The following is a 72,089-nucleotide window of genomic DNA, read 5'->3' on the forward strand; positions in this document are numbered from 1 at the left end:
ATATTTAAATACCTTTTTCATTTCGTTATAGATCATTTCCCAGAAAGCCTTAATCCTTGGGCACGTCCACGAAAGGTGAAAGAATGTACCTTCATTTTCTTTGCATTTCCAACATTTATTATCAGGCAAATGATACTTTTTTGCAAGCTTGACTGGGGTCATGTACCACCTGTAAATCATTTTCATTATATTCTCTCGTAAGGCATTACATACCGTAAATTTCATACCTGTGGTCCATAACTGTTCCCAGTCAGCAAACATGATGTTATGTCCAACATATTGTGCCCATTTAATCATAGCAGATTTCACCATTTCATCCTGAGTGTTCCATTTCAACAGCAAGTTATACATCTTTGACAAAATCTTAGTTTTAGGTTCTAACAGTTCTGTTTCTAATTTTGATTTTTCCACCTGGAAGCCTCCTTTAGGTGCTTTGTTCATTGCAATAGACTTTCCACCTATCTGCCTTTCAATCTAGGAAGCACCAAACAACTACACACACACACACACACACACACACACATGCACACAAAGTTTAAAAATCATTTTTAGTCACCGTGGCAAATGGCCATGCAGGCAGAGGCACTGTCCCAACCACATTGCCCAGAAAGCCTCATCTGAGGAAGGACCTCAGGAGTGAGGCAGGAAGGAGGTGGAGTGAGCAATGGAGAGCCTTGCTAGTTGAGTGGATGGTCAGTACCAGCAATAGGGTCAGGGTCAGGCTGGGCAGATAATAAGGCAAGCAAATGAGGGGTAGGAGAGGAGTTGCTAATCCATTGCTTCCCTGTGCCTGCTGCCCAAGCCAATGGTCTCAGCTTGTGTCATGAAAGCATGTCTGCCACTGAACTATGGCTTTTCCTATATCTTTCTCCTTCCCACTTGCTTTTCATGGAAAGTATGGTAATTTAATTGTGCTGATGGCGAGTGCTCTTTTCACATATGAACAAATTCCTAAAGGAGGCCAAGGCCATGAAGGCATCCCTTAGAGCAGAGGTGGTGAGGAACGTCAGGCCTGTGAACTGAATGCAGCACTCTCTAGCTTGACCTTGGGACTCTTCCCAAGATCTGTCCCTCCCCAGGCCGCATCCACCAGCCTTTGTCAGCCTAGAGGGTGTATGTGAAATGTGTTTATGCTTGTTGCTTGCTTGGGTGGAGTAATGAGGTGTAAAAAGCTCTGACTTTTGCATGAGTGGAATGTGGCCTATGACACAAAAGTAAGATTCACATCTGTTGTTCAAATCTGCATGATGGAGTGAGCTCCTGTTGCTCTGTCCTAGCTTTTGCCAACCTAGCAGTTTGAAAGCATGCCAGTACAAGTAGATAAATAGGTACCACTGGGGCAGGAACGTACTATCTGTGGACAAACGCTGGCTCCCTCAGCCTGAAAAGTGTGATGAGCGCCACACCCCATAGTTGCCTTTGATTGGACTTAGCTGTCCAGAGGTCTACCTTTTATGTCCATTCACCCACCACTGACATGCAGCCCCTGTAAGGTTGACCAAGACTGTGATGGGTTTCAGTCAACAGACAAAAAAGAGTTCTCCAGCCTAATCCCCAAGCTTCTATTTCTGCAGTATTTGTATGTTTAACTAAGAGTTGCAATGCTTTCCAGAAAATCTCATTTATGTTGGAATAAGGTAATGGGGTGTTACATGATGGCTACATATAGACTACATAACATTTGCCACTCACTGTGAGTGCTAGCCATGTGCTTTTGAAGTCTATGGCAGAATTACCAAAGTGTATGTGTGTGAATTAGACATTAATTCAGTAGTACAGAGAATGTTTAATTTCCTGAAACTATGCTATTATTGACCTCTTTGGAAATGATTTCTTGTGGTGTTCTCCTGCTCCAATATCAAAATAAACAAAGCAAAACAACATAATCTAGACACCGACACCTGGAATGAACTGGTGACTACTAGTAAAGAGAGGGGTTTTTTTGGGGGGGGGGGTATCAGGCAATCATATGCTTGTTTGCTCATATGTTAAAAGTAAAGGGACCCCGACTGTTAAGTCCAGTCGCAGATGACTCTGGGGTTGCGGCACTCATCTCACTTTACTGGCCGAGGGAGCTGGCGTACAGCTTTTGGGTCATGTGGACAGCATGACTAAGCCGCTTCTGGAGAACCAGAGCAGTGCATGGAAATGCTGTTTACCTTCCCGCCGGAGTGGTACCTATTTATCTACTTGCACTTGACATGCTTTTGAACTGCTAGGTTAGCAGGAGCAGGGACCGAGCAACAGGAGCTCACCTCATTGCGGGAATTCAAACTGCCGACCTTCTGATCGGCAAGTCCAAGGCTCTGTGGTTAGGTCCACTTAATTCAGTAATTCAGGATTTACTTTCAAGTAATTGTACATACTATTTTTTTACATAAACAAACTAAGAAACAACCAAGACTGCACAACTGAAGCCCTAATTCAGTCAGAAAAATGTGATGCAAAGAAAGTACACTGTAAACCTACTCTCACTGTTTCAGGTTACATGAAATATCAAACTAACATTTTTAATTTTAAGACTATGGTAGCTTGAAGATAGAGCTACAAGAATGTTATCGTTATCCATCCTTATCCATTGTCGCTATAAGCAAATAGAGAGCTATATCTTAGACTTCTGGAGGAAGAGATCTCCACATTGGGCAAGCAGTTATCGGTAATGAAAAATCCACCTTGTGTATTTAGGCTGCACATGTTTGGTATTTTGAAAAGGTCACCACCAAGAGACCAACACTGAGACACTGAGGAGATATATGCAACTGGGCATTAATTTTATAGGTATGTAAAGCTCATGTTCAAATGGGTGATGCATGCATTCCTGAATTGTTTTTCAGAATTATGTTTCAAGTAGCTGGCCTCACAGAATACCCTTGCCATACTGAACCCACCTCCCACATTTGAAACAAAAAGCAGTGTGGACATTTGATGTGGGTTCTCTTAGAGTGCGATAAAATTGGAGACATCCTCAACTGGATGCACATTGAAGGAGTTTCGAAATTAGCTGCTTGAAATACAACATGGGGGGAAAAGACAAAGAAAAAAAATCAAGTGGGTGTGCATGCAGAACACGCATGCCTGGACCACAGGCCAATATATATCAAGCTTGATAGATGAAGTACAGAAAAGGAAAAGGCCCATATGATGGTTGATTTTCCTTTTTAATCCCTAGCAATAGGGTGTCATATACTCTTCTTATGTATGCACAGGCAGGTTGTTTTTTGTTTTTTTAAAAAAAGATTATATTTTCTTCCCAACATGACAATATGTGTTTTCATCTCACTGCCTATATTTTCATGCTGTGTGTCCATGTTCATAAATATGGGCTAAATACAATGTACAATGGGCTCCTTGTTATGAGATAGCTTGAAAATCCGTACATACTTGGTAATTAGCCAAGACACACTAAAGTGTCAAATGTGGGTGTTTAGTGTAAATATATGTGAGGTCCAATTCAGAGAGAAAGCAAAGCTGCATTTCTATGATGCATTCTTAGGTGTAGGTCCTACTGAACTTAGTGCCTGCGTATCTTCCTTCAGTTCCATGGAAATCAATGGGGAGATAGCCAGTGACTAACTCTCTGGATGGGATGCGGGTGGCACTGTGGGTAAAACCTCAGTGCCTAGGACTTGCCGATCATATGGTCAGCGGTTCGAATCCCCACAGCGGAGTGAGCTCCCATCTTTCGGTCCCAGCTCCTGCCCAGCTAGCAGTTCGAAAGCACCCTTAAGTGCAAGTAGATAAATAGGGACCGCTTTCTAGTGGGAAGGTAAACGGCGTTTCCGTGTGCTGCGCTGGCTCGCCAGAGCAGCTTCGTCACGCTGGCCACGTGACCCGGAAGTCTCTGCGGACAGCGCTGGCCCCTGGCCTCTTAAGTGAGATGGGCGCACAACCCTAGAGTCGGACACGACTGGCCCGTGCGGGCAGGGGTACCTTTACCTTTACTAACTCTCTGGATGGGGAAATGGAATTTTCAGAGAGAAAGTTTGGGTTCCCACTTTCTTGTGTCTTAAAAGAGAAGTGCCATTTTTAAAAACAAAACAAAACAAAACAAAAAACCTTCATAATTTATGAGGTACTCGTGTTTGTTTTTCATGGCTATCTGTGCCCAATCAACTCAATCTGAAACTCACAGTTTTAGATGGTGTACCAGATGAATCTGATTCCCACATTGCAGTCTCTATCAAATGGTAAACAAACTTCCTGAAGGGGCAATCTATATGACTTTCTTGCTCTCTCACACAGATGCATTTCAATATTGTCACACATCAGTATCAAATTCATTTCAGGGGCATCCCGCCATCTCCGCCCATAATAAACTGTTAAGGGATGTCATGCTCACATGATAAGCCACCACAACAAAAGCAAAGACCAGCATGGCAGAATGGTTTTGCAGTATAGCATACAAGAACGCTACTCTGTGGACCATGTTCCCAAACGTTAGGACTTCCTGCTGGCAGTTTACTACTATTAGCGTTGCCATTTAGGATTTCCAGTACCATGGAGAGCTCCCACCGGTCTTGAAAGTGAGGGCTGTTGAGCAATATCCTTCGACTGCATTACATCTGTTGTACCTTGCTTCTAGAAACATATATCCATTCATAAAATCTGACGCTGAATACCACAGCTGGGTAGTAAGGGAAAGGAGGGGGGAGGAAAAAGGGGTGATATATCTATGGGAAAGCGTGCGTGAGCCCAGAGAAAGAACCAGTATTTAATAGGGTATTACTGTGTCTTATTGGCCACCTGATGTTATTATTCTGCTGGGCAGTGACAGATGCATCCTTGAACAGGCAATGACATTGAAAGCCTGTTTGGCAGGAGAGGGGACTTTTATTCAAAGTGATATTAAAGAATCGCTTTCCTGCATCATTTGGCAAAGGCAAGTAAATTGTTCATTCAGAAACAGGACTGGCATGCGCGTAGGCACACACACTCACACTCACACTCACTCTTAGGCACGCACACGCTGAACTGTCCAAACGTGGCGGGATGATGATAATAATAATAATAACAACCTATCCCCTTTAAAGCTCCGCTTCGCCTTGTCATCCCAAGAAAGATCACTTTAGACAAATATGTCGCCTCCCAATTATCAGTTGCCTCAAGGTGTGCCGAGAAACCGGCTTGGGCGGCTTCTTTATCTACGTCCTTCCTTCCTTCAGTTAGCAACACATCCCATCTCTGGCTATATATATAAGATCGCTCTGTTCAGCCTTCCTAATAATATACAGGCGATGGGTATGCACAGGAACGAGAGGGAAAGGCATCTTTTAACGATCCCCACTTCCCCTTCATTCATATGTATGAACCGACTGAATATTTGATCAAAAGATTGAATAACAAGAAAGGCAGATCGGAGAGGGTGGGTGATTTTTTTATTTTTTATTTTTAAAAAAAACTTTGAAAAAAATTATTTATTTAATAAACCGCACCGGCTTTCAAAATAGACTGCTTGGTCAATTGCATCTTGTCCGGAGCTTGCAAAGCGCCGCTCTCCCACCCCCTCCCTCCGGTCCTAAAAATATCCCCCCTCCCTCCTCCCTCCAACCACCCCCACCCCCAATAATAATAATAATCGCGCTGCAGATTGTAGAAAGGATTTGAGTGTGCAGCCAGAGAGAAAGGGATTAGAGAGCGAGAGAGAGAGCGAGAGAGCTGGAAGTTAAACTGTGCTGCATATTAAAAAAAAAAAAAAAATGGGCGGATTGGTCTCTAGCTGAGAGCTTGGTACCACCTTCCTTTCTAAAATAAAATCTGCCTGGCATGAAGTCACAGCCTATTTCACATCCGGTTTACCCCGGGACGTACTACTACTGTCTTGGTAAAGAGCAACGCTTTTTGTTGTAGAGCTGCGATCTGGATCCCCGGGAAAGGGAATTTGGGTGTTGGAAATCGGAGAGCAAAGCGGCGGCGGCGGCAGCAGCAGCAACAGCGGCGGCAGCGGCGGCGGCGGCGGCGGCAGAGTCCATGATGGCTGAGAGCGCCTAAATGAGTGAGCGGAGCAGCCGGTTCTTCGCGGCTCCCAGGCGCCCTCTCCCCTGCCAGCAGCAGCAGCCGCGGCATCTTGGGCGATTCTCCCAGGCGATTCTCCCGGACTTTGCCAGCACCTCGGTGGGGTCTCCAGGTAACGGTGCCTTTCTTCCCTTTTGCCTGAGCATCTGCTGAGCAGCTCCGTTAGCTGCCCCCCACCCTCCCCACCCGCCTGCTTTTCCCGGGAAGAGCATTCCGTGGATGGAGGGGACTGGCTGCGCTGGCTGCTCTCCTAGCAGGTACCTGGTGGGCACGATTCGCGGATCTCTCTCTCCCCCCCCCTCTTCTCTCCCCACCCACCCCACCCCCACCCCCCTACCCAGGTTGAAATTCCGCAGCGATCGATGGGCAATTGATAAGCGGGTTTGTGGAGGGGGGAGAAGGAGAGGCGATGGAGATGGGGGTGGGGGGAGAGAGAGATCATTGGGAAGCGATCTGCTAGCAAAACAGCAACAAGAATGGCTTGCATTTTGCAGGTGGTGGGGAGGGTGGTGAGGAGGGTGGCTTTCTCCCGGAGAGAGGGAGGGAGGATATAAAGTTGCTATACCGGCAAGGGGGGGGAAAGCCCCCACAACAATCCCCACACATCACAAGTCTCCACCACAGGCATTAGAGAAGCAGGCAAGACCGCGGAGCCGAGGTCTTCCGGAAAATGCCTCTCGGTATTATTGGATGTGGGTTTTAACGGATGTGCCTAACATGGAAGACCGGGTGTGGGGGTATCTCCCCCCCCCATGCTTTTGCTCTTTCATTTTGAACTATTAAAAGAGAGAAAAATAATGGTGTGGGAAGGGGAGGGGGAGAAAGAGGAGAGAAATGGGGAGTGAATGGGAGGAAGAGAAGGCATTTTTCTCTTTTGGCACTTGCGGTGTGTGTGTCCCCTTTCCACAGGCTGCATCCACAGGCAATTATTTCTAATGATTTGGTGACTTTCTTTATCGATGCCTTTATTTATTTATTGGGGGGGGGGGGTTCGGAGGGCGAGGGAAGCGAATTGACACCGGCTGGCATTTGCAAGATTGCTCGGGCTGAGGAAGAGTGCAAAAGTTATTGCTGAAAGGGAGACGATGCTCTGGGTGGATTTCATTCGTTTTGTTTCACCTGGAGACTGGAGATGCCACCCTCGTTTTTGCAGGGGGAGCAGCGCGATTCTCTAAGCATCCTCCTGCCGTGAGGGTCTCTCTCTGTCACTGCCTTGCCACGACTGTCCATTTGGAGAAGGCCCCCCCCATCTATTGCACCCTTCCTCGCCGTTTAGCTTTCAGCTTTCCTCACGCGCCAAGCACAGCTCTTCTGTTACGCTGCCTCTCCTCTCCATGCCGTCTTGTGTTGATAGGGTCGTGTTGCCTGAAATTCGGCTCCTCGGTTCCATTGCTTTCCAATAGTCTAGTCAGTCCAAGTGCAGGAGAGGAGAGGAGAAAAATCTTGGGTAAGAACAATGCAAGTGAAGTGTATTCCAGCACTAGACACAGACTAAGAGGAAGGCAGCAACAGTATTTGCCTAAACAGACCAGGCTGCTTCCAGAAATATAATCTATAGTTTGAGACTGGGGTGGATGGGGGAACAGAAGAAGTGGGGCAGACTCTCTCTTTGCACATTAATTGAAACTGGGTTGGGCTTAGTCGTGAGGTGGGGGGTGAATGGAGACTTTTGTAACATGGGTGTCCTAACAACAACAACAACAACAACAGCGGAGAGAGAGAGCGATTTTGGAGAAGACAACGTGCATGCAGTCATCAGCACATGATTTGATTATGGTGCATGCCCTTTAGATTGATGGAAGCATCAATGTGCATGGCCAGCAATGCAATCCTGGGGAAAAAGACATTATTCTGCTGCTAAAATTGCTTGGTAGCAAAAAAGGCAGGCATGGAGATCCCTCCAGAAGAAAGTTCTCACCACAGGACCTCCTGTGAATCTCCATGACCTCAGGGGACACCCTTTCCCTCAGCACTGAATGAGACAGTCAAGGGACACTTTCTCACTCATTAAAACTAAAATAATATTTAAATTCTTTCTGGTTATTTTATGTTGCCAGCAGAAAGAATCACAGATAGAGCACTCAAAAGTAGTAGAACTTAATGAGAATACTTTTTTTTTTTGAGTGCCAGAGCACTTTAAGCACCAGGTAGATCAGATGGAACTAAATGAAGAACCCAGCCCCTGGAGTGTCTAGAAATTATTAGATGTACTATGGATGGGGCCATTTTCTTTTTCTCTAAATGGTGCACCATTGTGATATCACTGCTTGACTTCAAGGCGAACCATCCAAAGTTCTTCTAGACCTGTTGTGTCTTCAAGCAGTTTTCCCAAGTAAGAAATGTTGACTTGTGTTTTTATTTTGTTTTCAGCTGAACATCTGTAATCTACCATGAAGAGGATGCATCTTCTCTGTGACCGCCTTTGGGCCTGGGTTCTCCTTATGAGCACACTAACTGGACAAAGGTGGGGAAAGAGTTTATTTTTTTTTTAAAAAAAATCATTAATATAAGTATGGAACTCTTTTTCTATTGGTTGCATCAAAAGAATAAGAAAGAAGCAGCACATGTACTGGGCTACTACTAATTGTATGTGGGGGAAGTTAATCCTGCTCAAATCCCAGCTAAGTCAAAATACGAGAAGATTGAAAGAAAACTACAGTTTGTTTGCATAACATCTTTTAATGCAAATGCTCTTCAAAAAAGAGTTCAGCAAGACTACTTTACCCACCCTAAGGTTAGATTAATGATTTAAATGCAGCTAAAATTAGATAGGCCTTTGCACAGATAATTTTTGCAACCATTTATTCTGCGCAGAGGGGAAACCACAGCTTTGTTTTAGCAATTTATTCAGAGATTTCTTCATTGTCTGTTTTCACTGAAATTAGCAGGACTGCAGACTCTAGGACTGGACCTTACTTGTTAAGTAGTTGCTCTATAATACTGAGTTTGAGCCCATCTTCACTTTCTGGAAGTGAGTTCCATTGAACTCAATAGGATTAACTTCTGGGTAGAAGTTCATAGGTTTGTGCTGCTAAAATACATTGGGTTTAAAAAATGTGAACAATTGTGCCTAAATATTGTTGTTGTGGATTTGAAATTTTGGGTATGGTTTGACACCATGCATGAGAAGGATGCAATCTAATTGCATTATTAGACACGGGAAATTGGTCACTAACATCAATAGAATGTGAAATACACTTCAAACATACTGAATGGGGGATGGGGAGAATTCTTAGACTTTGAAATGTACATATAAGGATCATCTCTATCAATAATGCATATACTGAATATATAATTGGAAATACGTTTTCATTCTGGATAACAAATTATAGGTACAGAATTGTTCCCCATAACTCCCTTCCCTTTTATTCAGCAGCATTATATAATTCATTCCCAGGTAACGGTGTAAATGTGTGTTTGTGTAATGAGTTGGGGCAGAGGATTTTCGAATTTAGCTTCAGCATTTATTCTAAAAGAACAGGACAATAAAATAAATATAGAAGCAAAAGATGTGTACAGCTGTATTTCGCACAGCTGATGAGTGATGAAGGAACAAAAACACTGGTTTCCTAAAGGAAAGGAGAACAGGAGAACTTTGACCCGTGGATATCTTCCTCTGTTTTGCCATTTTCTCTTTATCATGTGCTGATGTGTATGTTTCACTGGAATTGTGGATTTGGAATTGGGAATCAAGATGCATTTGCCTGCTTTTGAAAAATTTTATGAGGTGTCACTATTATAATGACCTGTAGATGGAGTCAGTGCACAGTGTTTTATTATACAGTTGTTTAGTATGGAACCACAAACACAGGCACTGACATTTTCCTTCAAGATGTTCAAAATACACTGAACACCCCCCCCTTTAATTTCATAGATAAAATCCTTGCACAGGTTTGTCTTATGGCTGTTTAGAGATCAATAACACAAAGAGGGCCAGCCAAATGGAAGGCAGGGTCACAAATTTGTAATCTGACAGTTGTGATTATAAATGGCATTGCCAATGCTTGTGAGAGGTTGGGCTTTTTTAAAAAAAAGAAGGAGGAGGAGGACTGGTGGATTGTGTCAAAGAGAAATGGTAGGAAACACTGTAAATTTCACATTTCTAATGTTTCGTTTTATGATGGTGGAGAAAGGGGCTTGTGTTCGCATTATATAGAGGCCTATTCAGAAGGAAACATCTGCTCAGAGTGTTTATCTGAAAAAAATAGCAAGACTTCTAAGTTGATGTCTTTAAAAGCATCACGTTCAGGAAATAGGTATTATCAATTGTATCTTCACAATGATGCCAGTAGTATGTCACTTTGATCTTTATCTCTCATAAACATATGCATGCATTTATCAGTACATTTTCAATGATGAGCAAATTCTAGAATATAATTGAGCATACTAAGGCTGCAGTTCTATACCCAATTTCCTGGGAGGGTGGTCCACTGAACTCAACAGGACCCGCTTCTGAACGGACATATATAGGGCTGTGTAGTAAAGCACACCAACTGGATTGCCCATTGAAATTAATGTGGCTTAAACCAATCACTGTTCACATAAACCCCATTGGTTTCAATGGGACATAACAAGGCCTATACATTTCGGATTTCGCCCATTGCTCTTACCCATCTTCATTCAGATATAGGCATTGAAGAACAGCTTGGTTCCTAAGAGTCGTGTCCATCTGGTCTTTCTTCAGAGAATTGTGTTGGCATTTAGATTAATGGCACGTGACCAGGAGAAACACACTGAAGATCCTGCTGATTATGGAAAATGTAGTACAATAATTAAGCATCAGGACGCTTCTTGCTTCCACTTCCAAGGAAAAAATGGGCCACTGCATTTCTGCAGGAGTTTGACCACATTGTACTTGAAAGGCTTTGGTACGTCTGAATACCACATGGCAAACACGTGTCAGGAAGTCTTTAGCAGATACAGTACAGCTCTTGGGGACATGTTGATATTGTGTCTCCAAAAGTGCAAATGACCTTCAGATGCTACAGAAAAGATGCAATTAGCGTATGAAGGCAATGCAGAGACCCGTCTTATCTGGAATGTGGCAGGTGGCCCTTAACAAACTATATAGGGTAGTACACTCTTGTTCCTTACGAGTAGCAAAAAAAGAAAAGAAAAGACCCCCCCTTTGATGTTTTAAAATAATAACAGGGAATTTAATAAAAATCCATCAGTTTGCAAAGGTGTACTTAGGATAGGAATTATATTACACCTCTAGTGAGCTGATTATGTACTTTGTGGTTTTATATTCTGATTTTATCCTATGAACTGCCCTGAGACCTTCAGGTATAGGGCAGTATATTCTAACAACAGCAACAGCAACAGCAACATTTCTCATACAGAATCAAATTAATTGTAATTAAACACACTCTGTGTTTGCTTATGTGCATTTTTAACCGGTAGTTTGAAGGAACACTGTTTCAATTTGAAATCTTTTATTGGGGGCGGGGGGGGGGGACATTTGAAAGAGCTATAGCTGAATTTTTCCGCTCATAAAAAGGTACTACAAACTAGCTCTTTTCCATATTTCTGCTTGTTAGTTGTACAAAAATCTCATATTCACATTTAGGAAGAGTAACACTAGCTTAATATTGCATATCGCCCACCTCAATGACAGTTTATGGGAAAAGATGATCAGTATAATTGTACCTTATAAAACATTTATCCCCTTTGTTAACATTCATGAAGAGGTACGGTTCCGAGGACTTTTTGGAGCAAAGATTTTTGTTCATTACCTCACATCAGATACCCAAAAAAGGCTGATTCAGTAATAATGTATGTGACAAAGTGATCAAGAGGAAAGTAGCTTGGGGTTCAAGGGCTAAGTCCTGCTGAGTTTACACTGGCAAATGGCCCACTTTGCAAATAGGATCTTTCCCAGTTAAAGGGCAGAAGAAGGACTCCAAGATTTGGCTCTTAGACAACCATGATAGATGATTAGGAGAAAACAGTATGGCTTGTATTTGAAAGTGCAGAAAGGGGAGCACTTTCTTAATGACAAGAACTTCAGGTGTTTGAAGAAGAGGACAGAACTTAGCTCGTGGCCGTGGCAAATCCATGGAAACCAACTGCTACCAGCATTTATATATATCAAAACTGCATTCTGGTAAAAAGGGAGCTGTACTACCATGCTAACACATTAGCTTTCCAGTTGATATTCGTAGCTAATTTCAGCAGCTGGATCTAAAGACCTGCTGCATGAACCATAAAGCCATATCCCTGCAATTGCCAGGATGCCTGAACAGCCCTGCTGTCAGGTATATTGGGTGCAGATGTTTATTTATCATTTGGGCAGGAGGAATGAAATCTAGGAGAGAGAAGGGGAAACGTCCCTGCTATCTCAAAATGTAATTTCCTGTTTGCTAAGCAATGATTTAGGTATGCCTCCAGGTTTATTTTCCTAAAACAAAAGCAAAGACCTCAATAAAATTTAGAAGGTGTAAATGGGTTTTCATTTCAGTAAAGAAAAATGAGAAATGACTACACTTTTTATGATGGTGCCAACCAGTTTACAGGGATGCAAACAAGGCTGTGCTACATGGAGATACCATTGGCCGCATTTCGAAACATACTTTGTTGAAACCACTGCCACGTATTTCTAAGGGAAAATGTTTAGCAACGGGTTGTTGATTATTAGCTCCCAGTGCAATCCATACCAAGTCTACTCAGAAGGAAGCACCATTGAGTACAATGGTGCTGAATCCCAGATTAGTGGGGTTAGGATTGCAGTTTACTTCTGTTAGCATATTTAGATGATTTATGTACTTTTTTTAAGGTAAGCTTTCATAAACTGATTTTTTGAGGGAGGGGATTTAAGGAAAACACACTATTTTACACTCATAAATCCATAGACTAGAAAGTAGAAATAATGCATAAAACAGCATAAAAAAATAAAGGATCAAAATCTATATACTGATACCAATTGGAGTCTCCCTGTACTTTTATATACTGAAGCATACAGTATATAGCCAAAGCTGCCTCTACACCACCACCATTGCACAAAAGAGAAGTATTGGCAAACCTTGGGCAACCGTGAGGTTCCGCAGGTACTAAATTTTTGCAGGACCCCCCCCCCCCAAAGCCAGGAACTAAAGGTTGAGTTACTGCATGAGAGAGAGAGAGGAATAGACAGTTGAGCGAGTGAGCAAGGGAATATGTCTATATCTGTATCTTCCTGGTTCAAACTGAGAAGTTATTTTAAAATGTCTCCAGGGATGTAAGAGAGAGCTTTAATGTCATAGACATTAAAGAGAAATTAAAGAATGTAATATAACAGGATCAGGCACAAATGTGTGAGCCTCCCCTCCCCCCATGCTCAGTGGTGGTGAGTTGGTGAGTTACTATTGCAGGGCAGAGGGAAGAGGGAAACTGTCGCAGTGGGAGGTCAATGAGTGGAATAAAGGGCCTGAAATCTTGAACAGAAGCACCCCACATCACAACATTTTGTTGTAGGGCCTCTTTTGTCTAATTTATTATCCATTTCTAGGCATCCCTGTGCATTGCTCTAAGCTGCCCAATGACTATGCATTCTTTAAAAAGAAAGCATGCATGAGAAAGTATCCTATAATGCTACTACAATCTGGCATGATGGAAGAGATTTTGCATCTATAAATCAGTATAAGCAAGATTAAGCAGATTTCAGAATTATGATTTTGTAGGTTTGTTGGTGGATTAATGGTTTATAATGTTAACAGCAGTGTTTTCCTCCCTAGCTATGGACAGTCAACTTCCTTACAAGATGAAATTAAGGACAACACAACAATATTCACTCGAATTCTGGACCGCTTGCTTGATGGTTACGATAACCGCCTGAGACCGGGATTGGGAGGTGTGTGTTATCTTGATTGACTTTATGAACAAAATTGCCTAAAATGATTGTTCCTTGTGCTCTTTGAAAATGTAATCATATTACCTTATATGTTTGTAAACTGATAAAATTAACGAAGGGGTATTGAAACTGATCCATCCAACAATATTCCCTTGCTAAATCCTCTCTTGTTGTCATATAAACACTTCTTAATATGCAGCCAAATTCCATGATCCAAAAGATGAAAAAAGTCTGTTCCCCTCCCCGCCCCCGGATCCTCTCATAACATTGATTAAGGTCACAAATCTGGGCACATTTACTTAAGAGCAAATCCCATTGAATATAATGGGATTCATTTCTGGGTAAGCATCCATTGGGTTGGGCAGTAAATATCTGAATCAAAGTAAATGAAAGTCTCATCTTCCATGACTGATGCTGTATTAAATCTTTAAAGGCCAAATCATTCCCATTAAATCAGATTTATACTTTGCTCCCAGAATGAACACAGTTAGATTGAAGGTAGCAGTGGTGATCATATTTGTTTGTAAGTAATTCCCACTAATGACAATGGGGCATACTATCATATAAATGTGTCTTGTGATTGAGACGCTAACTCTGTTGGCAGAAGTGGGCCGTATTGATTTAAGGACTGCCTGATCACTTCTAACAGCCAAAATCAGCCTTTTTACACAGTCCTGAAAATGTGAAATATGAACTGTGACATAATTAGGAAAATAACCACATCACAATTTTAAAAAAAAATAATGGCAAAAAAGAGCATCTTTAAACCTAACGTCGACTGTATTTCTTGTATTATTAACATATAATGCTGCTCTAGGATTTTTTAGAATGTATTCAAAAATATTTTCTTCTTAAGAGTTCTCTGATGCTGCAGTCTACCAGAATTTATGTGGGAGACTGTCCCAATTTCTACATCTGATTGTAGTTCCTCACTTTACAGCAAAGACTGCTCTCAGCATCCAGGAGCATGTGTGTGTGGGGTGTGTGTGTGAACAGGGGGCTACAACAGGAAGGGGCAGCTTAAGATGTGCTGGTGATATGTCTAGGCACTCAAGATATAGTACGCTCAATGTTGTTCCTAATGGTTTTTTCATTTGATGCATCAACTTGTATCTAATATTTGTCAAATAACTTTCAAAATTAACTTCCAAGGACATGACCATTAAGATAATTACCGGGATCCAAAGAACACATGTGTGTGGATGTGTCAGAGAACTGAGCAGAGCTTTGACTTCTATTTCTCCTTCAGGAGTTCTTGCTGTCATAGAGACAATGGCTTGGATCCATAACCAAAAATGAAAACCCACTCATAGGGCTCTACCTCTGGAGGAAGGATGGCAGGCAATTTTTGCTGACTCCTCTTTTCTCCATCCCATGCCCTCTGAGAAGCTGCTCTGGAGGGTTAGATCCTCTCTAGAACAGTATGGGAAGCAGAGGGCGTGGGCAGGTTTGCAGAGGGAATCAGTAAAACTTCACTCACCCTTGTTTCATCCAGCGGGAGACTCTGCTGAGTCTCAGCCCCTTTGTATGGAAATGGAAGGAAGGAACACTTGTATTCATGCAAAGGATGTCTGGATTCAACCCGGCATGTTAGCTTGAATCAGATGGTACCTTGTCTCTTCAGCAGCTGGAATTGCTGCAGCAAAAACAGAAAGCTAAAAGAAAAATCAGCTGTATGTATAGTTCTCTCATCTGTGCACATATCATTTCTTTTGATCCCAAACCATCTACTAAGCATAAAATGATGAAAAAATGTTCAGCTATCAGGTATGTACGTTTCATAGAAAATGAAATGTTTTTCCACTTGTCATATTTAATTTCAACAACCCTCAAAGAAGCATTCATTTGCCACACAGAAAACACAAACATGCGCAATCTATCATCTAATTCAGTGCCTCCCCCACTCCCCACCCCGGTTATCTGTTACTTTTATCAGATTCCCCTGTAGATGCTGAATAAAGTCTTTATTATAATGGCATTGAATTTAGCAATGATTGTCTTTAAACTTTGGCTTTGTTGAGTATATATTGTTCATAGATTATGAAGAACTGAAGAAAATAATGGATTGTTCTGCACTGAGGACATTGAATTTAATTTTGGAAGCTATCTATAAAAAAAACAAATGAGGAATCATTCTGCTTGCTTCCTGTGCTGCTATTTCCTCTACTTTCATGTAAACTCAAGGATTAGCCCAGAAATAAATATTTCTTGATCCTTGATTAATACAATAGTAGGTTTTAGTCAACCGTAATGGTTCTCGCCGAACATACTATACAAGTAAAGCTGGATGGATCTCATTTAAGAATAATACATGAATTAGTGGTAATGCCTTTTCTGATTAGGCGAAGGGATAATTTGATGCAATTTAAATCAATTATTAAAAATGATTCAGGGGTATTCAAGCTGCTGTGAGTGGGGATTAAAGGGAGGCTTGGGAATGCCATCCATAACCTGTGAATTGGACGGAAGCAGGATGAATCCAGGTAGATTATCTATGCAGTGCCAATCGCTAGTTGCAGCATACTTAGTCCAAGGCTATCTCCTTTATTCTGAAATATTTTCTGCATTAAAGTACCTTTTTCCTTCTGACCACCTCTTCCCCCCCGCACCAAGACATAAGGTTTAACTCCTGCATATAGCCATGAGACCAAGAGAAAAAGAACTAATTAAATTTTGAAAATTGATTTCATTCATGATCACGTATAATCATGACAAGCCGTAGCACAGATCAGCGGCCCCATTTTCAACATATGCATTGGCATAGCCAACAACAGTGGTAGTTTGCAGTAGTGTGTTAACATGGCACTTAAATATGTCCCCAGTGTGAACTCGTTTCTTTTCTGATAGAGAAAGTTCTGGGATTTGTCAATAAAACATTTGAATCAAGCCATCAAGCATGTAACTTTGAGAAACAGCACATTTTACTGGTGTCTATCTAATAAAACTGTTGCTACCGATTCAAAGGAACAGCTTCCCAAAAAGTATTATCTATAAAACCCAGGAACTCTGTGTTATGGAAGACATTTTCAGGGCCTGTGTGTACATTGTGACCACATCACTGGCTGTACTATAGCCATTGGGTTGGTGGCCATTAACAGCTAAAAAACTGTTGTAGTGAAACTGGTGAGAGTCAAATGTGCCTTGTAGGAGATCTGAGAAAGGTGCAATATTTAAAACAGCATTATTTATGTGGATAAAGATAAAATAACATAAAATCATGCCTTTAACCACATTTTCAACATGATATGGAGCCTGGAGACGTCTAAGGCCACAATCCAAGCTCATTTCAGACAAGACCCAAGACAGTTTGGGTCTGCCCCCAAACTGATGTGTTTGGGTGGGGGGTGGGAGAGGAGCTGGATCCCCCAGATCTAAAGTTTGCAGAGTTCTCTGATACCCCTATCGTTTAGGTTTCTCAAAATCAGGTAGCTGCAGGTGCTGCATCCTTTGGCAGGAAGACACACACGATGAACAAACATTCTTATCCCGTCTTTTGGCAGCATGGCTTCTGAAGATTGCAGTATAAATATATCCTATTCCCGTTTTCCTTGGCCAGCATGAGGTGGAGATGGATTAGTCAAGGCTCTATAGAGTTTTAAATGTATGGCTCTGTATATGTGTGGGTTTGGTTTTTTTGGAAGACAATTCCTATTACATGTGCAATGATACACTCAGTGGAGTTTTGACCCTTGATCCAATTCAAATTCTATTTTCATACGGAACTGAATTTGTATGCTCTTGTTCAAGTAGAATCCATCAGTTCGGATAGCTAGGTCCAATAATTATCTCTTAGGCAACCAAGTCCCCCCCCCCACAACCTTTTGAGTAAACAGCATGTATTTGTAGATTAGAATGAACACCTTCCATCTTTGAGTTATTATTTATCCTTAAACAAGTGCTCCAAAATAGAAAACTTAAATAGCTCAGGTAAAGATTGAGGAGATAGGATGAAGATTAGATTCTTTTGCAAGACCAACTCACCACTTGCAACAGCTTTATTTTTAAACAGAGATAATGGCACTTATTGACATTTAGATTAGTGGCATAAGTAATAGTATATCACTTGTATCGATTGATTGTCCATCAATTAAAGAAGTTATCCTGAGATGTTTAGCAGAACACAGACCTATGTCAACTAGTACGCTAATGGGTAAAAGTGATATCATTATTGCATTTCACCTTCCAACATACAGATGCCTTCAAAGTGCCAGAGAGACATCCAACCATAATGTCCTGAAGCTATATATTTGTACGAGTGCGTCTTTCAGCTATGATGTTTGCAAAATCCCTGCAGTAAACAAAGCATCATATTTTATGCCGCAGTGCTACTAATAGTTAATTCACCTTACTCAAAGTAAGCCAGTGCTACAAGTCTTAACATCTGGTTGGAGCCTTGATCACTGGAAAGCATTCCATCCAGGTCTACAAACCCTCACACAAATAAATCCAACAGGCTTTAAGAATTGTTAAGCTCATGTATTTCGATGGGTGGCTATTAATCTTTAGTCACACAAGAAACTATGAATCTTCCACTGTATCCAGTGACATTAGTATAATAATGTCGAAGCAGCCAGACTAGCTTGTTCCCACCTGATCATGTTTTATTCTTCCTTTTAACGGTTCATACGGGACATATATTGACTTCATATATTAGATCAACTGCAACGGTTTGGTTGTTGATTCTATGTAGTTGGTCATTATTTTAAAATAATATGTTCTAGTTGTTTTCTACATCCCAAAGGAGACTGTGATGTCTTCCCCTGCCCTGAGTGTTTCCCTTATGAATTGAGAATGATGGCCCATTTGTTGACGCCAACATCCTGCCCTCAAATCACTGTGATTGGAGCGCACTGGGGGAAAAACTTGCTGTGATTAAAACCTAGACCTGTCCATCCTAAAAAAAGGCCCCCACCTTTGCATTTCTCCTTTGCACCCCCTTCCCTTTCAAGCTTTGGGCATTTCCCTAGTCAGCTTGGTTTTGCTTCTCAGAAAAGGGTGGCAGCAGTCATGCATTTAACTTTATGGAGAAATTAATGCAACAGAGCTGCTTGCAAAGTTGTACAGCCCCCTATTAGCCTTTAACACATGCTTGTTAATAGAGTGACTCAACTGGGGAGGGGGGATAAAGTGAATGACTATCCTAAATCACCCTGATTTACCTCATTATTCAGGGTACACATAGAGCTGAGGCACAATCCTACTCTGTTTACAAACTTGTGAGCTGAAAACGGGCAAATGCTCGAGTTATACTTCTGCTAACACACACACACACAGAGACTTCTGAGTATTTTGAAAAAGTAGGCCTTTTATGTTAGAATTTCTGTTAGCTCCTTTCTTTATGGCTTACATTGAGTGCTGAAGACCTTAGCCCACAACCTCTTCTTAGTTCCTTTGCCCCCCAATGCATTTTTGAGGATGAAATGAAAACAGAACAGAATTGCACTCCCTCTGTCCTTTTCATAAAGGTCATCCATAAGGACGCCTGAGGCGGCTTTGAGTCCAGGTTGGCACCAGGTTTTGTAGTCCAAAGGAACACAATTCCATCTAGATGGTGGGTGTAAACGCTCAAACTAATAATGGTAAAAGAAGAGATGGTTATCTTTCATTGTGAAGTAATACCCCAAGTCTGTGAGTCACTTGCTCTAAAGTGTCCTATGTAAGAATGAGTCATTATTTTTGGAGCATGTAACAAAGCACAGCTGAATCATCTAATTGCAAAAGTGGTAAACAAGCACATGCATGTCTTTTTAAAAAACACGAATCTACAAAAGGGCAGTTCCCTTCTCAGCGTGCAGAAATTATCATCATCATCATCATCATTATTAAAAAAAACCCCCACAGAATCTACTCAGAGAAAGCTAGTTATTCAGGTAGAGTTTAACAAAAAAAAAATGTGACGTAACATGACTGATGACATAAATGATGCAATTTGGGATGAGAGGACTCTGGGTAAGGTCAGAACACGACATATTGTAATTGCTTAGGGCTGTCTGCATAGTCATAGCTGCTGAAAAGCACTGAGCACCAGCACTCATTCATCTTTTACCTAGGCCAGGTTAGCCAAAGTGGTGGCCTCTAAATGTTGTGGCTATCAGCTACCATCAGCCCGAACCAATATATGGCCAATGCCAAAGAATGGTCTAAGTTGTTATCCAACACCTGGAGGGCACCATGTTGGTTTATCCTGACATTGATCATCATTCAGAATCACTTTGGGAAGTCAGGCACTCTGAGCACACATATTAAAATATAGGAATTTAAGTTAATTTAATTGCATTGAATTCAATAGGACCTGCCAGTTAAACCTATGAGATGCAATGCTAAGAGGTATATAAAGTCTGAGAACTAAACAGATTGATAAAAATAAACCCAGGCAGCCTGTTTCACAGGAAAATATACATCTATCACAATCCTAGGAATGCCTACTCAGAAGTCCCATTGAGCTCAGTGGGATTTACTCCCAGGAAATGTATATAGGGCTGCAGCGTTCAGGAACCAAGGCATTAAGCATTAAGTTAAGCATTAAGAGGAATTCTCTCCTCTCCAGTCTGCTCCTTTCACCCTTCTCCGTTCTCCATTTCAGTTCATCCCAACCCAACACAGATTTTCCTGGAAAATAGGTTTTCAGGGTTTGCACTGAACCTATTTGTGTGTAACATATACTGTAGCTAGGTCCCTTAGTCAACCTAAGGAAAAACATTAAATCTAATTTGCTCTTTTAGATGAGAACACAGCCTTCAGTTCCCAAGCAGTTTGCTCCACCAAGAAATGAAGACTCATTTTCCAAGATGAATATTTCTTTGGGGAGCAAGAGTAACCTTACAACTTCAGTGCTTTGAGGTTAATTCTCACTATGACCCTCTTTAGGATTAAGCTCCAACCCAATTAGGCGTCAAGAAAATCCGTACCTTTCTCTAAGGCAATTAATATTCTCTTGGAAGCAGGTTTGACTAGGCCACATCCATTTTGCTGGAGGCCTAATTAGGAACACTCGCTGTCTAACTGCCTCTTCAATATCATTTGTATGGTTGTCAGTCCTAAGAGCAGTCAAAAAATAGTCCTCAAAAGTCATTGTGTGACAAAGCAACCACAGCTGGAATACTACAATATTATTCTTTACTTCCCAGGAAAACATGAGTTGATATTGAGCAGAATGTCCAGAGTGAGAAATCAACTCTTTATTGTAAAAGCTACACTTGTAAGTTAGGGGAAGGCATGTCCATCAGTCCTATATCTCTCAGCTACTCCTAGGTGTGCACCCTATGAGGCAACAGAGAGGCCCCCCCCCGACTGCAGTTTATGTATCTCCCCTATTTGAGCTGTGCGCAATATCTTCTGCTCCTCCATCTTCAATTCTCTTCTAGCCCTGGGCAAAAGTGGAGCTGAAGAGGTGGGGGCAGGAGGAGGAGGTGTGAAAACCCTTGGCTTTACACCAGCCTGACCTATCTGTCTCCTCCCCCCAGTACCTCTCCAATCCTGCAGCTTCTCCTGCCTGTCACTCTTATCTCCTGGCTCCTGGTTACAGGTCCCCCCAGTTCACTGGTCCCTTATTCCAAGTCAATCTCCAACCCTGCTTCTCCTGGTGCCCATATATCAGTATCCAGCCACCACTCCTCGGTGTCCAGCCAGTCCCTGACATGTGCTCATTGCTCCTCATTCTTCTTCTCAATTCAGATCAAAACTAGTTGTTGTTGTTTTTTTGCAGGGAGGGGGAGCGGGATGCAGCAATTACAGTATTTCAAAAGAAACAACAGGATAGATATGGACTGTGGCTAACACCAAATCTGTGGTGGGAGTGCACTGAATGCAGAGTAAACGGCAGTGTTGAACTCACCTCGAGTTTCACTCGAGGTGGAAGCACAGACCTACCTAAACCAGCCTGTGACAGTGCACATGTGTTCACCCATGGATTTATAAAAGGAATGTGTCTGTGGTGGCCACTTAGGTGTCACAAAAAGGACATATATTTGAATAAAATGTGCATATGCTAATTTATATGAATACATGCACATTTCAGAGTAATTACAGTAATTTAAATTGATTTCTTTATTTTAAAGGCTCATAGACTGCAAAAATAAATGAAGTGCCTAGGCAGTGAATAGAACACATCCATAAACCAAAATAGAATAGTACTTGTCTGGATAGTGGCGCACAATGACAAAAGGATCTGTATGTATCAGAAAAGGCCCATATAAACAGAAAGTACTTCATCAGGCAATCGAAGCAAAAACATTGATGGTGCTTGCGTATTATAAATAGGGAAAGAGTTCCACAACCTAGGTGTCTCAGCATAGAGCACCTCAACATAGAAATACAATCTATCATCTCTCTGTAGCCGGGAAGGCCAATCAGGTGCCTGATCAGTCTGCTGGGGATGAAAATAATTTGTAAGCAACAGCATACTGATGGTTTTGTGGATCTGGGCCAAAATGACTAAGTTAATATTATGGGCCAATTTTGAATATAGGAAACTGCCTTATAATGAGTCAGACCTTTGCTCCACCCAGCTCAGTAATGTCTGCACTGATTAGTACGAGCGACCCAGTGTTTCAGATGGAAGAGGAGACGCCAAGAATTGAGACCTTCCACAAGCAAGGCATGCTTTCTACCATTGAGCTAAGCCCCTCCTCTTATTTCGGAGCTTCTAAAAGTCAATGCGTTCTTTGTTTGGATAACAGCTTCTGGTTTTGGAACTAATGAAAGCTATTGATAAGCACTCACTATCCTAATTTCCTGCTTCATCAGAGCGTGTAACTGCAGTGAAGACCGACATCTTCGTCACCAGCTTTGGGCCTGTTTCAGACCATGATATGGTAAGTGCCATCCTATCTTCTCTCAGTCTCGCCCTGTCTGCTTTCTGCTTCTAGACCAGTTTTCCGAGTCTTTCACATTGACTGATTTCAGTGCACTTAAATATTCACCTCAAGTGCTATCCCAAGTTTGATAGTTCAATTTGTTTGAAATGTTTGGAGCAGTTTTTCCAATATGGGGAAGCATCAGCAACTGGGAAGGAAGCATTCCCCGTGATAAAGCACGTTACTATGCAAATTGATTACTTGAAGTATGTGGTGCAGAATACATGATTAAGAGACATCCAGCGAACCAGTTTAGGGCAATGCGGATGACAGTAAATTATGAGAGTAAATTATATCTTGTCTGATTGTTCAGGCAATCCTCAGCACAGTTACTGAGGACACATATAACACACATACCTCACCTAAAGAATGGGTAATTGAACTGCAGGTTTTTGTGGTTGTCATTGTTGTAAGGATGATGTCAGGCATGACTACTTAAGTCGTTAAAAGCCTGACCACCCACTTTACTACATATAAAGAGGTAAAGTCAAAATAAAAACCTATAATAAATGCATCTGTGGGATTTCATTATCCATTTTGTACCTAAGCAACTTGTGGTAAGCCACAAAGATGTAGCCTTTTCAAAGAGATATTCCCTAACATTGAGTATTGATTAGCAAACATGCCAAATTATGACATAATTTAATAAAACTAAAAGGATTTAAGAGGCCAAAGTTAGCAAGACTTTTTCATACCCTTGGTTGTAGTGGTCTACCGATTTTTCAGGTAGATGTGGTTTGTTATCTGTAAATCATATAATGGATATCTTCTGAAAAAGACATATGAATTGCAAAGTCAATTTCTTTTGGGAGCTGCAAATACTTTTGCAGAACCAGTTCCAGAATACTCCCTTCAGGAATCTTGAAATATATGGGCCATGAATATTATTGGAAAAGTTCTTTGTGGAGTGACAACCACAATTGTTATGACTATTATGATTACTTGGTTTCGCAAGATTGTAGGAAGAACTTTCCTCCAAACCATGCATATCCAAAGCACTGGATGCCCCATCAGGGCCTATGTGCATAGATCTCAGTTCAAGTGGACTATACAGTTCCAATGTCTAGTGCATTGACCTCAGATGTACTGAGGAATGATGATGAGTATAGCCTGATCCCACATTACTTGTGTGACACTATGAGCTGAATCAAGAACAGAGCCACACACCTGGAGCCACTCTGACACTACAGCCCTGGGCTAGTCTTGTCCCCGATGACTCTGTATCGAGTATTGGTATCTTACACATAGCTGTTTCTTATCACAGATCCCTGTGATCAGTGCAGATTTTGGGGGCAGAGCTAGTCCAACAGTGAGGGCAGGACTAGGAAAGTGTTCTTATTCCTGCTTCAGTTCACCAGTGCTTTGCACACAGCTAATGCTCTGGCATAGCTATTGTTCACTTTCATTAATGGTCTTCTATAGTAGTGAGACTGTCCTCCATTGAGGATCAGTGTCTCCTGTAACATGCATCACAGTTAATGCTTATTCTATGATACTCTCTCTTTACAATCAAGTTATTGTAACCTTTTTTAGGGTTGGGAAGATGAGCACAGGTTCCATTTTCCTTCTTGACGTAGTATGTTACCCCTTTAAAACAGTTTATGAAAAACAGTTGCATTTCTAGCTAGAGAATTGAAACCCCACTGAGGGTACTTTAAAGTTCTCAAAGTAACTGGTGCATTTGGAGGGTTGGTAGAGAACAGAGAAAATAATAGTCATCCTGGTATCTGCTACCCAGAGACTGCTAGTTTCATGTACTTCATCTACTTGTGGAGGCCTTTTTAACCAAAGGAAGCCTCTGAAGAAATGTTATACAGACACATGATCATTTTACAGCTGAATCAGAGAAGGTCTGGCCCTATAAGATGTCTGATTGAGAAGCTGCTTAGGAACCATGTGCAATCTGTTCTGATCAGCCTGGAGGAAGAGTGTGGTATGAGTGAAATAATACATATCTGGAGTTTATCATTTGATAATTTATTTAGATATTCCCATGGTGCAGAGAATACTTTCTGTGAAAGAAGCAGAATGAAAGTGAGCTCTGTGTTTGTGTCCAGGTTGCAGCACTGTCATTATATTTGGTTGTGGATGTGAGTGAATGGCAATTTGTGGAAGCAGAATGTGTGTGGCATAGCAAATTACCTTTGGGATGTATAGGCCTCTAGATGTTGCTGGACTATAATTCCCATCATCCCTTACTATTGGTTATGCTGGCTGGGGCTGATGGGAGTTGGAGTCTAACAGCATCTGGAGAGCCTTAGGTTCTTCACCCTTTAATTCAATAAAGGCTTACTTCTGAGTAGACATGTATAGGACTGTACTGTTTGTTCCAAAGATCCAAAATCTATTATAGCTTCAGGTGAAGAGAAGGAATGAGAGAGCAAGGTCCTGGTCTTCCATTTTCCCCATGGGAATTCCCTGTTGCGGCTTGAATTTTGATATGAAACTTTTCTGAGGAAGTAATCTTACTGTTCTGTGGTAGTCTGTAAGATCTGTCCATATTGAATATGTAGAGGCCCAGATGCAGAAGACTGGATGAGTAACACCCTTCCAAATTCAATTTTGGGTATCATATATTCTTTGCCAGTATAGCAGAGAGCATGCTATAAAATAAGCTCTGCCTTGTTCTGGAAGCTTCTTCCTATTCAGTAGTCCTATTGCCAAAGTGTACTATTTTCAAAACTCCCCATTGTCCAATTTTTAGGAATACACAATAGATGTATTTTTCCGGCAAAGCTGGAGGGATGAAAGACTGAAGTTCAAAGGACCCATGCAAGTCCTCCGACTTAATAATTTAATGGCCAGCAAAATATGGACACCAGATACTTTTTTCCACAATGGAAAGAAATCAGTAGCTCACAACATGACTATGCCTAACAAACTCTTGCGAATTACGGAAGATGGGACACTGCTCTATACAATGAGGTAAGAACTGCAACATGGCATCTTCTCCTTTTATGAAAAATGTGTTGTGTAATTTATCATTCTTAATGAACAAGTTATTTCTATATTCCTCTTTTTTTTAAAAAAAGAAAACCACTTATTTTAGAATTCTAGATCTTGAAATGATGTATACATCCTGAAAAGGATACATTAAGGATACATTGAATGTAGCTGTTTTTGGTATCAATTTTTCTTCTCTTCTGAGCTTCTCTTTTCACTTTATGACCTTTAAGCTTACTTAAGTTCCACTTAATTCTTTGGGATACTGAAAAGGCTTCATATTTCATTTTAACAAGTTTGGAGATTAGGCTCTTACAGTCCAGTCTTATGGATGAACTGTAGCTGCTGCAGTGAAAACAGTCTTTTCCTCCATGGCATTAAAGTAGCACCCTGTGCATGACAAGTTGGGGTTTGTCTCACTTGGCAAGCCAAGCACACTAATGAGACGGGAAGAATGGGATATTGTTTTGCTCCTTTTACAAGATCCAGAGCTGATTTTGCTCTTCAGAAGGAGCATAGGCATTTCTGGTCTGCTTGGCAGACCCCAGTAAAAGCTTGTGTTCTGGAACAGAAAAAGAGGAAGAGCATAAAAGTACAAGGAACTCTTTTACAAAAGGGCTGGGAATTCTCCTGAAAATCAGCCTAGTGTAGTGGTTAGGGTGCCTGACTAGGATGGAGAAGAGCCAGGTTCAAATCTCCATTCCTTCATGAACCTGGAGTTGTTACATGGGTGGCCACAACCAGGTACATCATCTTACGTTCCTTCAATGAATGGAGGGGTATAAACATAGTTAATAAATGATATATTTCTGACTTTCAGAAATGTGTACCTTCAGCACTGCTCTGTTCTGAATGTAATGATGACGAGCAACCCTGAGCAATAAAAAGGGAACAAATTGAAAGTAATGAAAGCAGGTTAAATGGAGAAGGAGACCAAGAGATCTAGCAGAAATCTAGCTTTGCTATTGCATACTAGACTTTCACAATGCAACTCCATTTTTTCCTGCCTAGTGCTACTGAAATGAGCACTGGAGTAAGGGTGTTGGAGCTGGCCTCAAAAGCAAAAATAACCAGTGACTACTGAGTTTTATTTATTGATAAATTGAGTATTCTATCCACCATTCTAGTCCAAACGTTGAACCCCTCAATGTGGCCGACAGAGCAAACTGGAAACTACAAAGATCTTAGTAATAACATAGCACAAAACATTATTGCTATTGATAAAGATACTTGCAAGGTGACAATAGAAGGGTGAGCAGAAGTGAAACATGCTTTTTTAAAGCCAAGCGAGCAAGTGTTCTTCAGGAAGCTCATGCAAATGATAATTTGATATACTACATTAACCAAACTGTGCTGGAATACATATCTTTTATTATAGTTTGTATTAAAGCCACTTTTTGCTCCTAAATGTGTACTATTACCTGTGACCCCTTATAGACTCACAGTGAGAGCAGAATGTCCAATGCATTTAGAAGACTTTCCCATGGATGCACATGCTTGCCCTTTGAAATTTGGAAGCTGTAAGTTGACTTTAACAATCATTCCCCCCCCCCCATCCTTCCTTTCCACAGGCCACTTAACAGTCAGAACAGGAGACTTAAAAGCCTGGAACTGTATGTGTGTACACACATTTTCCAATCACTGCATTTTTATTTTTTAAATGAAGATTTTCTACATGAATAAATGTAATCCTCTCTGGCATAGGCCTTAGCCAAAGAAGGAAATGCTCTGCTCCAGGTTTATACAAAGCACTGTGATAGCACAGCATATAGATAGTTCCTATTTCTTCTTGACGGCAGCTACATTTTACGAGGGAAAGAGGAACTTCAGCAATTTATACAGAGAAAATGTGGATCCTCCAAATGGGAGCAATCCTGTTTTAAATTGAAAATTAATGCAAATAAGTGTTTAATCCATTGGTATACAAGTTCCATTGAAAGAGAAGGATGTACTTACAAACATCATATGCAGTGGCGTAGCATGGGGGGTGCAGGGGGGGCCGGCCGCACCGGGCACAACATCTGGGGGTTAGGGTTAGGTTAGGGTTAGGGGGCGCAAATCCACGGGTTAGGGGGCACAAATAACTTGCCTTGCCCCGGGTGCTGACAACCCACGCTACGCCACTGAGCATATGCATTTCAGTTGGATTTTAACTCATAGATGTCCCAGTTAATCATTCCCAAAAGGATCATGGGAATTGTAAAGGAGTGTTTTGAATCTCACAAAATACCACAAAGGGTCTGGCTAACCATATATAGCAAAGAGCCAGCGCAGTCTAATGAAGTGATGGCCGTTTGAAGTTCACATGTTGACCTAAAGATCTAAACATCAACACAAGCCCTTGTCAATGCCCACTGAGCAATGATTCCCAGTGTTACTATTTCATGTCTCTGCCCAAGCTATTTTGAAAATAATTGTGTAGGATCCCATGAAGTAAGAGAGACCATCAGGAGGAATATTTTGCATTAAATTGCCTCCCAACATAATAAATTACCATCTTGGGAAAACCGGCTGACTACTACAGATCTGAGATATAGTAGTCACTCCTTCAGCTGCTATCTCGGGGAAAAGCCACCTTTTGTACTAGATTCCATACCCGGTGTCAGCTTCTCATCCAAAAGATGAGTTTGGGAGTGGTCACAGCTCTGAATATCTTCTGCCTGCCTAGAAGAAGTTCTGTTTACAAAGTGACCTTCTTCAGTGCTGGTGAACCCTATCATTGCACCAACAGCATTAGCGCATTGGGGTGTCAAGATAATACAACTTGCTCCATCAATTATAAATTCTTTTTCCACTGTAAATGCCGTATTTTCCTGATATTTAGTACCTTGATCTATTATGGAGGTCAGCATACTAGCTCTATAATTTCTCCCTGTTGGGTACTAAAACAGAATGACTTACTATGGACTAAAGAGTCTTGCATTTACCAAGTGTGCAGAAAGGAGTGATGGATAGTTTCCAAACTTTGTGCTACCGCGGTTTAAAGCAGGGACTCATTAGGAAGATTTCCTTGGGAATTAAAAAGGTGAAACTTATTTAAACTACAACAGAAACCTGATAAGGGAAAAAGAAAGGCATTGGGGTTCTTGCCAAATGCTTTAAACTCGGATAATTCTACTGCTCAAGCAGTTTCAGGGATTTAAATCTAAAATCTGAAGTGGCTGGAAGCAGACTGGTTTGGGTCTTAATTGAAATTGCACAAGTCACCCTGGGGGATGTACATGGTAGACAGAAGGCAAAGTATAAGTGGGTTCAAGAGTGATGGAGTCAGACATTTGGACCAAAGCCAGGATATTGTGGTAGGTGCTTTCACACCACATCAGTCAGGCAAACGAGAGAGAAAACTCCCCAGCCTTTACTTGTGCTTTTTGGGTTAAAATACACCTCTCAGTATTACTGCCATTTCATGCTGTGCATTTGGATAACAGAAAGAAAAAGTTCGGCAAACTCACTTCTGCCATGGTCTTCATTGGAATGTTGATGCTGCAAAATAAAATAAACTGTTGGGAGAAAAGACAGTCTTGTTGACAAGAGGAACAGGAAAGGGAATGATGTGGTGAGAAACAGAGTAGCCAATTATTACTTTTTTGAGCCATCTTTGGAAATGACTTTCCCCCCTCTAATTAGATGCTTATACGAAATCAGAGGTGATGTACGAATGGACACGGGAACCAGCAAGGTCTGTTGTAGTAGCTGAAGATGGCTCTCGGTTGAATCAATATGATCTCATGGGACAAACCGTAGATTCTGGAATTGTGCAGTCCAGTACAGGTGGGTGATAAATATGGTCTCTCTCTCTACTAAGCCAGATCAGCAAGAGTATTATCAATGTCAGGAACTCTGCATAAAATAATGACATATCTCATGAGATGTATTTTTATAATTTATTTTAAATTTGTCCTCTGCCATATGCTCTTCAAAACGCTCTAGTCAGGCCACAAAAGAATAAAAACAACACAACTGAAATTATTTGGTATTGGAAATAGAAAATATTTTACCCCACCAGCAAGCAGCAGTAATCTAACTACCTAAAGCTATCAAAACTTAACAGTGAAACTTTTATTCTTGATTGGGATCATATGGTAACTCTGCCTGTTTTGGGGTTCATGTTTTCATAGAGTGGGGCAGGATTTAGCCTTTTAATAATATTGCAGGGTGAACACTTTTAGTAAATAATGCTGCTTTATTTGATGTTTGTTTTAAAGACTTGTCTGTGTATGCTTTTTTTTTTACAATTGTAAGTCATTTTGAGACATTTTATATAGTGAGCAATGAATAAATGTAAATAACAACAATCACAGGGAAAAAAATCTCAGAATCAATATCAAAATATGGTAGTCTCTAGGGAGGGAAGCCCACAGTATAGGCATAACCACCAAAAATGCCCTGTCTTTTGAGGTACTCAACCTTCCTTCAGACAAGGAAAGCAGTGCTCCAACTGATGACTGAAGTATATGGGGAGTTCTGTGGAATATTCTGGACAATTTATTTTGCTGTTAAAGAACCCAGGCAGCATACATGCCCAGTGACTAATTGTGATCCAGGACAGTTCTCTTCACATAATGTATAATTTTACATATGACTTTTACTCCCTGAGTTCCACTTGCATGTTTCACATGCATCTGAGGTGTGGTCTGTTAGGACACTTGAAAGGATTTTATGTTGTGGTTCTGAAATGGTAGACTATCCCATACCAACAGGAAGCAGAAAACTTTCTTTTGTTCCGGGAGGCATTTTGACAAACCACCCATCTTGATTTTACTTGCTGCTCTCTTTTGGGTTTTCTTAAATTGTTATTTTTGAAATGTTTATAGTTTTTAATTTTTTTGTTGTCCATTCCCTTGGATGTTTTAGCTGTGCAAAAGTTGTGGGAAATGGGTTGTGGGATAAATAAGTGACAGCTGGGAGAACATTCAGTTCCTGTCACCCACCTACTCCTTTTGCTGTTAAAATTGAGCACCATTTGTTCATAAGCTTGAGTGTTACCATTTTCTGGGGAAATAAATCACACTGCCTGTGAAGCTCAAACTTATAAACAAACAGAGCTCAGTGTCCATGTTGCATGACATTCTATAAGCTGCCTGGCATGCATACAACTGTTCAACAGTGGGTTATCAAAGCTACCAAAATTAGTTTTATTTTGCCTGTTTCTCCTTCTCCTCTTAATAATAATAATAATAATAAGCCATATTAGCAAAACCCAATGGGAGTGGACTTCAAGAAAGGCCCTCATTGGTCTCAGACTGAATGGTCAATGAAACCTACCAAATTATCCCATTAAGAAAGCAGCTATTTCTATTTTACAGAGCTGAATCTGAGGTTCCAGCCACTGTAATATATTGCCTCCCACACCAGCATACTTTCCATGTCAATCATGAACTAAATAAGCATCTCGGAGAGTGCTGAGCTGTATCAGAAATACAGCCTGACTGGTTGCATCTTTAGGAATGTGCAAAACAAACCTTTATTTCTATCCAAAGAAGCCAGGATATGAAAGATCATTTACCCATCCTGCTATTTGCGTTCCCTACAGAAATGTAGTCTTAATGGAAGGAGCATAGTTAAAATTCGAGTCACTGTTCACATCATCTTCTCAATGCTGTCAGGAACGAGGCAGTTCAGGCAGAAAAAATAAGGGATTCCAATTTGCAAAGATATCAAAACAAAATTAGCATAATGGCTTAAAAGACATTAATCACTATTATTTATGATTAGCGCCAAGTTCTGCACAAGATGTTTGCACAGACAAGTAAAAACAAAACAAAGCAGGATAGGAACTTGCATCAAGGAATAAACAATATCAAAGGAACTTATCAGGTGAAGAGGAAAGAAAGCTGAGTCTACAACACTGCACAGTGGAGATTGGACCCCTTTGAAAGGTTGGAGAGGCCCTTACCTGAAATGTTGCCACATCACTGCTAAATAGATACATACAATGGAGGAACGAGAAAAGGCTAAGCTTGCAAACTGTTCTCTCCCTCCCTGATAACTAGATACATAAACATGTGAATAACCCTGGAGGGATATCCTGGGGGGAAATTATGCAGTGAAAGAGTGCATAAGATCTCAGGTTCAGTTATTGTGATACTTTAAATCGGAGGTATGAAGGACGAGGCTCTAGGAAACCTCTGCTTGATAAACCTGAGTCTGTGTTGGAAATAGTGAACTAGAGAGTATCTATATCTATATCTATCTATCTATCTATCTATCTATCTATCTATCTATCTATCTATCATCTATCTATCTATCATCTATCTATCATCTATCTATCTATCATCTATCATCTATCTATATCTATCTATCATCTATCTATCTATCATCTATCTATCTATCTATCATCTATCTATCTATCTATCTATCTATCATCATCTATCTATCTATCATCATCTATCTATCATCTATCTATCTATCTATCTATCTATCTATCTATCTATCTATCATCTATCTATCTATCTATCTATCTATCTATATCTATCTATCATCTATCTATCTATCTATCTATCTATCTATCTATCTATCTATCTATCTATCTATCATCTATCATCTATCTATCATCTATCATCACAGTAGATGAGTCATTTTTTTAAAAAACCACATTCCAAACCAGACTCAGAGAAATTGAAGAGTGAACTATGAACATTAAAATATATGTTGGGGAGGGAAACGAAAGGATTAATGAAGGCCCACCTTTTAAATCATGTGATTTTCCCTGGCACTTACATATCAAAAGAAAGGTCAAAGGCAGATATTTTGCCTTTTCAAAATTCTGTGTAAGAGAGAGGACACATTTACCTTTTGTGCCACCTCACCTAGAACCCATTGCAGTGTCTTCAGCAGTAAATAAATTCCATGCATTAATTATCTTGCTCACCTTGTTGTCAATCAATTTCACTGAAATAACTCAGGGATTCTTGATGATTTTTTATATAAAATGACCTGACCCACACCTCTCTGGTTAATCTGGAACACAGAATTTTAGCCATCCGCCATATTTTGCAACATTCCAAATATTCTCAGTGGTTTAAACATATCAAAATATTCAGTTACATATTTTGAGACGGATTTCAAAATGCCAGATTAACATGGAATCATGGCGAATGGAATGATTTGTAACATGCAAAAGTAACATGATCTGAAACAGACAGATTTATGCTTCCTGAGGTGACCCCCTCACTATGTAGATAATATATTATATAAATCAATATCATTTTCTTTCTTAAGTTGTCTTTTTCTAATACACTAAATAATCCTGGATTCACAAGCCTTTCACTGAAGCAAAGCCTTCCAGCGCTCCCAGATCATTTTTTTTTGACAACATTTTGAGGAAGTATTTGTGCAAAACCTACTTAAACCATTAAGAATGAAGCTGAACAAATATTTTTTATGAATAGGTGAGAATCCCTAAAATCAGTGCATTCCAGCAGTTTGCTCTCCCCTTGCCCCCATTAATTCTGCATCCTTGCAAAATTAATTTATACTTTGCTAGACTAAGTAAAGACAGAGTGCTGCTGTGCAACTTCAGATCTTAGTAATATTAAACACCTTAACTGTTTTTGCTTCTGACATATATTTTGGAGTAAGATGTGTAGGGATTGCCTAGAACAGTGTTTCCCAACCTTGTGCCTCCAGCTGTTTTTGAACTACAATTCCCATCATCCCTGACCACTGGTCTTGCTAGCTAGGGATGATGGGAGTTGTAGGCCAAAAACATCTGGAGGCCCAAGGTTGGGAAACACTGGCCTAGAAAACACTCTTTGCACATCTGTTTCACATCTGTATGAGCATTCCCACACACCATGCACTGGTCTCCATTAAACTGGCTGAATGTGCCTTCTGATGCTTCACCAAAGACCACTAGGTTTGCCCCTACGTATTGGCTTATATTTACGTATAGAGAGTGGGACACATATATACCATCCTCCATTTCACATTGGGACATGATTGGGGGCACCTGCTCAAAAAGATCTAGAACTATTTTATGCGTCGTTTCTGGTTTGAGGAGATGATTTCCTTTGATTTCAGACCTTCTCGTTTCTTTTCTCTGCTGACATTTGTTTTGTTTCAGTTCTCTCTGTGCCGAATACAATACCACATTATTAGACATCCTAAGGAATTTGATCTTTTCAAGATATTAAATTTTCAACTAACTGTCACAAAGGATGAGATTAAAAAGGAGGCGCTTGCTTAATTTCTTGAAAACACCATTTCACAAGGGCCATTAAATAGTTATCAGACACCACTGCGATTTTCATTGAACAATTTGCCCTTTTTAAAAGAGGAAAGCGAAGCCAGGAAACTAATTTATAAAACCCAGATATAGGAAGGGTCTGAAGGACATTTGGGCAAATCACCACTCCTAAAACAAAGTCAGCCCAGTCAAACCCCTCAAATGTCAATCTATGCCAGGGTTGCACAACTTGAGATGACCAAGGTGAACCCAATCTACCAGCTATGAATAGTGACCATCCCAGATACATGATGACCTCCCCTTATTTTTGCAGTCCTAGAAATGCAACAAAAACAAGAAGCTGCATTTTTGCTGCTGTTGGGACAACACTGCCAACCGGGGCAGATGAGCCGTATTGGTGATCCAAAGGTAGCAGAAACCGGATCTATGCAATCCAAGCCACGATATCCCATAAGCAAAGAGCAGATACTCTCCAGAAGATGTCCAGATAGCAAGATGCTTCTGCTGAGTTTATCCCTATCAGGAGAAGGAGAAAAACAAGAAATAAGGGGTCACTGGGAAAATCTATCCAAATGGAATTTTAAGATGATGGAAAGTGCATGATGTATCTTACTGATAAAGCCTCTTAGATGATTTTTTTTTTGGGGGGGGGGAGAACACTTCCACTTCCAAAAGTCTAAGCCTGGAATTCTTAACCTTTCCTGAATTTCTTGACTAGCTGTTGCAAAAACAATAAACAACATATCCCATGCACAAATAGTATACTAGTTTCTGCATGATTTCTGTTCGGTGAATTTGAAGCATGTTGTCCCATAGGAATTTCATTGACGTTTCATTCTTGGGTTTCCCCCCTCCCATTCAGGAGAGTATGTTGTGATGATGACCCATTTCCATTTGAAGAGAAAGATTGGTTACTTTGTCATTCAAACATACCTGCCCTGCATTATGACAGTGATTCTATCCCAGGTATCCTTTTGGCTCAACAGAGAATCCGTTCCAGCAAGAACTGTCTTTGGTAAGTGTCTTGTACACTGGTTACTGGTGCTCAGTTCAACAGGTAAGGGCGAAAGTCAGGGAGACCAAACATAAGTGAAGTCAGAGGCAGTGACAGACAGAGCTACTTCCTGATTGATTGTTAGTAAAAGGCATGCCGGTTGGGGGCTGGCTGAGGTTGGTGGGGCAGCTCTTCAATTGCCCTAACGGACCAGCCTTCTCTGGTCTTGTAATAAGCAGAATAATTGAGAACAGTTTCCCTCAACCAGTGTTTTAGCACCTCTTATCTCCAGGCTTCTGTGACAATATCATGGTGTTAGACAATAGCAAGACAAGGACCACAGAACCCAATAAAATGCCGGTCTGTGAAGTCTATGGCTGTATTGTGCAATGCACAAAGTATTGCATGGACAAAGAGTGGGCCCTATGCTCTCCAGGCACCAGCAGCTCATCCACTGATGGGATGCCTGCTGAATGTAGGTAGGCCTTCCACAATCCTGCGTGATCAGGGTCCTAAGCACTTGAAAATTTCTGTCTGTTCAACCGGCTTCCCTGTTGAACAGGCAAGCTCTGTGTAGCTGGGCAGTGTGGGAGTGGTGCCAACAGGGGATGCTGCAGCAGGAGTAGGACTAGCATGCACAGCATTGCTCTTTGGGTTTGGTCCATTAGTGGTGATGGGGCTTCCATGGAGGATTCTATGAGACACTGTCAGTAGCTCCAGACACAAAGCCTCCTTTCTCAACTGGATGCTCTCCAGATGAGAATTGTATGCAATTGTCTGCTGTATGTGGGAATGGCAGTGCAAAACACCAAGTTAAGGAAGGCTGCACAAAGCAATTCAATTCATTCTGGGAGGTTATATATATTGCATTTGACTAGGTTTTCCCTTCTAAAGCTTTATGTTTAGCTATCATGGAAAAGGAAAACCTCCAAATATTTCATATGAATGTAAACACACAGAAACAAACAGCAGAGTTTGATTCATTATTCTGTGAGTGACCAGGGTGCTTAAATTCCATTTACCGGTACTTCTCTGCAATTTAGGCTCCAATCCTATGCACATTTACATGAGAGTATAAGCAACTTAACGGGCCTGAGCAGACATTCATAGGATTGTGCTGGACAGAACTACAGCCTTAAAGTCAGTTTTTTCTACACAAATTGTTATGCAGTTGGAGACATTTCAGAATAGGGATGACTGATAATTGAAAGGTCATATTATTTCCCCCCCCCCCTCTGACAATAAATAATGCATCTGAATATGGATAGTGCAAGATATTTCTGATTGCTCTGTGTTTTGGCTAACACTTGACACAGTGGAAATATACTGCAGCAGAGATTTAATACATGAAATGTCTGCAGTTGTCAAGGTAACTGGTGAATATGTGATTTAACGCAACGGTAAGCAATGCAACAGAGATACAGACCTCTCACTTTCAGTAAAAGCTCAGCAGCTAGTTAAAATAAAATTGCTCAGCGGCGGGTGAGCAACATCACTACTCAAAATGCAAAGTATATGATCACAGTGGCATTTCCCTTGTTATTTAATCAACATTAGCAATATTTTTCTTATTTCATCAGCATTAGTCTTTAAGCTTGTGGAGAACAGCTTGAAAATGTTGCTGCAGCATGCGAGATAGGGCTCAGAAACAAGAAGACAAATGGAAAGGACTATTCATTTCATCTGAAAACCATTAAGCTGGCTCGCCCAGTTGAGGCATAGCCATAACTGTAATTTGCCTCAAATGCCAAGAGGGATGTGATTCCAATCAGGATTGCCTCAAGATGTTTTTGGTGCCTCAGGCAGAAAAATCCAAATGGCATCTCCTAGTGGTAAACCATCACAATCATCCAATTAACTGACATTTTGCCAGCTCAATGGTACAGCAAGAGTCCTATTCAGGAATTATAGTAATCCAGGCCACAGGGAAAGGAGAGTGGGGACAAGTACGCTTCTCCACATGAGGTAAAACCCTGATTTTCCAGATGTCAGCATTGCACAGTGAGCCTACATGAGTATAAGAGGCTCCCTGCTGTGAGGCACAAAATTTGTGGAAGGTGATGGGGGGCAGAGGATGAGAGAGCAGCAGAGCTGGTGTGCCCATCCCCACTCCCACTGTTTCTGTGTTCTGTTTTCAAATTGTTTTAACACCAAAATAGGGTTTCCTTCTGTCCTCTCATGTGGACTTCCTCACCCTGTCCAGTGGTCAGGGACAATCCTGATAGGACTTGATTTCTCCAGCTGCAACCTGATGATTTCCTATCATCAGTATTTATGGAAGATAGAAAGCATGGGAACTGCCATAAATCAGGTGACTGCATTGGATTGCAGGTGATTGGACTAGATGACCCTTCGTGTCACTTCCAACTCTCTGTGATTCTATGTTACTGCAATATCTAATGCTGCAATCCTGGGTTCATTTGCCTGGAAGCAAGCACCATTGCCCACAGTGGAAATTTCTTTGATGTAAACATGCACAAGATGGTGTGGTATATATAAAAGTAGCTACCCTGCACATGTTCAATACTATCTGTTTCATTTATGAATGTTTCCCCATAAAACATCACAAAGCAATTAACAAAAAAACAGGCATAAAACAAACTTCAAATCCAATAAAAATATAGAATACTTGAATGAAAATAATGCCTGTCACTCAGTGTGTTTTATCTATAGCTAGGATGTGAGGTATCTGAAACTCCTTCCACGTGTCAAGGAGAGCTTGGATTTAGGATTTGCCCACAGCAATGCCTCCTACACACACACACAAACATACAAGCCCTTGGGCACTCTAATGTAGCACTTTGGATCTTGACTGATCTGTTCCTACATCTATATCTGGTCCTTTGGCGGACTCAAGTTTTTTGATCCAGGGAAGGGATCCCCCAGGCAGAGTGGGAGAAACAACTTTTGCCAATCCCTCCTCCCTTGCTGGCTGCCAGTGCCACTCCTCACATACATCCAAAAGGTCCTCCAAACATCTGGGACAGTGTGAGAGGTAGCATTGAGTGCTACAGGGGTAGAAGACAAAAGCCACACTCCCCTGCTCTGCTTGCTGGAGCACACCCCAAATGGAACTCTGGTCAGGGGATGCTCCTGCTGGTGGAGCCAATGTCTGCGTTACAAAAAGGACCATGGTATTGCTAAACAAACCTGAAGACGTCTGTAACTAACTACAGTTGAGAGAGCCAGTGTGGTGTAGTGGTTAGGAGCGGTAGACTCGTAATCTGGGTAACCGGGTTCGCGTCTCTGCTCCTCCACATGCAGCTGCTGGGTGACCTTGGGCCAGTCACACTTCTCTGAAGTCTCTCAGCCCCACTCACCTCACAGAGTGTTTGTTGTGGGGGAGGAAGGGAAAGGAGAATGTTAGCTGCTTTGAGACTCCTTCTGGTAGTGATAAAGCGGGATATCAAATCCAAACTCTTCTTCTCCTCCTCTTCTACAGTGGCATATACTCAAAGCGATATCGCAGTTATGAGGTGGATGGGATAGGCAACAGGGTGGCGATTGGATGAGTTCTGAAATGTTCTTGCTTTGCTTTGCAGGAGTGACAACTGTGCTGACAATGACCACCCTGAGCATCAGTGCACGGAATTCTCTCCCCAAGGTGGCTTACGCCACTGCTATGGATTGGTTCATAGCCGTGTGTTATGCGTTTGTTTTCTCGGCACTGATTGAATTTGCAACAGTGAACTACTTTACAAAGAGAGGCTATGCATGGGATGGCAAAAGTGTTGTTCCCGAAAAGGTAATAATATACATTGTCATATGACCCACTGTACGCATTGCATGGGAAACATGATCCTACAGAACCAAAGTGCTTGAACTTGATAATCTGTCCTAAACATTCTCATTCAAATATAAGCCCCTCTGAGTTCAATTTACTCTCTCTGTCCCTCCCCCTTGAATTAGGACTGTTACAAGGAATCCAGTATCATTAATTCCTCCCAAAATGTTACAACTCAGATGCTAGCAGTTCCCTTTCAACATTAACAAGCAACTTATTTATGAATTCAGCAGCCCATTAAGATTTTTTTTTAAAGTTCATATCTGCATTGAAATGTGGAATTTACTGCAGCTCCTTTTCAGATTGCAGCTAAGAGTGAATCACACATACGCATGTGAATTGCTGAGCAATTGCATATATGTGTGAAACAGCTAACATCAATTCAGCACCTCAAAGACAGCTTGCATATCATCCTTGTTGCCATGTCAAAATAAGACTTTTCAGTTGAGAAAATTTGGACATTCAGCAGTGAGCCACCAAGGGATGATTCATCAAATCACAAGACATCAAGTGATGTATATGCACGTGCCATCCAGACCCTTGAGTCTGAAAATAATAGCACTGGGGAAAATTGTGATGTTGGCAGAAGACTGCACGTTGCTGGAGGCTTTCTTGGAGACGATGCCAAAAGGTTTTGTTTAAAAAAGTAGGCAAGGGGTTGGACAGCGTTCACCTCTGTCAGTTTTGCTGCTCTCTGCCTCTTTTCTCCTACATGTGACATCTCTATGGTCTGTACAAGCCTTTCCAGGCTTCCAGTTCAATTAAATGGCAAACTATGGCAAAAATAGAACTAATGGCAAACTAATGGATTTTTCATTTGGAGCTCGTTCATTTGGATTTCCATTCATTTAATTGAAATGAATGGAGAAAATGGAGTTCTCTCATTTAGAGTTCCGTTCTTTTCTAAAAGGAATGTGTGTAGTTTTGCCACACATCTCTGTGCTCAGGTGCACTTGGCAAACATAGAAGTGACACTTTCTCCATGCATGGCTGCCAACCAGTTACTAGCCCTCTCATATGCAGTGCTGTAATGTAATGCACTGGGCTAGCAAATAACTGTTATGAGCTTTTACAGGCACTGATAGTGAAATTCAATGCTTTTACTACAAAGTCTGCTGCTGCAGCTCAGAAGCTGCTATGCAAAACAACATGTATAGAATGGGAGATTAGGTGAACAATATAATCTAGGTAGAATTTCAAATGGGGGCATGCATAATAGGAATTGTGCAATCATAGGAATGTCTATTCAAAATAAAATTCCACTAAATTAAATTGATTTTCTCTCAGGGAAGTGTGTAAACAGTGGTATCCCCTTCTTCTACATCCTACTCTGTCAAAGAAAGCCTTTTTATTTTTATGGGAAAGGATGCACCCATGCTTACAAGACACCCTTCTGTTAAAACAAACTTATCTATATAAAACAGCCTACATATGTATATTCCCCTCAACACATGTGTATTTAAAGTTCCCCATGACCTTTAAACAAATATCAGAAAATTTTGCCCTTCCTAAATGTGCACATCTGCTTTTGTGCATAAATGGCAGGGAAATGCAATCTCATGGTTTGTTTTTTTACAATATGGAAATATCCATGTGGAAGACAAAAGGAATGTTTTGCATATTCCTAAAACATACGTATGTTTCGGAGCCGTCCAAGCATTTGACTGGATGGTCGAATGGATGTATTGGATTAAAGTCTATGTTTTCTCATTCCTAGCCAAAGAAAGTAAAGGATCCTCTGATTATGAAAAACAACTCGTTCACAGCACCAGCGACAGCAACTAGCTTCACCCCTAATATCGCAAGGGACCCTGGACTAGCTACCATTGCTAAAAGCGCAACAATAGAGCCAAAAGAAGTCAAATCTGACGCAGCAAAACCTCCAGAACCCAAGAAAACTTTTAACAGCGTCAGCAAAATTGACCGACTATCAAGAATAGCATTCCCATTGCTTTTTGGGATTTTTAATTTAGTGTATTGGGCTACCTATTTAAATAGAGAGCCCCAGCTTAAAGACCAAAACCCTCCTCCTCACTAACCCCATTAACCATATATATAGTTTGTTCAGTCTCTTTTGCACTGGGGATTGTCTTATTAATATTATTATTTTTGGTTTTAAACACACAGCAATTCCCATTTGCTTCATTGCCTCTGTCTTAAAAGAAATTGAGATTTCCTTATTTTATGAAGTAAAAGTATATTATATATATATATAAATATATAATAGAAAAGATATTAATTCTGTACTCTAGGGCTGTAACAATGTGATGTAGACACCTGATTCTGAACCGTGAATCTGAACAAGAGAGGGAAATGTAAGAAATCCAAATCACTTGTAGATAGCCTATTGCTGAATGTTCCCATAACAGATGCTGTACATGTCAGAAGAGAAATATTTTTATGCAAAATGATAGAAGGTAAAGCAGTCTTTATATATGTTCATGTTGCACATATGGTATGGTATTTTCCATTTTTGGAGTGCTACTTATTTTCAGTTCTTTTATAGAATATATACATCTTTCCAAAGTGGTGGATTCCAGAAAATACAATATTTTTCCTAGATTTATTTTTCTTTCTTTCTTTGCCTAAATTACCAACCACCAGTTTAAAAAGTATATAATGTTATTTACATAAAAGGAAGCCTACTTACTAATGGTACAGGTTATCACAGAATAGCACATTTGATTAACGATGATGAATGCTTTAATATGCTCTCTCACTGCAGTCTTATTTTAAGCATCAGATTGTCACTTGACTTGATAATATTGAATCTATTGCACATTAAGTGCAGAGCTCTAATTACTTCTAACGCGTTAGAGAAATCGACTCTTGGATTATTTACAGGGTGAATTTTTTGTTTTGGTTAGGTTTTTGTTTGTTATAGGAAGGGGGGAAAAACAAGAACACAGTTTTGCAAGCTCTAGAAAAGTTGAATGTATTATTTTATAAAACCGTACATTAAAAGCTTTAGATTGAAATATAAGGATAGGAGAAAGACAAAATCTATTATTTCGATAATATTTGTAAATATACAGCATGAGATTGTACATTTTTTTACTTTTTTATGTTCTTAATATATTGTGTACGGTTCACCTCTCTAAGCTCTTAATATGTTATATTTTAAAAAGAAACATATTTAGAGCCTGCAGTTAAAAACAAAAAAGGAGTCAGTGGCATTTAAAAGAAAATGAAAAGACTAAATGTAAGAAAGACAAAGAGGAGAGCTTGGAATAAATTCCATTTGTAAAGTGGCTATCTGTACAGTACTTGCAGGTTGAAGCTGTCATCCAGTGTATATTATTAGGCTAAGACTGGTATGCTCAGGTAACGCGTGAATACAAAAAAATATGGAGTTATATTTGGTAGGAAAATGGTAAAATATTTAAGACAAAAATCATCTGTATATTATTGCTATATTTGCTGATACATAACTGTTAATTATAAGTGATGTAATATATGTAGCATTAAATACAGAAAAAAAACATACACAAAAGAATGTACAGGAAAATACATTTTATTGAGTAAACTTATTACATTTCATTTTTACTGTAGCAATATATTTGTAGGAACAATATGTAAGGGCTTTAAATACAAGATGTCCATTTTGCAAGTTATTAGTATTCCCTTCAAAAAAAATAATTCTAGCCAGTTTCATTTCTGATGAGAATTTATTTTAAGAGGGGGGAGTCAAATTTCAGAGACGGATATTTTCAAAATGTTGGAGACACTGATGGGGTTTTGGAAGCATTAACGCAGTGGTTCAGAATCCATAACACATGGTAGTGAATGCATTTTAAAAAAACAATGCTACATGGACCTTCAATCAAATAGCTAATAAGATAGTCAGTTTGATATCTATACATGTTACAGGCAATGTTTTATATACTCTTTCTCAATAAATCAAGAGGTTGCTGCTCACTTAGTATCTACAAAATGAAATAGTTAACTTTTTCTTTAGAAAAGGAGACTTTTTTTAAACAAAAAACTAATGCTTCATTGTCTACCATTTAGTCCTGTCTAAACTTGATGAGCGAATTTGATTGGAGCTTGCTAAAGGAGGATGTGTAATCTTCTGGTATTATGTGTAGATATATGTATAGAAAATAAAATAAAATAAAATAAAATACGACTCTTTAACTTCGGTATTTGTTTATCTTGTTATTTTTGGCGTTTAAACTAGTGTGTTCATTCAGGGCATTTTACCTTCCTAATTATCCATTTTGCTACTTTTTGGTCTGCATTTTGCACATTAGATGTGAATATTACTTAACTAGTCTGCTTTTTTGCTATGCAATGACTGCATAATATCATCTCTTAGTTTGTTAGTCTATGTGAATAGTATATTGTATAAACCTGATTGCACACTTTATCAAGGACAAGGTATTCTCTCTATGTAGCTTTTTTACAGTGCTTTGCTAAACCATGTAATAATAGTAAGTCTTCCTTGAAAATAATGATACACTCTTATAGAGGACAGTTTCTGTTTACTCCTGGGATAATTTAAAAAAACAAAAACAAAAGATGACATTGAATGTTTATTGCACCTCAGTGCAGTGATGTGGCAATAAAACCTAAATCTATAATAGAGGTTGTTTATGGCAGACGCATGTAATGCTTTACAGAGTTTAGCAAAAGCTCGTTATTTTATGTCATACTGTAATTCTAATTATACTAATAAAGTTAAAAAAATACTACGAATAACACAAGTGAATGTTTTTTACTTGGCTTATTTTATGTTTAAACATGGCTTCATTTTAAGACTGATTTGATAAATGATAAGGCAGACAGAAATTTCTTTTGCCATGTTATAGAAAATGAGTGACTTGGAAGGAGTGGCAGAAGACAGCATGTTTGGAAAGGCAGTGCTTTTTTCAGCATGTTTGGAAAGGCAGGGGTACGCATACCCCTAAACTTTTTGTGAATCTTTGCACTTTGGTCCATTTACCGTATCCCCCCCTTGATAAATGATTTTCTTGAGTCAAAATGAGAGTACCCCTAAATGTTTTTTTTAAGAAAAAAAGCACTGTGGAAAGGGATATGAAAAACAGTTGCTGCTGCATAATTTTGGCTACTGTTTTATTTATTTCCTCTTTCTCCTTAATCCTTACTAACCCATTTGTGGCCATTAACTGCATTTGTGGCCATTAAAACTGACAAGATAAAATTCCTCAGTGAAAATATGAAGTGTCACATGAGCTGATAAAAGTTCTCCCATAGATGTTTAATCCCAGCCATTCAAAGACAATTCAAAAAACAAATAATGAAATAAATGTACAGAAGAAGACAATACATTGTCGAACAGTATGTTTTGGTGTGCATGTTTTGCTTATTGGAGGACATTCTCATAAGGTCCAAAAAAGAAAGAAAGAAAGAAAGAAAGAAAGAAAGAAAGAAAGAAAGAAAGAAAGAAAGAAAGAAAGAAAGAAAGAAGTTCTAAATAAAAGCCCACACAAATGAGGAGGGATTATGGAAGTTCTGGCAATGGATTGAGTTTATTAGTTGTTGACACCTTCTGCCCCTCTACAACTGGGAGACCCACAGCTGCTGAGAATACAACTATACATTTCTTGAATATCCTGTTCGGTCATGGTTGAAAACTTGTAAATGAATTAAGGGAAGAAGTGATACTTAACCTATCTAGGCTAAAGGCCTTTGCACCGATAGCATAAAAGAACAAAGCAAAGCAAATGAAGTCAGTAAGTAAGGAAATTGGAAGGCCTTGTTCAAATAAGTTTATAATCTGTTATATGAATGAAAGATCCACAATCTGCATTTTAAAATAATGGTACTTCCAAAGTCCATTATAGAAAAGGGTCCCTTAGCGAAGCTGGTGAGACAAATAAAACAAAGAAACAAAAAAGCAACAGCTGCAAAACCATATGGTAGCAGGTACCTCTTCTTAGTCTTTCTTTAGTGCCAGGTCTGCAGTTACCACTGCTCTCTAAGCAAAGGTGGAGAAATTTGGGGCACTCCAGATGTTGTTTGATTCCAATCCCCATAAGGTCCAGCCAACACGGGCAGGATGATAGGAGCTGGAGGCCAGCAAGAATGGGAGGGCCAGAGCGCCCCCGTCCCTGCCTTAAAGCCACTTTCATGCTGACGTACTCTTGTAGTTCCCACCAACTTCCACTGGTAGCACGATCAAAAAAGTTGAGTTAAAGCATACCATTGTGACTAGAAAGGGGTCTTCATCTGTTTTAGGGACCTAGAGTCCCAATAAACTAGACCTTGCTTCAGCTTGGCTTATGCATTCTAAAATAACTGCATGAGAGTTACTGGGGAAAGTTCCATTTCTCTTCCTCATTGGAAAACACCAAACTACTGTAACAAAAGGGAATAGCTTAAGACTTCTGTAGATTTTTTTTTTTTTTGCAGGTTTGCACCCACCGATTCCTGTTGTACGCAAACATTGCATGAAAAAAGTGTTTCAAGCAAGAAAAAGGTGTTTCAAGCAACCAAGATGGTGCACAGGAATTATGCAAATGCACATAGGGAGCTATTTTATAAGTCAGACCACTGGTCCGTATAACTCAGTACTCTTTCCACCGGCTGGCATATCTCAGCAGGATTTCAGGCAGGGGTCTCTGCCTGCCGTACTAGGAGATGTGAGGACTGCAAACTGCAACCCTCTGCATGCAAAACAGGTGCTTTACCACTAAGGTACAGAAGTGTATTATCAGTCTGTCAAGCTGCTGCTGTGACACTACATCTGATTGCAATTAATGTCAGATAAAACGGGAGAGGCAAAACCTTCTAAATGACAAAATTCCAGAGGCTTGGGTTCTTTTGTTGCCTTTCCGTCTCACTGCAGGCCCATCTCAGCAGACCAAGCGACTTCCTTGATGCTTAGGAACCCATTAGATTCAGCTGCTGTGAAGTTTTCTAAACTGTTTCGAGGGTATTTTGTACTCACAGCATCACTGTCTGTTGTGCACATTGCGAGAAACAGCTATTCATTTTTTAATGAAGTCCTCCGTAAGATAGGCAAAGGGCACTGCCTATTGAATGTGATATGAAACCCAAGATGAGCTCTGAGCTCTGCTTTTCAGAGGTAAAGGGGATTTTGATCTGCACTCTATAAACAGAAAAGAATGGGTTTGATGGTTTTTTTCACCTGCTGTTCAAGGATCTGATGTGCCAAGGACCAAGAACGGCACAACAGAGGATGCTTTATCTGATATGTACTTGGTGCAAAATTTAGATTTAAAGCTTAATCATTGACATGGCTTTGATGCAAATGTTGATTTGTCATCTAATGTGACAGAAATTGAGTATTAGCAGCACAAGACAGCCAAAGCTGGGTGTGAGTTGAAAGCATTGGAAGGGGACACAATTACAATTCCCTGCAAGTCTCTTTGATTTCAGTAGGATGTAGGGCACAATCTTTCTCACATTATTTCTGTCAATTTCATTTTACATTTTCTAACAAAAATATTTGAAAGAAAAGTGAAGAACAATTGCCTTTTACGTTCCCATTCATGTGGTTGATGTGTGCAGTGTGTCTCTCCCACGCGTTTTACTTTGTGTTACTGCCATTACAAGAGAAGAGCGAGACAATGGGATAGGGGGATTTTAAAGCCTCTGTTCCATAGTTAGCGACAGTTTGGCAAGCTGATGATCCCCAGTCTTCTCTACAACCACTGACTACTCTCTAAATCAGTGTTATAGGGTAGTAGCTATTTGGGACATGCCTCTGAAATGATAAAGAAAGCACACACACCCATTTCTGGGGTTGTTAGACTCTGACTCCCATCAGCCCCAGCTAGCATGACCAATGGTTAGGGATGATGGGAGTTGTAGTCCAACAACATCTGGCTACATGTTGGCAACCAAAGAAATAAAGAAATCTTCTTTAGAAGGTGATTATGATGACAGCAACAATAACAACACAGCACTTTGAAACACTTCAGATTGGGCGAGATAAGGCTGGACATGGGGAATGCCCTTAAGATTGTGTGTTTCATCAACTGCTTCACTGACAGCTGGGCTGTAGACAGCTCTTCTGCAGCATGTGAGAATTTGTGGATTGGGGTTATCCAGCTATCAGCTATCATCTTGTTGACACTAAGAAGTAGGCAGCAGATTTGGACAAAACTCAAACCTTAGAGTGGGGTAGTTTGGAAAAATTCTGGCCTTGCTTGAGGTAAAGTGGAATCTGTCCAAGGTGCCTTGAATCAACTGGGGGGCGGGGGCAGAAATGAGATTTGATTTGTCATTCTTTATCCATTCTGCTGGGCTGTTATGCCTGCAAATTTCATCTACTTCTGTCAAAAGAGAAAAGAAGCACAGCATTTATTTATTTATAATCCAATAGTGAAGGGCGTGGGAGGCAGAAAGAAACAAAGCTTTGTTTTTCTGAATGGGGATTAGCCTTGAACCTTGAGCTGAACTCAGAAGCCTCTGAAACACTTCAGATAGGCTGTTTCCCAAAGCACCAAACTGGGATTTGAACCAAACCTTGCAATTAGTGCATGGTGGTAGTTGATACCTTATATAGTAGGGAAATAGAAATAAGATAGGAAAAAAGTGCGAAAATGCAAATTAGAAATGGACTATTGTAAAAACAAAACAAAAAAGCTGTCTATAAATGAAGAAATGAGTACTATTTAGGGAAAAGAAGTTCTGGTAATACTTCTGCTTCACCAGTGACAACCTATTTATAACTTAGTGTTCTTAATGGCAAAAATAGTAAGACAACAGGCTGTTTTACTACAAACTCTTAATGGGAATTGCACAACAAATGGGTCTCAGGAGGCTGTGAGCAGCGATAAAGGTAAATATTGGCTCTAAAGAGTGTCAGACATGCTATTATCCCTAGGTATCCCAAACCCATAAAGGATTCTATTAACTATTACTTGGTTTTATTATCACCATTGTTCTATTAGGCAATAAAGTTTGCTTGACAGATAAGGTGAATTTATGATCTTTGAAATGCAGGCTCGACACAAAAAGGAAATGATAATTCATTTAATTTTAGAACATAATTAGAGCTGGACAACAAAGAGGTTTTCTAGGGCAGAGAAATAATTAGAGCTGGACAACGACAAGAACTTCCAGTACAGAGCAATAGAGTGCACTCAACAGAAAAATCAAAGTGAAACAAAGGAAATTTATCCTACAATGTTCCTCCTTTTGAAAACAATACCATCACATTTCAAAATTGTAATACTATTAGTTTTTATTATTAAATAGGAATGCAAATATTATGTTGGGAATCCACTGCACCATGATCTATGCAACAATCCTAGAAACTATACTGGATGAATTTCTAAGAAACCAACAGTTATGTAATGCCATGACATGCATACGCTATCTTGTAACTACCGGTACATAAGGGAAATAAATTAAAGGAACAAATACTCAGTTACCTGACTTTGAAGCCCAAATAATACTGATAATAGAGTGCTATGAAAATGGCTTTCACTGTGTTTTAGGAAAAAGCTTCAAGATGTGCAGTGACAGACAACATAGGAGATAGCATTCTCAACAGGGGCACCAAAATTGAAGAAACCCTTCCTTAACGGAATCCATTTCACTCCATTATTACTGAACAATTATCGTTGTTGCTCTTTTAATTCTGTTCCTTATTGGTTTTTGTGATGCTAATTTTTATTATATTTTTCATGTTTTTTTTTAGCTTTTTATTTTATTTTAAGCGTAGCACTTCCAGGGGCTTGCAAAGGTCACAGGTTAACTCATGTCAGATGGAAGCAATATATCATTGCTGCACAAGTAAGTCCTCTGAATAGAGGTAAGTATGTGAGTCAATGTAAAAATGCTTGAGGTTACAGTTACCACTTTGGGATTTAGCCAGCTCAGGCTATGGAGGTGCCATGCCATGAAGCAATTATATATATAATTATATATATATATATATATATATATATATATATATATATATATATATATATGCTTTCGTAGATTTTCACGGGTACAGGAATGCAGGTTTTGGTGTCCTCGGGTGTCTTCCCGTGTAAAAGTTGGGGTGTCTAGGCGACGTTTCGACGAGGTCTCACTCGTCATCTTCAGGCTGGTGCTTTCGGCTTCTTGTTACTGGAACAGAGCTCTGTTCCAGTAACAAGAAGCCGAAAGCACCAGCCTGAAGATGACGAGTGAGACCTCGTCGAAACGTCGCCTAGACACCCCAACTTTTACACGGGAAGACACCCGAGGACACCAAAACCTGCATATATATATATATATATATATATATATATATATATATATATATAATGTATATATATATATATATATACATTATATATATACATTATGTTGACGACACCTTTGTAATTTGGCCACACGGGAAGGAAAAACTGGATAGCTTCCTCACACATCTCAACAGCCTACACCCCAAAATACAATTCACTATGGAAATAGAAGCCAACAACCAACTTCCCTTCCTTGACGTCCTAATCTACAAAAAACCTGATGGCTCCCTAGGACACACTATCTACCGGAAAAAAACACACACCAACCGCTACTTACATGCACAATCACACCACCACCCTGCACAAATAAACTCCGTAGCCAAGACTCTCATCTCCAGAACCAAACGCCTGGCTGACAAAGACCACTTGACAACTGAGTTACAGAATCTCTCAAATGTGTTAATTGCCAATGGATACCAGCAAAACAGGGTTACGAAGCTAATCCAAAAAGAAACACCCCCCAAAAACCAAGACACAGAAGAAAACAATGGCATGGCCCTCCTTCCTTATATCAAGGGCACTACAGATAAAATTAGCAAAATCCTCCATAAACACAATATCAAAACAGCCTTTTGCACCAACCAAAAAATAGCCAATATCCTCAGAAACCCCAAGGATAAAATCCAGTTGGAAAACCAAGGGGTCTATGAAATACCCTGCAAAGTCTGCCCAGCCACGTACATTGGACAAACAAACAGACGAATAAATGCACGTATCGCAGAACACAAGAATGCCGTCAAAAAAGAAGAAAAAACTTCCTCTCTTTTCCAACACATGAAAGAAACAGGACACGAAATTAATTTTGCAGATTCCAAATTGCTCTTTAACATGGAACATCACCACAAGAGAATAATCATGGAAGCCATCGAGATAGAGAAACACCCTCACAACATGAACAAGCGTGACGACACATCCCGCTTGCCAGACATCTGGAAATTAGCCCTCCCCACAAAAACTGACACCAGATCCAGAGGCACACAGAACGCCATCACCAATCAACCACACCAGACCCAAACCCAGACCCTCTCCACAGATAAATTACAGACACCATCCAGTAGCCAAACCATGGTGGCACCTCCGGATGCTGCACCCCCCTGCAATCCCTACACAGATCTGGCTGACACAGGCCACAAAACCACAGCTCGCCCCTATACACGAAGCCAAGCCAGAGCACAACTAAGTGCAGTACAGCCATCTTCTCAGAAAAACTCTTCACAAAGTTCAAGAGGTCAAGACACAAAGACTTTAGCAACTAATCCACACCTAATGACCCACCTAAGTGGTACTCAGGATATCACTCAAGAAATCACTCAAGATATCCCTCAAGTAATTAAGGAACAAAAGAAGAAAAGGCACACTAGCCTGGGAACTTCCTCTCTGCCCAGAACATTGGAGGCTATACACCACACCCCCTCAACAGTATTTATAGGAACTCAAACACTGAGATCCTGCTCTGTTCCAGTAACAAGAAGCCGAAAGCACCAGCCTGAAGATGACGAGTGAGACCTCGTCGAAACGTCGCCTAGACACCCCAACTTTTACACGGGAAGACACCCGAGGACACCAAAACCTGCATATATAATGTATATATATATATATAATGTATGCAGGTTTTGGTGTCCTCGGGTGTCTTCCTGTGTAAAAGTTGGGGTGTCTAGGCGACGTTTCGACGAGGTCTCACTCATCATCTTCAGGCTGGTGCTTTCGGCTTCTTGTTACTGGAACAGAGCAGGATCTCAGTGTTTGAGTTCCTATAAATACTGTTGAGGGGGTGTGGTGTATAGCCTCCAATGTTCTGGGCAGAGAGGAAGTTCCCAGGCTAGTGTGCCTTTTCTTCTTTTGTTCCTTAATTACTTGAGGGATATCTTGAGTGATTTCTTGAGTGATATCCTGAGTACCACTTAGGTGGGTCATTAGGTGTGGATTAGTTGCTAAAGTCTTTGTGTCTTGACCTCTTGAACTTTGTGAAGAGTTTTTCTGAGAAGATGGCTGTATTTATAGGAACTCAAACACTGAGATCCTGCTCTGTTCCAGTAACAAGAAGCCGAAAGCACCAGCCTGAAGATGACGAGTGAGACCTCGTCGAAACGTCGCCTAGACACCCCAACTTTTACACGGGAAGACACCCGAGGACACCAAAACCTGCATTCCTGTACCCGTGAAAATCTACGAAAGCATATATAATGTATATATATATATAATGTATATATATATTAGGCAGACCAGCAGAGGCTCAGGACTTCAGTCACATTTCATTAAAACAATGCCAACTCTTGGCGCCCCTGAGAGCCTCCAAATAAAGAATGTAGCAACTGACTCAAGTATGCTGAATGTGAGTTCCAGATTAGGAATGGATGAAAAGGACCATTTCTGTTCTGCAGAGTTTGAGCAAAGAATAGAATGGAATCATTCTACTCTACTGAGATATGGAAAATGAATTTGAAGTCCAAAAGACAAAATGGTCAAGAGGAAAATTGCTAAATCAACAAGTGGCACTAGACTCTTCCAAAACATCTATATCTGTGAGTGAATCTCTTGGTATCTACAAAGAAACTTAAACAATACTAACAGAAGCAAATAAACATATTTTCTCAGCCATGGGCATAATAGAATTCTGGATTTTGAGGCTGGATAGTCATGGAAATCACAATAAGGAAGGTCAAAATTTCATTTGAACTGATGCTGAGTCTTTACTATATCATCAGGAAGGCAATTTTGTTCATATTTTCAATCCCTGCTCATAACAGGGAATACATATGGCATACAGCGCAACATTTGTAAGCAGGACCTGATTTAACATAATGCAGAACCTTGAAAAGTACCACCATTTTCACATTTTTCAAAGAGCATCCTCTTCTAGTTTAGCATGAACTTTCAGTTGTGGCATCATAGGCATAGCTTTTTAAAAACAAACAAAGGCAAACTCTGAGAAAAACAGCTCCGGCATTCTATTTCTCCTATTTCAATCAGCCAGGAGGTTATGAGTGCTATGAGATAAAGGCCCCATCTGCGCTACACATTTTAAGCTGCATCATATCACTTTAAACAGTCATGGGCTGCATTCACACAACAGCTTATGTTGTTTTCCTGACATTTTCCTAACTGTTAATTTCCACATTATAATTGAGCTTTGGTGTGATGTAAAGGCTACTTCTGGAAACATAGTGGAAGATAGTACAGGTTTAGCATTCACTTGCTTCTAGAACAAAATAATCCATTTCAAAATAAAGGAGAAATGAGCACTAAACCTGTAAATTCTGCAATGAAAAGTGCACTGGGGGTCTAACTTTACTCACCTGGCTTGGGGCTATCTGCTGTAGTCCCATGGCATTCTTACAGTGAAGATTATGGGTGGGTGGGTGCATATTCTGCTTACTGGTGCTGTTTATTTGAGTGGTGAGAGAGGTTCTTCTTTCTCTCTCCAGCTACAGACCTAGGCTTCCAAGTGGAGAGAGGTGAAACTGAGTCCTGGAAAGAACCCAGTTACAGCAGAAGGAGGCAGAGGGGAGAAAACATACTGCTATAACCTGTTTGTCCAATGATGTCTTCCTCCCCACCTCCTGCACCCCCAGGCTCCCAAGTGAAGCCGAGAAGGATGAGCCCCTGCTTGCTGTGACTCAAGTGACAGCCGCAGAGGAATGGAATGGTCCTGCCCTAATCAACCTCCTCTCTTCCCAAGCCATCACTGAATGCCATGCAGCTGGATCTATCTCACTGACACCGTTGCCAAACACTGTTAGAGTCAGAGTCAGGAGACAGGCAGGGAACAAAGCTGAAATGACAGATTGCTTTGCGCCATAAGGGACTCAGGAACTGAAAACTGCAGTGGGTTTGAGCAAAGAGTGGCTGGCCTGAGGCAGCCTGTGTCAGGATTAGGAAGCCATCGTCCTGGGACAGCTGTGCCCCAGAGCTTTGACTTGTAAAGACTGTGTGGACCTAAATGCCAACAAATATTTGGCCACAGCTGATCTACGGAAAGGAAGCAATAAAGAAACGCAAAAACGAATAGACAAATCTCTTCTGTCCCTTTACCCTCGGCCAGCTGTTTTCCCCTGTTCTCTGTGGCTGTTGCTTTCACAAATTATTAATCACCAAGAAAACAAAACAGTTTTAGCTGTCCCACAAATCCTCTCTCAGAAGACGTAACATGCTTCTGCAATTTATTCATCACTAACATTCATCTGGATTGCATATGAAAGCGTGGGGACTAACTGCATTTTCTTGAAGCCATGATTTGTCCTTGATTCCAATGGCTGAGTGGGTCTAGCAGCACTGGACCCACTCAAGGAATGCTAATACTCAAAAGGTAATGGAGAAGTTCCTCCATCACTCATCTTGTCCCCCATTACATTGGTGGATTTGCACACCTGCATACGCCACCTAAGCTGCTGACCTTTGGACCCACACTTACCTGGCAGCAAGTTCTGCTGAACTCAGTGGAACTAACTTCTGAATAATCACTTGTAGGAATTGGACCATCCCTAACATGCAGAAAGGTAAAGTGGCCTGCTTCAGATGGAATCATGAGGAGCCAGAGAAATAGATAAAGGCAACAATTGGTGTTTGAATGGCATATAGGGTTGGGGAATCAGTCAATGTTGGTTTCTCAAAGTTTCTCATATTTTCCACCAATCTTAAGTTGTAGCTCTCCATATTTCCATATCAGTTTGTGTATTTTTTAAAAAACAATCCAGTTTTTGATATATCTGCAATATTATTATTATTGCTGGGGCCATGCTACCACCATGTTCAGCTCTGCCCCCTAGCTCCTCACGACATCAAGTTGGGCCCTCACACTCTTTTACAGAAGTTGACGCCTCTGGAAAGGATCCATCATGCTTGGCTGTCACAGATGATAAAAGATTCAATGACCACACAGCCAACAAGAGAAGATGTTGTTTTGAATGTGGTTTTGACTAGCAAAAATGCCATTACCAGGACCACACCATTAAGGTCTATAGGGGTGCATTCTTGACCCCATCCAGGGCCCCACAACTCCAGGCCTCAAGGGTGTTCCCTAACCAGGTCATGGCTCTTGGCAGCCTGCCTCTGGAGATGCCAACACCTTTATTTATTTCATATAATTTATATACCATTTGCTTTTAAACAAAAAACTAAAACAAAAAACTCCATCAAAGTGGTTTAAAGGTAAGGGTAAAGGGACCCCTGACCATTAGGTCCAGTTGTGACCGATTCTGGGATTACGGCGCTCATCTCACTTTACTAGCTGAGGGAGCCAGCGTACAGCTTCCGGGTCATGTGGCCAGCATGACTAAGCCGCTTCTGGCAAACCAGAGCAGCACACGAAAACGTTGTTTACCTTCCTGCTGGAGTGGAACCTATTTATCTACTTGCACTTTGATGTGCTTTCAAACTGCTAGGTAGGCAGGAGCTGGGACTGAGCAACAGGAGCTCACCCCGTCCCAGGAATTCGAACCGCCAACCTTCTGATCGGCAAGTCCTAGGCTCTGTGGTTTAACCCACAGCGCCACCTGTGTCCCTTCCAAAGTGGTTTACAAAGAGACTAAAATTATCAGCAAACCCACCAAACCCAACTGTTTAAAACATTCAAAACATTAAAACCTGTCACAAACTAAAAACAGATTAAAACACACATCAACATTCTACATAACTGGGGTTGCTTCAGTTCTTACAAACCAATTTATTACAAATGCAGAACAGGTATTATATAGCAAATGTACCTAAGGGTGCTCACCAGTACCCCTTCAATTCCCATGCTTTCCTGTCAAATCTGAGCAATTAACCTCATTAGAGACATGGGCCCACTAAACTCTCAACACCGTCTGGCATCCAGCGCAGAGGAGGCAAAAAAGAAAACCTGCCTGACAAGGACAGTCAATGGAGAAGCAGAAAATTCCTACTCAGCATCAACGCCACTGGAAGTCTCTTATACTGCTTCTTCTTTTTTGGCAATCACTCATAGTCTTCCATAAACACGCTTTTCAAAAGTGAGCCTGAAAGTGACTGTGGAGGCCAATTCTGGGTCCACACATCCTTCCACAGAGGGGACATAGGTTTCCGGGTAGGAGTTGATCACAGGGAGGGATTAACAAGTGTTCCTTCCTCTTAGCTCGCTTCTCCCTTTCACTCAGAGTTTGAGGGTTTTCAAAGCCCAAGACACCTTTGGTAAAGGCTGTTCTCCAATTGGAGCGCTCGCAGGCCAGTGTTTCTCAGTTATCGGTGTTCATACTACATTTTTTTTAGATTTGCCAGTCAGCAAATTTCTCAGAAAAGGGCAGTACAGACCTGTTTTAAACTAACTTCAAACTTGGTTTTATGTCCAGCTCCCATAAGTACGATCAATTTACCTAACACAGCAGATAATTCTGGCCTCTGTATCTTCATATCAACACATACAAGACGAGAAACCAGGGGTAGGCAACCTAAGGCCCGTGGGCCAGATGCGCCCCAATTGTCTTCTCAATCCGGCCTGTGGATGGTCCAAGAATCAGAGTGTTTTTACATGAGTAGAATGTGTCCTTTTATTTAAAATGCATCTCTGGGTTATTTGTGGGGCATAGGAATTCGTTCATCCCCCCCCCCCGCAAAAAATAGTCTGGCACCGTCTTAGGGATGGTGGACCGGCCCATGGGTGAAAAAGGTTGCTGACCCCTGCCTTATACAGTACAGGTGTTTGGCCTGTCCCCTGCTTCTGTGGAAGCTGTGATAAAGAGATTTGTGTTTTGGGGCAACAGAGTCATTTTACATGTAGCAGGTAAGAATGTGTCTTGAAGCTGGAGTGAGAGTGACTAAGAGCTGGATAATTATGTGAATACCACTATTTTATAAGCCTTTAGGGCCTCAGGAGCAGCCTGTGAGGTTTCTAATATTTTAGTTTGATTTCCCTTATTCTAGTGATATCACACTTTCTCAAAGCTCTTCTCATTCATTAACTCAGCAATCTTTACAATAATCATGTCTGGCGGACAACCTGCTGTATCTGGAACGAGATATGAAGATTGCAGCTGAATGGGACACAGCAGTGGGTCCTACCATCCACCTTCGACCTGCCATAAAAAGGAAGTCTAGAGTGAGAGACTGGGGTGATGCCTGCTGTTTTTCCAGGAACTCTTCTCATTGTGAGAGTTTCGTGGGTGAACTGAGAGTTTGTTTGGACCCAGAGGCTGAGAGGGAGGGTGTGTCAGAAGGAAAATGGATTGATATTGAATTATATATATTACTAACTTTCTAACATGTGTATATGTACCTGTGTATTTTTGTAATATTTTGTTTAAGTTGTCTGTTGTTGCTTCAGCTTTTTGTACACCGCTCAGAGATATTTTCATTATATTAAGCAGTATAGAAATTATATTTTTTTATAAAACTATTATAATGATCCACTTGGGCTGCTCACTGAAAGGCTCACCTAAAATTACCTTCTAAATCCCTGACTGAGGTGAGAGATGAATTGAGGACCTCACATTATATAACTCAGCATCTTAGCTGCTCCAACACTCCAGCTCTCCAACGTCATTTGTAAACTGATATAGCCTTTGGGGCAGTAGAAATACTTATTTCATTTATCCTTGCAACATCTCTTTGAAATAGGTTTCTGTTTGTTCCCATTTTACAGGTGGTTAAACTGGAATTGGTTCCTAAGCATTTTCGACAGGTTTTAGCCTTGCAACAAAATGCTCCACAGTTTGTTGCCATAATACTAGCACGCTGAGCTGTAAGGATTACTATCAGAGGCAGAGGTGGCGATGCTGGAGAGAGAATAACTGGGTGTACATATTTCACTCCAAGCTATCTGCCATCGTTCAGAAAGAAAATAGAAACGGGTACCAGAACAATGGAGAGACTGATTTTGAATATAGATTACCAGGGAGGAAAAGTACTTCTTTCTTCTTCTTCTGTGCCATTGCACTGTGCATGCATATAAGTCATGTCCTAAAAAGATAGAGCTGAAACACAAGGTACCAAAGGAAGAAAGGAGCAGCCTAATGAGACAGGAGCAATCTTTGATGAAGGGCTGGATAAAGGATTTTTCCCCTTTAATTTCACCCTCAATTACCTGTCCAACATTTTAGTCATACTGCCGATAAACCTCTCCTCAATATTTAGATTGTGCAGGTTTCCCCCCCCCCCCTTTTAACCAAAAGACATATTAGGGAGCCAGACAGAAAAGACACTCTTGCTTCTCAGTGCTATAGTTTTCACTAAATCAAACTAAACAATAGCAACAACAACACCTCAACAAGATCAGGCCTGCAACAAGCAATCAGTAAAGTAATTAACACAATTAATATTACACAGTGAATGCTTTTTAACAACAAGGGAGTAATTTAGGATAGTATTTTTTATTATAAATCTTAATTAAAAGGTGTATTATTCCTTCTTGGATACTTGAGGATTTTCTCTCGCTGCTTTTACTGCTTGTGGAAATGTTGGATGGGCATTAATAGGTCTTTTGCTTTTGGAGGAGGGACTGGGAAAAAAAACCTAGGGATATTTGCAGAGGACTTCTAAAATGTGCTTACACTGATACAAGCTAGGGAGTGCTCCGTGTTTCCTTTTACCAGTGGAGCAAACTGGGTTTGTTAGTGGAGCAGTCAAGGTTGTCTCGCCCAGGCAGACAACTTTCTGTCAGTCTCTGCCCTCTCCATTTGCAATATGGGACCAATATTGGTCTACCTTAAGGGGTTGTAAGTCTGAGGTGGGGAAAGTCAGGCCCAGGAGCCAAATATAGTCTCCAAGCCTCTTTATCACATCCTCAGGGCTTCCCTGAGGCTACACCCCTAGCCCCCCTTATTTCACATCTTCCTTGCCTGGAAATATGTGCATCATCTCTGATAATGAGTGCCTTCCTTGAGTGCATCGCCTGGATGGAGGGTAGAGAGGGCTGTGCAAGTGTACTGTATGTAGAAAGTAGTCTTCCGTAAAGCTATAATGTACATTAATTTAGCCACCCACTTTTGCAGCCCCAGCACTACCAGGAGCCTTGTTGAGGCAGCTGCTTCAGTGGCAGATTTTCAATCTGCTTGGTGGCACTGTTTTTTTGGGGGGTGGGGGTGGGGTTAAAGTAGGGATCAACTACCAGACTTCCTCAAACTTGGCCCTCCAGATGTTTCTGGCCATTGGAGTTGTCTCCAATGATCCCAAGCTAGCAGGACCAGTGGTCAGGGATGATGGGAATTGTAGTCTCAAAACATCTGGAGGGTCGAGTTTGAGTTTGAGGAAGCCTGAGCTAGGCACTTGTATTGGCCCATGTCCTCCTTAGAGTAATGGTGATGCCACATAGCAAATCAGATTAAAGTGATGACATCACTAGAGGAAAATGAGGTCAGCTCAGAGTTGGCACAATGTTTTCTGCATTGCCTTGTCACCACTCCAAAACTGATCACCTTCATCAACTAAAGGTTGCATTTCAATTGCTCAAACATTTCGATAACAAGATGTCCATGAGAGCATGGTAGGGACTTCCCAGGATGTCTCATCAAAGGAGATAAAAATTAATGCAAAGCTGGCAAAGAGCTGCCAGCAAAATGCATAACCGATATGGAAACTTTCAACATGTTCATACATTGTTGCCAGTTCCAGCCCTTACATGGAGAATCATCATAACATGTGTTTTCAGTGATTTCCACACTGAGGTCTCCCATAAGTCATGGTGGAGGGAATAATCTGTGGTGTGTCAGGTCCAAACTATGTACTGTTCTAGGGGCAGTAATATATACGGCTGCATTTGAAATTATACTTCCCAAATGATTTCCAGAGAGTCTTTAATCATTCTTCCCCCCCCCCCATCCTGCAATGCTGTAAAATCAATCTCTCCCTGTACAGACCCTTTTCATGTTTTAAAATGTGCTTTATGTTCAACCTGAATCCCCCTGATAATGAAAATGCTCAAGTGCTTGCTATAAATAGATTGAAGTGATCCGTGCTCACTTGTTGCTTTGCTCTAGCAGATAAACTTTTCATGATGGCTGGATTATCAGAAAGGGTCTGCAAAGCCCTGCTGAACTGCTATTGTTCCAGCCTTAGCCGGTGAATGCTAAACCACAGTCATAACACTTAACTGATAATAAATTGAAGCTGTATCCAGAGGGAATTTTTCCTCTTATTTCTATTTCTGAAAGCTATTTATCTTTCCTGATATTGACGTTCTCCCTTTGCCAAAGAAACCAATGAATAATCCAGTAGTTTGTTCACTTGCCTCCCCCCCCCCAATTATGACTTTAAGATCTAGCTCATTCAAAATTATTTATCTTCTTAAATCTATGGCTTTGTTCACTGAGACAGTGCTTGAGCCAAGAGAATCCCTAGATGAGTAGCTCTCTTCAGCAACCCTGCATTTTACTATCCCATGCATGGCTGTGCTATGCAAGCGCTATCGCGTCAGTTTAGTGACCTTGAGCCAGAGATCCCTCTCTTCCCCCTTTGTCACCTCAAAGAGATTCATATTAAGCATCTCCTCTAGAAATAAAAGGGCTGGGAAATTCCAGAGTTAGGACTTCTGCCTCAATAACAACTCACTCTCTTGCACCTTTGCATCAGGCTCATCCACAAGATTGGCATATTGGAATGACAGCTGTCAGCCAAGTCTTTGTTTATTAGGACAGCACATTTTAATGTACACAAAAGCAGCCAACCCAAGAGCAAGCTTTGAAAAAGGACTGTCAACTGGAGCCAGCAAGTCTTATGGCTCTGACCCCTAACTCACCTCCCCCCACAGGTCTTCAAATATCCACAGCGTGCAATCCTTCTGGGATGCTTTCACCAAAGGGGAAATTGGGCTTGGTTTTGGGTCCAGCAATCAGCACAATTGGTACCTGGACCAGAGGTTCCCCACCTCTCCTTTAGCTCAACATTAAACATAAAGGCAAAAATCTTAGCAGGTCTTTCCACAATCTATATCACACTCACTCTCCCCTTCCTTTCTTTCACCAATTCAATTCAAAATAGGCACATATCACACTCTGCAATGATATCAAACAAAAATAAAGGGGAGGAGAACAGAAACATGTGGGTAAAATGAATAGGATACCTATATATTTAATTAGCCAATGTTACCTGGCAGCATGTAACATGAGGTAATGTAGTGGTGAAGATCAGAATTTGGTAGTGGGGTTTTTCCATTCTAAGCAACTATTTAAAGCTACAGGAGACCTATCAAGATCTGGATCTGGAAACTCCACTTCCTAGAACTGCTTTTCTTCCTCAAGTGGTCTCTCGTTTCCATAGTGACCAGAGTTAGCAGCTCATCTCTTTTCTTCTCCTCCAAGATTCACTACAACACTTTAAAGAAACCATCTTTTATACACTGTTGTCATACAGAATCCTCTTTTATCTTGATATAAAAATAACAGCAGCGACAATTTTATTATTTGTACCCCACCCATCTGACTGAGTTGCCACAGCCACTCCGGGCAGCTTCCAACATATATAAGAACACAATAAAACACCACACATTTAAAAGCTTCCCTACACACAAATAGGGAACTTTTGGTAATAAATAACCTCTGGTAATATTTTTATTAGAGCTGCCTCTAATAAACAAACAAACGAAAACCTCACCATCTACTCCAGAAAATAATTACATTTCACAGCCAATTGACAAGATTATAGAAGTGAGGCATTACTGGAAATACTTCTCTCTCACACACAAACAGAGGGTGTTCATCACAAGCATGAGGACGTGACTGGCCTCCTTGTACAACTAGAACAGGTCTTGAGTGAGCAGTTCATTTCTCTGATCTGTTGCAATGCCACCTAGTGGAACTCTGTCTTACACATATTGTCGAAAAATAATAAGTTCATGTTTAAGTAGATGACTGTTCTTGGGTTGTTCGGAGAACAGGAGGCTGTGAAAATGATGTTCGTATATCAAAGTCAACCCATGAAGTAGTAGGCATTTGAGAACCGGGACATCACTGTTGAGCAGGAATTCCCAAAATCAGCAATGCAAATCATTACATTTTCCCAAAGAAAAACCAAAGGAGGAAATGCCCTTAAAAGAACTAGGCTATGTGTTAGATGTCTATCTGTAGATGGTGGTGAAATGTCTGTTCTGAGAAGCATTGAGTTGTGAAGGATGTATGTTTTCTTTAGGGGGGAAAAAAAGACGTATTCTGAAATAAGAGTTATGCCCCTGTAAGGAATGAAGGGCAAAAGTAGTTGGTTTAGTGCTAAATAAAAGGTACCCATTCCACTGTGTGTGGGTGATACCACATAAGTCTTTAGTTTTTAAACTATTTGTTAAAACAATTTTATATTGCCTGAAAGGTATTTACATGGAGTGGGGAGACGCAAAATCCAAAAATAAATGTAAACAGTACTAAAATTTAAACAGTACTAGGATTAAAACCAATTGAAGAAGAGTATTGTTGAAAATTTCATATATCAGATTAAATATTATTAAAATCTAGGTGGAACAAAGATTCTGTTGCTGCCCACCTGAAAACCATCAGATATGGGGCCAGTATAACTTCACTAGGAAGGAAATTCCTTTGTAGCAGTTGGTTGCATTTTCAGACAAATGAAAGGCAACAGAGAGAGAGAGAGGCAGTAGAACAACTAAAAAATGATAGTAAAGTCAGGGCCCGCAGCACAGGAAAATTGAGAAATATGGGAGGAAACTAGCCTGCAAAGCATTCTTGTACTTTTGACTACTAAACTGCGGGATGACAGTGTTACCACGGATTCAAAGCCAAGCCTAAGGTGGTCATGTTTCCCACTTTATGGGCATTCTAGGCTGTAGTTTTTAGACCCTTTACACTTCATAGAATACAGTCATGTATCTGAAGGTATCTCTAGCTGATCAGCCAGGTTATAGAATCATAAAATTGAAGAGCTGGAAGGAATGCTAAAGAACCCTAAGAAGGCAGAGAGAAACATGAAGGCCCTTGAAGTTGCCTGTCTACCACCAAAAACTGGATAGCTGACTGAGCAGTATTCCCCACTATTGTGAGATACATTGTATTTCTAGTAAAATTATGATAATTTCTTCATTTACATATATAGCACATACACATTCGCACATGTGGACGTTTGTGCCCTCTTCTGTCCTCTGTTTTGGTGCTATGTTTTCTCTTTTTTTTAGCTATAAGTGGCATATCTTTCCATTTATCAGCCCCAAAGACTGTCATGTCACTATTTTGGACTGCAGGTGGAGGCACTCATTATCAAATACTCCTGCATCCAAATGTTTCTCTAAACACTGAAAACTGGATTTTCAGGTAAATTTTTTTCAGACTAGCATTCTTCCTGGCCAAGGGTGTTGCTAGGCTGCACAAAACCAGCTTTTGCTGATGGATATTGAGGCAGATTTTCAGAAGGGAAAAACAAACACTGACTCTGACCTACAGGGAGCCAGCAAGATTTCCTAGGCCCAGGACACTGCATGTGGATTGAGCCATATACCTCAGCTACAGTCAATTGGTGAGAATTGCTGCTCATGGACATATGAAAGCTAAAATGGGTGTGGGGCGAGGCTGGACAAGAAACTGAGGCAGCTGGGCTCTCCCTCCATGACAGCTGTTAGGAATCAAGCCCAGATGTGCAGAGGAGTAGGGGGGCAGGAACAGCAGCACTGGAAGCTGAGGGAAACAACAAAAATGGAGTGCAAACTGAAGAAAAAGCAGGAAGGAATGCTGAAGCAACTTCAGGAGAATGGTTAGTGTGTAGAGATGGTTCCCTTCAGTTTCTCATTTTCCCGAACTTAAATTCATTTCTCAGGATTTCTGCATCAATTTGCACTAATTTTGTTAAGGATTATCTGCTGGATGACCAAGAGGTAGTAGAAAAGGCCAAAAACAGACTAAAAGAATATTTTGAAGACAACTTAGGTAATAACACAAAGTTAAAGGTGGTGTGGGATGCAGGCAAGGCGGTGATGAGGGGTTTTTTTATCCAACAGAGCGCAATTAAGAACAAAAAAAGGGAAAAAGGGAAAAGAGAAATCATGCAGCAAATAGTAGAGAACGAACAGAAACTAATCAAAAACCCAAAAAATAAAAAAATAAAAGAGAACTTAAAAGTTTTACAATCCCAATACACAATGCTGATAAACAGAGAGATAGAATGGAAAATTAAAAGACTGAGACAGAGGAATTTTGAACATGCCAATAAAACTGGGAAGCTACTCGCTTGGCAATTGAAAAAAAGAAAGGAACAGAATATGATAAACAGGATAGTGGTGGAAGGAGAAGAGATAAATAAACCTAAAGAAATAAGGAGAGCCTTCTTAGATTTTTACGGAGGGCTCTTTAAAAATACAGAAAAGAATAAGACGAGGAAAATAGAGAGATACTTAACATCTAAGAACATCAATAAGATTTCCACAGCAGACAAAGAGAAGCTAAATGCCCCAATCGAGACAGAGGAAATTAAAGTAATAATAACAGATCTAAAAAATGGGAAAGCCCCAGGCCCAGATGGATTTACCAGTAGATACTATAAAGAGATGGAACCGGTTCTGCTGAAGCCACTACAAGAAGTAATGAACAACATTCTTAAGGAAAGAGAAATTCCGGAGACGTGGAAGGAGGCACTGATTACACTAATCCCAAAGCAAGATTCAGACTTAGACCAAATTAAAAATTTTAGACCGATTTCTTTGCTAAATACAGATTATAAGATCTTCGCGGGAGTCCTGGCAAGGAGATTTAAAGCCATTCTGGCAAAAAGTATTCATAGAAACCAAGCCGGCTTTTTGCCGGGTAGGCAAATAAAAGATAATATAAGAAACATTATAAACATTATAGAATACTTAACAGAAAGGTGTGATAAACAAGGCTTACTGCTATTTGTGGACGCTGAGAAAGCGTTCGATAACGTAAACTGGGAATTCCTGCTGAAGCAAATGGAACATATGGAAGTAGGTACTGAATTTTACAATGGGATAAAAGCAATCTACACGGAACAAAGAGCGAGATTGATAATAAATAATGTGGAGACGGCAGAAATATTAGTATCCAAGGGAACAAGACAGGGTTGCCCACTATCCCCACTGCTATTCATAGCGATGTTAGAGGTCTTACTAAACTCCATTAGAGCCAACAAAGGAATCAAAGGAATCAGGGTCGGCCAGCACGAACATAAAACTAAGGCTTTTGCAGACGATCTGGTCGTAACAATGGAAGACCGACTGAATTCAATAAAAGAGGTACTTGGAGAATTTGACCAATTTGGGGAAGTAGCGGGCTTCAAACTAAACAAAAGGAAAACAAAAATAATAGCTAAGAACATGCAGGCAGATGAGATGGAGGAATTACAAAGAGAAATAGAAATAGAAATGACAAAGAAGGTGAAATACCTAGGGGTATGGGTAACGCCAAAAAATATAGATCTATTTAAAAATAACTATGAAACAGCATGGAAAGGAGTCAAGAGGGATTTAGAAACGTGGGGTCGGCTTAGATTATCATTTTGGGGTAGGATAGCCACAATTAAAATGTCGGTACTCCCAAGAATCCTATTTCTCTTTCAAAACATTCCGATTATTAAAGGCACAAAGATATTCAAAGCCTGGCACAGAGAGATCTCCAGGTATATCTGGCAGGGAAGGAAGCCGAGAGTTAAATTTAAATTACTGACGGACTCGAAAGAAAGGGGAGGCTTCGCCCTGCCGGATCTGAAGTTATACTACGAGGCATCATGTTTATGCTGGGTCAAAACATGGATAAAACTGGAAGACAGGGAAGTGCTAGACTTGGAAGGTCACGATACTCGATTCGGGTGGCATGCCTATTTATGGCACGGGCGGAAGAAAGGGCATAAAGGATTCGGGAATCACATATTCAGGGGGCCTCTGATGGAGATATGGGAAAGGTATAAGGATGTGTTAGAACCCAGAACACCACAATGGCTGTCTCCATTAGAGGCTATATCCGTCAAAAAAATCAATATGAGAGCCAATTGGGCAACTTACGAACAACTGTTAATGAAGGAGGAAGGAAAGTGGAAACTGAGGCCGTACGATCAGGTTAAATCTCAAGTATATGATTGGCTGCACTACCACCAGTTAAACGATTTGTTCAGAAAAGATGTTAAGGACAAAGGATATGCTAACACAAAATCTAGATTTCAAACTGAGATTCTGGAGAATAATACAAAAATCTTATCTAAAATGTATAAGCATCTACTAGATTGGCACTTAGTTGACGAGGAGGTTAAGGCGGTAATGATACACTGGGCTAAAGACCTAGGCCGTAATATATATTTCGAAGAATGGGAAAAACTTTGGAAACAACATATTAATTTCACGGCCTGTGTGTCACTCAAAGAGAATTTAATGAAAATGTTTTATCGCTGGTACCTGACCCCGGTTAAACTAGCCAGAATGTACGGATCCTGCAACAAATGTTGGAAGTGTAAGGAAAGAGAGGGGACTTTCTACCATATGTGGTGGGAATGCCAAAAGGTCAAAGGGTTCTGGGAGAGTGTATATAATGAAATGAAGAAAATGTTAAGATACACCTTTGTTAAAAGGCCCGAGGCGTTCCTGCTAGGTTTGGTAGGAATGGAGATAAAGAAAAAAGATCACAAATTGTTCCAATATGCAATAACGGCAGCAAGGGTCCTAATAGCTAAAAACTGGAAACAAGAGACTCTACCGACAATGGAGGAATGGAGATCCCAATTACTTGACTATGTGGAGATGGATAGGTTGACAGGAAAAATTAGATATACAAAAGATCAGAGGTTTGTCGAAAATTGGGAAAGTTTTACGAAATATCTGGAAAGCTTAACCGAAGAACAGATAACACTAGTGGGTTTCAAAGGTGCTTTGTAAGAAGTAAAGGGTAATGCCAAAAGAAAAGGAATGAATGAGAACGACTTATGGTATTACAAACAAAGAAATGCGGACTTATTGTTTATACAGTATGGACGATTCGTGGAAAGACCGAAGGAAGTCTTTTTCTTTTATATTTTTGGTGGAATAATAAGAGTACTGATATAGTTTGTTTTGTATTTTGATTTGTACTTTAATTTATGTAAACCAATAAAAATCATGCAGAAAAAAAAAACAATTTGCACTAATTTTGGGGGCGAGGGAAAGGAGAATATGACAGGAAAATTGTGAATTTCTCCTGCTAATGCAGGTTTGACTAATGTACACAATTTCACAAGCGATTTATCCCAATATCATGCTTGTTTTGTGCTATCTGCGAATGTATTTATATGCACAATTCTCTATTATGCCTGTGCTTTTGTGCTCACTGTCTTGTTGGAGAGCTACATTGTAGAATTTGGAGCAATGTGAATTTCAAAGGATAGCTGTGTTTCAGTTGTGGAGGATTGGTTCCAAAAGTGAGAATGAGGAAGCTTCTCTTTAAATCAGTTTTCTCTGCCATCCCAAGCTAAGAACACTCTGAGGGTTGTGGCCTTGTCAAGAATACCACAAAGCAAATTAAGATGGAGGGTGGCTGGAGTCACCAGAACTGTGCTCTGTAGTCATCCTGTAGGCATTTTTTTTTAAAAAAATAAATGTTTCCAATGAGACCAGGAGCCTAGTACAGGACCCCCCCCCTCCGGGTTTCCCTAGTGACATCCCTGTTCCAGACATTCACAGTATCTATGTGCAGGGATTTCCCTTCCCTTTCACCCCCTCCCCACCACTTATGGAGGACTATTCTATCTACAATCTGAGATGGTAAAGAACAGACACAGGTTTACTGCTGCAGAGATAACTACTGATAGTCCAGAGAGACAGAGGATTATTGTTAAAGGACAATGTTTGATTCTCTGGAATGATTCGTGGTTTTCTTAATCATTGCATCAATACACCAAATGTCTCGGGGGGGGGGGCGCAGAAACGTGAAAATGTTACTATACGGTAATACAAACACAGCTCTGCTTATTTAAGCAGCAGCAGCAGCAGGTTCCCAGAAACAAAACGGCTTACATTTCTAACACATATATATTTAATGAATTCAGTTTGGTGGAGGATTAACTGATGGAATGTTTTGACAGAACTTAATTATTCTTAGTGTGATAAAGTAACAAATTAGAGGAGACTGGGAGGATTAGTAAATAAGGCATTTATTTTCTATAATTAAGACCTAGCTTACAGTTCTAAGAAAAATGGGTTATATTATCTACAGACAGTTGACTACATTTCCCCTCATTGCTCACATGCCCCAGTTTTCTTTTCAGAATTCTAAGAAAAAATAGTTTACGGGTAGCAAATGCCATATAGGCGCTTCATTACTTCGGCTTGAGGAAAAATTACTACAGTACTTTAAAGTCATACTATAAATACTCAGATGTAATGAGTCATGTTTTCCAAAATTATTACCATCTTTAGAATCATTTTTTAACCTAATGTGCTTTTTTATTATAAAAAAATGGCCTTGCCTTTTAAATGCATTTTTCCCTTTGCCAAGAACTTTATGTTATCTGACCGAGAGAAACATGTACAGCGGTGAACTACCCAGGAAATGCTCCCATGTAAATATCTGTGCTGCTAACCCAACAGAGGGTTAGAATAATCGGCTTCTAGAGTCTCCTTGCTTCCTTATGTATCTTTCTACTGCACAGCTTTTTCTATCAATGCCTCAAACACTCTCGAGCTGTTTTCATGTTTGATAGCCCATGATGAACTCACATCAGCTGTGTTGGGACTCAGTCATTAATAAACATTTTGAGCGGCACCAATAAATGCTTGTTTTTAATTTTTGACACTTTTCAGTCTTATGGAGCTAATAATCATAGAATTGTAGAGTTGGCAAGGACCAAGAGAGGGTCATCTAGTTCAACCGCCAGCAATGCAGGAATCTTTTGCCCAACATGGGACATGAGTCCACAATCCTGAGATTAAGAGTCCCATGCTTGGTCCGTTCATTCGGGGGGGGGGGATGCATTTACAGTGTTCTCATTTTGAGTTTCATCACCTGCTCGTAGTGGCATCATTTTACAACAGGCGTGTTAAAATTAGAGGAATGTGGAACTGCTAAGCCCACCCCTTGCCCACATTGCACACCCTGAGAAACCTACTCACAACAGTCTTGAGAATTTTATATATTTTTGTAAAAAGGTAAAGGACCCCTGCCTGGACGGTTCAGTTCAGTCAAAAGCGACTATGGGTTCGCAGTGCTCATCTCACTTCAGGCCGAGGGAGCTGATGTTTGTCCACAGACAGCTTTCTGGGTCATGTGATCAGCATGACTAAATCGCTTCTGGTGCAGCAGAACACCATAACGGAAACCAGAGTTAACAGAAACGTCATTTACCTTCCCACTGCAGTGGCAAATTTTGATCTACTTGCACTGGGATGCTTTCAAACTGCTAGGTTAGCAGGAGCTGGAACAGAGCAATGGGAGCTCACCCCATCAGGCCGATTTGAACTGCCTATCTTCCGACCAGCAAGCCCCAAAGGCTCAGTGGTTTAGACCTAGGCACATTGTGTAAGCTATTCACCCATCTGGGAACCCTAGAGGACCAGACTTTCCAGTTGCATGGAGAGCCTACATGTGGATAGAGATATGGATGTAGGCTTCCTTTTCAAATGCGAAGCTGAAATATGGACGTTGAGGAGGAATTTCAGAAATAGACTGGAAAGAGAAGCTGCTGAATTCATAGGCGCCGACTCCATGGGGCTTGAGGGGGCCCGAGCCCCCTCAAAAATTCGTTTGGGGGGGCTCTGCCCCCCCAATAATCTCCGGCGCCCCTCCAGCAGAGCGCCATCGCCGCCCCTCCCCCAGCCCAAAATGCACAGGGAGGGGCGGGCTGCATGCCTCCTGCCCTCCCTCCCGAGCAAAAGCTCCACCCAATTTCCTTTGGAGCTGATTAATAGGCGCAGCACGCTCTCCCCTATTCGCTCACGAGGAGGCGGCGCCACTTTATTTGCATATTCATGAGCTTATTTATTATTCATGAGCTTTCCCGGGCCCCCCCAATATTTTTTATAAGTCCGCGTCCCTGGCTGAATTGCAACTTATCACCAAACTTAAAACCATGGAGAAACCTGGTCTGAACAAAGACCTTGGATTCTTATCTCATTATACATGACAAAGCCATTTTTCACCTTTTCACCCCTTGCTTTTTCCTGTAAGACCTATTACAGTCGTTAAGAGTCGTCAACAGGCTCATCACAGCTATCTGCCAATCACCCATTCCCACCACCCTTCTGAGTAATACCCCTCCCCACCTTCTCACTATATAGAAGGGTCTGGAAACTTCTGTTTCAGTGTATCTGAAGAAGTGTGCATGCACACGAAAGCTCATACCAAGAACTGACTTAGTTGGTCTTTAAGGTGCTACTGGAAGGAATTTTTTTTGTTTTGAGGAGGACATCAGTTGAGTGTGTAGCATGTGGGGTTGTAGGCATACTCCCCACTCCCAATCCCCACATTTGATGTGCACATGGATGGATAACCCATATATGATTCTTTAACGTTCTTATGTTAAAGCTATGGTGTGGGAGACTGGAAAGGAAAAATACGCCACCTTTCTAAAGTGATTATTCATTTGGTTCTTCAGAAGGAGGGAGGGGGCAGAAAGAGAGAGAGAGAGAGAGAGAGAACCTGTCTTTAGAAGACCTTACCCTCTAGGCATGACTGAAACAAAAGGTCAGGAATGGAAAGGAAATCATGTGTAAAAAATTTGCAGTGCAGCTATGTAGATTGTCTAATGGCTATGGCCTGTGGAGCAACAGAAGGGTCATTGCTTCCATATTATGCCACTCATTAGTTTGAAAAGCCACCTCAAATATGAAAATACTCAAAGAAACAGACAGCGGCAGAACACAGACAATGATTACAACTGATTAACTGGAAATCCTAATAAAGCAAAATATCCTCACTACATGTTGGACAGAGTTATACAACCAAACAGATGGATCATTATACAGCCAGTGACCTAAAAGAGATTAATCCTGCATCTCTGACATTTTAGTGCGTGCATGTGAGGGATCTGCGGGTTTAAACTGCAAAATTCATAACTTTACCATTATTCCCAAAGCTGATTATCAGTTCAGAAGTTTGCCATGACTCATGGACAGGTTTATTGTGGTGTAGGTCAAAGAAATAACTAATTAAGAAATATTCTCGCCATTAATGCCAAAGTGTATATATTTTTTTAATAGTTCTTTGTGTTCTCTTCTTGGAATTGTAAGAGAGGAGCTCAGGTTAACCTAACATCTACTGGTAATTTTCACTGAAAAGGGAATTGTTTACCCAGTAAGAGCCTCATATTCTTTCAGTGCAGTATGTGCTTTGATGAGGACATTTCATTGCTTCGTTTACTAGTTGACCTTTTCATTGACTGTATTTTAAAATAAATAAAAACAAATGTATAAGAAAACTCAGCTTTATAAAGATTGAATTCTTTACCGTAGCCCATGTTTTATTTTAATATACTGTGGTAAAATAAATGTTAAGGTCATCAGGCATCCAGTTCACTATTGATGTAACAGATGTTATTTCCTCATTTTGTTAGAAACCTTGTCACATTTTTATTTGGAAAACTGGGTGAATGGCTAGAACCGTATCCTTGGAGATAAATGGTGGTGTCTTATCAGCAAAGCAAAAATGCCAATAATTTCTCAAGCCAAGGGAACCCTTGCTTATCTCAAGTTTGGAATTTCTCTGTTGCCTGTAATTTGATATTTTCCCTTCAAACAATAAAATAGAAAAATAAATACTGATGCAAAGGAAAATATAGAACAATAAAACCCATAATGCACCAGGCAGAGGGCCTTCTCGGTAGTGGCACCCACTCTGTGGTACACCCTCCCATCACATGTTATGGAAATGAGTAACTATGTAACCTTTAGGAGACATCTGAAGGCAGCTCTGTATAGTTCTTTAATGTGTAATGTTCTATTATATTTTTATTTATGTTGGAAGCCACTCACTCAGAGTGTCTGGAGCAACCCAGTCAGATCGGTGGGGTACAAATATATTATTATTATTATTATTATTATTATTATTATTATTATTATTATACATTTGAAAACAAGCTGAATTCATCAAACCATTTCAAGTTGTGAGAAGAGGAAAGAGTTAACATGTATTCTTTGCAACCAACCTCCAACGTTACTCTTTTTATATACATAAAAAGGTCTGTATAACACTCTGTGACATCTAAAGGGTCATGTATAGGGACAAGATCATGGGTCAAAGGTTGACAAGGATCAGCTAGGCAGGGTTGATAGCCTTAATGCATGAAGGCACCCTTACCTAGGGGCAGGGGCAGAGGAAAGGGGTGCGGTGGGGCGGTCCACCCCGTGTGCCACCACTGGGGTGTGTGTGACAAACTGCCAGGTGACACTCACCGTGGGGTCTGCAGCATGCCCGAGCCACGCATCTCTCCTGGGAGTGACGCGGTGGCTTGGGCACCCGCAGGCTCCACGCTGCCCCAAATGGTCCGTCGCTGCCTCCCCCTCAGCTGTAGGGTGGCTGGGTGGGAGGAGGCCCTGTGGAGCATCCTGCCCTGGCTGGCCCTGCCCCATGGGTGGCTGGCCCCACCCCTGGGCACAGGGCACATGTGCCGCCCCAGGCACCCGATTGGTTTGCTTCACCGCTGCCTAGGGGAGGCAATGGAACTGATTCTTTTGCCTTCCCTATGAGTGAGCAGACCCCGTCCCTGCTGGAGGAAGCAAATTAGAAGATTGACTGATCTGTGGCCTTCTTTGCCTGCTCACTGAAAAAAACAACCCACAAAAAGCCACAAACCAAGCCAAAGGGGTCTTATGGGCCACAGGGTGCTTCTCTCCCCCACTCAAACTCTCCTCAAGCTGAGAGTGAGAGGTAGGTCATGCAGCTTCTCTTCACCATTCCAGGGCACCAAGGCAGTCACAAGAAGCTATTCTTTTTTGTCTTCCTGCTTACACTGCCTGCTCATTCTGACTGAACCAAGGAGCCAGCTATCTAGACTAAGAAATCAAACAATACAGTGGTACCTTGGGTTACAGACGCTTCAGGTTACAGATTCCCCTAACCCAGAAATAGTACCTCGGGTTAAAAACTTTGCTTCCGGATGAGAACAGAAATCGTGCTCTGGTGGCGCGGCGGCAGCAGGAGCCCCATTAGCTAAAGTGGTATCTCAGATTAAGAACAGTTTCAGGTTAAGAATGGACCTCCAGAACGAATTAAGTTCTTAACCCGAGGTACTACTGTATAGCCAAAAAAGGGGTGTCTGTTCATCTAAATTGTGGGAGATTTATCCTCCATCATTCCTACTCAGTCCTCAAAAAGGTGACTGGCCAGTCCCAGACTTCCCAGACTCCCCACACCACGAGCGAAGGGAGGCGATGGGGTGTGAGGATGCCTTTTGAGTGGTCCCTGCCTGCCCCAAGGATCACATCTA

At 40.8% G+C, this 72,089-nt stretch overlaps 1 protein-coding gene across 6 annotated transcripts; it reads left to right on the plus strand.

Moving 5' to 3' along the window:
- The first annotated feature begins 5,267 nt into the window (after positions 1-5,267).
- On the plus strand, positions 5,268-42,745 carry GABRA1 (gamma-aminobutyric acid type A receptor subunit alpha1). 6 transcript variants are annotated; one of them, XM_081899169.1, is made up of 11 exons: positions 5,268-5,362; positions 5,848-6,124; positions 8,383-8,476; positions 13,725-13,840; positions 22,586-22,653; positions 25,400-25,620; positions 27,076-27,158; positions 29,266-29,409; positions 34,689-34,841; positions 38,363-38,565; positions 40,322-42,745. In XM_081899169.1, exons 3-11 carry the CDS (start codon positions 8,403-8,405, stop codon positions 40,640-40,642), a joined length of 1,383 nt encoding a protein of 460 aa, XP_081755295.1. In that variant the 5' UTR covers positions 5,268-5,362; positions 5,848-6,124; positions 8,383-8,402; the 3' UTR covers positions 40,643-42,745. The 6 variants fall into 6 exon arrangements, with proteins under 6 accessions (XP_081755295.1, XP_081755296.1, XP_081755297.1 ...); XM_081899170.1 differs by lacking the exon at positions 5,268-5,362 and having other exon boundaries at positions 5,617-6,124; XM_081899171.1 differs by lacking the exons at positions 5,268-5,362; positions 5,848-6,124 and adding an exon at positions 6,183-6,269.
- The last annotated feature ends 29,344 nt before the right edge of the window (positions 42,746-72,089 follow it).

This window comes from Podarcis melisellensis, assembly GCF_964234715.1.
Source record: "Podarcis melisellensis genome assembly, chromosome: 2".
In the NCBI taxonomy this organism is placed as follows: Eukaryota; Metazoa; Chordata; class Lepidosauria; order Squamata; family Lacertidae; genus Podarcis; species Podarcis melisellensis.

Excerpts from the sequence above, each read along its gene's own strand:
- GABRA1 (XM_081899169.1), top strand. The coding sequence starts at position 8,403 with ATGAAGAGGATGCATCTTCTCTGTGACCGCCTTTGGGCCTGGGTTCTC. Across the intron at positions 29,410-34,688 it reads AATTGTGCAGTCCAGTACAG|GAGAGTATGTTGTGATGATG; the intron begins GTGGGTGATAAA and ends CCTCCCATTCAG. Across the intron at positions 38,566-40,321 it reads AAAGTGTTGTTCCCGAAAAG|CCAAAGAAAGTAAAGGATCC; the intron begins GTAATAATATAC and ends TCTCATTCCTAG.